This window comes from Papaver somniferum, chromosome 3 (genome assembly GCF_003573695.1).
Source record: "Papaver somniferum cultivar HN1 chromosome 3, ASM357369v1, whole genome shotgun sequence".
NCBI classification, from domain to species: domain Eukaryota; kingdom Viridiplantae; phylum Streptophyta; class Magnoliopsida; order Ranunculales; family Papaveraceae; genus Papaver; species Papaver somniferum.
Window position 1 is genome coordinate 86,054,235 of NC_039360.1, and position 72,089 is coordinate 86,126,323.

General features: G+C 36.5%; 2 protein-coding genes and 1 long non-coding RNA gene across 3 annotated transcripts; 1 reads left to right on the forward strand and 2 right to left on the reverse strand.

Annotated features, from left to right (window-relative positions):
- Positions 1 to 14,513: 14,513 nt before the first annotated feature.
- LOC113361433 lies at positions 14,514 to 16,626 on the reverse strand. The gene is made up of 2 exons (XR_003365117.1): positions 16,458 to 16,626; positions 14,514 to 14,860 (listed from the first exon to the last, which is right to left on the reverse strand). It is a non-coding gene; the product is annotated as an uncharacterized LOC113361433 (long non-coding RNA).
- Positions 16,627 to 27,671: 11,045 nt separating this feature from the next.
- Positions 27,672 to 31,330, forward strand: LOC113356723 (myosin-9-like). Its single transcript, XM_026599933.1, has 3 exons — positions 27,672 to 28,882; positions 29,092 to 29,778; positions 30,219 to 31,330. Exons 1-3 carry the CDS (start codon positions 27,791 to 27,793, stop codon positions 30,798 to 30,800), a joined length of 2,361 nt encoding a protein of 786 aa, XP_026455718.1. The 5' UTR covers positions 27,672 to 27,790; the 3' UTR covers positions 30,801 to 31,330.
- A 12,988-nt stretch (positions 31,331 to 44,318) lies between these two features.
- On the reverse strand, positions 44,319 to 50,106 carry LOC113356724 (probable cellulose synthase A catalytic subunit 5 [UDP-forming]). The gene is made up of 14 exons (XM_026599935.1): positions 50,020 to 50,106; positions 49,691 to 49,883; positions 49,382 to 49,596; positions 49,071 to 49,173; positions 48,742 to 48,916; positions 48,161 to 48,427; positions 47,726 to 48,071; positions 47,487 to 47,624; positions 47,271 to 47,396; positions 46,963 to 47,175; positions 46,584 to 46,866; positions 46,066 to 46,262; positions 45,608 to 45,958; positions 44,319 to 45,494 (listed from the first exon to the last, which is right to left on the reverse strand). The coding sequence occupies exons 1-14, from the start codon at positions 50,104 to 50,106 to the stop codon at positions 44,910 to 44,912; spliced, it is 3,279 nt and encodes a 1,092-aa protein (XP_026455720.1). The 3' UTR covers positions 44,319 to 44,909.
- Positions 50,107 to 72,089: the final 21,983 nt, after the last annotated feature.

Here is a 72,089-nt window from a genome sequence, read left to right on the forward strand (position 1 = left end):
AACCTTTGGTTTGTTCTTCTAAACCAGGTTAACGACTTAAAGACTTCATTGGGATTGTGAAGCCAGACCGATACTACTTTCTTGTAGTTGTGCGATCTGATCTTGTTGTTTCTGTCGTACGAGTACAATTGTAATAATTGGCTTGAGATTGATATCTCCGATAGGCAAGATATAAAAGAAATCACAAACACTTCGTCTCATCGTTTGTGATTCTGCAATATCTTTTTTCGCTGCGTCGATTAAGATTATTGTGAGGTGATTGATAATACTAGGATGTTCTTCGGGAATATAAGTCTGGTTTATCAATTGGTTCTTGTTCACCTTGATTTATCAAAAGACAGAATAAAACTCGTAGGTATATTCGTGGGAGACGGATTTATCTATTATCGAAGACTTTTCTGTGTGATACAGATTTGTTTATTAAAGTCTTCGACTTTGGATCGTAACAACTCTTAGTTGTGGGTGAGATCAGCTAAGGGAATTAAGTACGTAGCATCATGCTGGGATCAGAGACGTAGGAGCATAACTGTACCTTGGATTAGTGTGAGATTGATTGGGGTTCAACTACAGTCCAGACCGAAGTTAGGCTGAAGTGGGCTAGTGTATGTAGCGGCTTAATACAGTGTGTGTTCAATCTGGACTAGGTCCCGGGGTTTTTCTGCATTTGCGGTTTCCTCGTTAACAAAATTTTGGTGTCTGTGTTATTTCTTTTCCGCATTATATTTTGTTATATAATTGAAATATCACAGGTTGTGCGTTGTTCAATCAATTAGAATGTCCGACCTTTTGGTTGTTGATTTAAATTGATTGACACTTGGATATTGGTCTTTGGTACCATCCAAGTTATCTCTCTAGTATTTGATAAAGACTCGCAGATTTCTATTTGCTTGAGTATATATCAAATCGAGAGATTGAGATATAAACTCTTTGATATACTTTTTATCTAGATTGAGTCTGACTGTCTTGTTGATTCTCTAGAAAGTATATTGGAGTTTGTCCATACAAATTTCTAAGCGAAATATTGGGTGTGGTTGTTGTACCCCCACTTTTTCAATTGGTATCAGAGCAGGCAAACACGTTTAAAAGACCTTACAAGTCTGTGTTTGTGGCAATCTGAGTCTGAGGACAGAATCTCTGACATATATGCATACCAAGATGTCCTGTAAAGCTTTTAACTATGCCAAATGTCTTGGGAATACCTCAAAGGATTACTCCTTAGCTGATTCTTCCGAATACCGAGGTAAGAAGATTGTTTCATCTTGTGTCAACAATTCTCTCTCCGATGAGACATTAGGTACTATGGCAAAAGCTGAAATGGAGCTCACCAGAATTTCAAAAAATTCTACTGAGATCATTGATTTTCAGGATCATGATCATCTTATTGATGAATTTGAAAAGTCTCTTGATCGAGAACATGAACTCTATAGCATTATTGAGTCCTTCTCTAAGAATATTGAAAAACTACTCCAAGAAACTACTCTACAGCGTAAAAAAGATTAGTGCTCTTGAGGATATAATTAAGGAAGACTCAATTAGAGAGAAACGTTTGATCGAGACGCATTCATCAGAGCTTAAAAGGCTTCGTGTCGAAAAATAGAAACTAGAAGCATCCCTTACTCTAGCCGATGAACAGTGCAGATCCTTGGAAAAGGAAAACTCTGTCTTAAGGAGAAATTCTTCTGTACAAACTAATTTTCATGGATTGCAGTACATGAAGGATCTTTCAGAAGAAGGTTGTGACAAGAAAAGTTTACATAACTTGCAATCTTCTCAGATGGCTATGAAGTCAAAACAGGTGCCATTTATTGCTTCTCCTCCACGAATCTGTACTTCTGTGGGAAAAAGAATCACTATGCTATCCATTGTTTTGCCAGAAGGAAACAAATTTCTAAACTTCATAATTTGATTCTCTCCACTGTCAATGGAACAAATAGTAAGTCGACTACTGCAGTGAATCGCATACCCACAGAAATCCAGAAACCTTATAAATATGATCTCTTTCCTAGAAGTCATCATAAGGTTCAAGTGCTGTCTAGTGGCATAAATTCTTGCGCTGCTGATAAAAGCATTCCTTGTGCTTACTGTTTCTGGTAAATCTAAGTATAGAAAATGGATCCCTATCTATTCTGATCCTCTTGAACCAATTGCAAGAGGTCCTAGACTTAGTCGTCAGAGAAATCCTTCTGACGGATATGTTAAACAAGATGTGTCTTACTCTTCTGGGATGAGTGTCAACTGAAGAAAGGCAAAGAACACAAAGATCAAGCTGTCAGATGATATGTATAACTCCTTTCTTAATAATCATAATGGGAATATTTCTCACTCTATCACCTGATTTCAGGTACTCCTTTTCCTTGTCTCTAGATTGAGAGATGCAAGGATAATTGTTAGGAAATGCTCAAGTAAGTATGTTGTACACTATTTGTTTTCGTTGTGTTTTTGTACCACCGGTCCACGAGCGTTCGCGTCTTCTTGTGAGTTCATAGGGTTTCCAAAAAACTAGAGTTTCCTTCTCCTGTTTACATACACATATATATTTCTCTATATTGTGTCTTTCCATCCCTAACAAAAATTATGGAGAACTCTGCATTTCAAGAGATTGTGCATCTTGATATGGAGGAAGACGCTCAAGGACGTAAGTCAATTCAAGAGCTGGTTCTAAAGAAGATGCTTGAAAGAAAGGATCACAACTCCTGGATTGATGATTCCGTCAAGGATTTATCTCGTTTTCATAACGATTCAAAGGTCGAGTTTGCTAATCTTCAATTGCAAATAAACTAACTCCTAGATGGTCAGACCAGAATCCTTGCTAATCAGAATATTCTGATACGGAATCAAAAGAAGATCATCATGGATTGTGTCAAAGCTAGATAGCTTGCTCGGGTTGTTTATTGCAAAGTTAGTGTTCTAACTCATGAACATGGTATGTCTACAGTCAAGAGAATAAAGGAAATCAGTGATACCTTCTTTGATGGATTCATTGAAAGATATGAGTTTCTCAACGAACTTTGATTTTCTCCTTTATTTGTCTAGTAAATCTTCTATTTATTTATTTTTTGTTAGAAGAATAACTAGAGTTTGGAATAGCCATTATTGTGATTACACATAGCTATGTCCAACGTTTTCATCTTCATGTTTTTAGATTTATTGGTTTAAATTCTAAATTTGTTTGGAAGATGATTTTTGTAGTATTAATCTTTATGGTTTTATATATTGCAATATTTTTATGGGATATCTGTGTTTGCATCCGTGAACTATGATTGTCCCATACCTTGTCAAAAGTAAAGTCTTTCGTATGTCGATATGCATATATTGATAAAAAAATGAATAGACTTTTGACAAATACAAAAGTTAAGCCTATTATGTCAATTATTGATGGAAGATAGGTTAAAATCTTTTGTTTGCAAGGATTATGTCCATTGAATGTCGTTATGCGAATAGTGATGGAAAATAGAATGAAAATCCTTGTGTATTCCGCAGTATTGATCTTCCCTGATCCATATTTTATGTATTAATGTGAGGCTCCGTAAAGTGCCTTATGTTGAGCATTAAACGACCAAGTTGATTATTTTTATGATTAGCTTAGTTGTTGTTCCGTAAGATACTTTATGTCGAGCATATTCAACTAAATTAATCATCTTGTTTGGTTATTTAGTTGTTGCTCTGTAAGTTTTCTTATGATGAGCATGACCAATTAAATTTATTACTTTTGTGATTAGTTTGGTTGTGTATTTCGATTAGATTAATTATGGGTTCTCTTGTGATTAATCTAATTGTATATTTTTGAGTCTCCATAAGTTCACTTATGTTGAGCATTTTTCGATTGAATTAATCATGGGTTCTCTTGTGATTAATTTAATTGAGTATTTTGGATTCAAATTCATACTTGTATGTGATTTATTATGTCCAAAGAAATCCTTAATTTCTTTTGAAATCAAGGTCGCTCTTGTTGTTCTTTCGGGAATGACATATTATGGGGGAGAGTTCTTAATTGAACTTATGCTTAATTGCCAAATCTTTGTGGGGAGTGCGGCTGTGGAATATTATAGGGGTTATCTTGTATCTTTATAAACTCCTTGATGAATGCATTTAGCTTCGGCTATATGATTGCATCTAAATAAGATGATATGTGTTTCTTTCTTTTGGTCGTGAAATGTCTCTTTCGGAAATTTCATTAGGATCCCGTTCTTGTACCTTTGCCAATTTTATTGACAAAAAGGGGGAGAATTAATATGTAGTTCACACTACAAATACATATGATTTTCGGATCATTATGTAAGGGGGAGTGGTTTCCATGTGAGATGGAGTATTGACTAAGGGGGAGTGATACATATCACCATAGTATTGTTGTTGAAGTCGTGATACAATTGAACTTTGACGTTGTGTAATGATAATATGACACTGTATAACAATGATTGAGAACTCTTGTTTTCTCGTTATTATAGCTACGGATTTTCAACAACGATGATGCTGAACTTACAACCTTTGGGATCAATGGAGTACTTCGAAGTGACGAAGATTTCAAGTAATGTTGAAGATTAGACATGTGTAATAGGAGCTACAAAAGTTAATTTATTTATTTTTTGTATTCTATATGTATTAATAGTTTTGTCACTAAAATTGACAAAGGGGGAGATTGTTAGAGCATTGCTTGGTCGAACTCGCATGTGTTGCTATCTCAAGCATGTTTGTCAATTTTAGTGATCAAAACTATAAGTCTTGATTTCTAGTCTATTATAGCTAAGGTCTCGGACTAGGATAGAAAGTGTAGTTGAGCTCAAGAACTCCATGGCAATCATCATACAAGATGAAGGACTACTTAAGGAACCGGTGGATCTTCATCGACTAAAAGGTATGTGGAGACTTGAACTTATCTATCATTCAAAAGTATATTTATCTCCTATCTTGAGACAAAAGTTGTTTTGCTATATAGACTTAGATTATACACATTTTTTATTTCGAGTCGAGTTTATCTCGCCTATCTATTTCTCGAAATACGTGTTGGTAAGCTTTCGCTTTGGACAAATTCATCTTTACCTAGTGACGAAAGTCATGACAAGTTTCAATCACTTTGAAATTGCTTACTTTGACGAAAAATAATTTGTGAGTAACAACTATAGAATATCAACGTCCTCTAAGAATGTTTCAATGATTGAAATGAGAGTTTAGATAATATAACAATTGGAGGATATAAGCATTGTTGTGGAAACACATATATTTATAAGTCCTTATTTCTTGAACCGAAGTTTGCGAACTTTGTTGATCAAGAGAACCGGGATGGTGGCGTGAGCCAAGTCCGCGAACTCAGTCCGCAAACTCAGTCCGCAAACTGGCGGAAGTTCTCGACCCGAGAAATTCTGCCGGAGTTTGTGAACTTCGTCCGGGAACTTAAGTCCGCGAACCCAGTCCGCGAACTTGAGTAGGTTATATATAAAAATGATGTTTGTGAACTTATTCTTATATAAACTAAGGAATGAAAATTGCAAACCGTGGCTATATAGTTCATGAACCTATTCGAGTGAATCAAATCGTTTTTGCTTCAATTGTGTCTTGTGTAGTTACATAAGATTTTCCTGCAATTGAACAACTCTCTAACTAGTTCATTTGAGTCACTTGAACTAGTTATGGTGAAGAAGAATATGGTTGATATGAAAGTGATCATACCATTTGGTTGACTAATGTTGAACCAACAAATGTACAAGTTTGGGTACGGTTACACAAGCCTAGAAACGTGCATTTCATTTATGTGTAACAATCTAGTTTTCGATCTAACGGTTGAAAGATATTAGCTTGAATCTAATCAGATTTTCATATAACGGTGAATATTGAATGATTTGTTACCAAGCTAACATTGATTGCAAACCCTGATTTGAAAGACCATATAAGGGAGAACTCTAGCAACTGGGAAACCTAATCCCCACACCTTCTGTGTGATACTAGTTGTGCTAAGCTAGAGTCGATTCTCTTTTAACCTTTGGCTTCTTCTTCTAAACCAGGCTAACGACTTAAAGACTTCATTGGGATTCTGAAGCCATACCGATACTACTTTCTTGTAGTTATGTGATCTGATCTTGTTGTTTCTATCGTACGAGTACAACTGTAATAATTGGCTTGAGATTGATATCTCCGATAGGCAAGATATAAATAGGGCTGCACATGGGCGGGTATGGGCGGGTATAAGCTAAAACCAACCTCGCACCCACAGACTGCGGTTTTTTTTTTTCATAACCAACCCCGCACCCACAAACAGCGGGCGGGTTTTGTTACCCGCCCGCTACGGGTTGGGCGGGTATGGGTTTAAACGGGTTTAAACCCGCTTTATATTCAAGTATTTAGAGTAACTTCTATTCTCCTTGATTAAGTGAGAAAAAAAAAACAAAACCCCCAAAATATTCATATCTAGGAAGTTCACAGATGAAGATTAAGTGTTGAATTTGTTGATTTTTCGATTGTTGTCGATTTCTGGTGAAGATTCGAAGTTGTTGTTGTCGATTTCTGGTGAAGATTTCTGGTAATTGTCGTTCGTAGGTGAAGAAGAAGAACTGAGGAGGAAGAAGAGGAGAGGCCGAACAGAGAGAAGAGTGTAGAAAGTGAATGAGGGTTATCAGTTATCCTATCTACTAGTATTAGGGTTTCATAATGGACGATTAGGATTAGTTTTATCTAATGGTATATAATCTGCGGGTTTTTTGGGCGGGTATGGGCGGGTATTAGCTTAAACCAACCTCGCACCCACAGACAACGGGTTTTTTTTTCATAACCAACCCCGCACCCACAACGGGCGGGTATGGATTAAAAACCCACGGATTTAGCGGGTACGGGTGGGTTTGGGTATCGTGGGTGGGTCTTGTGCAGCCCTAGATATAAAAGAAATCACAAACACTTCGTCTCATCGTTTGTGATTCCGCAATATCTTTTTTCGCTACGTCGATTAAGATTATTGTGAGGTGATTGATAATACTAGGGTGTTCTTCGGGAATATAAGTCTGGTTTATCAATTGGTTCATGTTCACCTTGATTTATCAAAAGACGGAACAAAACTCGTAGGTATATTCGTGGGAGACGGATTTATCTATTACCGTAGACTTTTCTGTGTGATACAAATTTGTTTATTAAAGTCTTCGACTTTGATTCGTATAAACTCTTAGTCGTCGGTGAAATCAGCTAAGGGAATCAAGTACGTAGCATCCTGCTAGGATCAGAGACGTAGGAGAATAACTGTACCTTGGATCAGTGTGAGATTGATTGGGGTTCAACTACAGTTCAGACCGAAGTTAGTTTGAAGTAGGCTAGTGTTTGTAGCGGCTTAATACTGTGTGTGTTCAATCTGGACTAGGTCCTGGGGTTTTTCTGCATTTGCGGTTTCCTCGTTAACAAAATTCTGGTGTCTGTGTTATTTCTTTTCCGCATTATATTTTTTTATGTAATTGAAATATCACAGGTTGTGCGTTGTTCAATCAATTAGAATGTCCGACCTTTTGGTTGTTGATTTAAATTGATTGACACTTGGATATTGGTCTTTGGTACCATCTAAGTCATCTCTCTAGTATTTTATAAAAACTCGCAGATTTCTATTTGCTTGAGTATATATCAAATCGAGAGATTGAAATATAAACTCTTTGATATACTTTTTTATCTAGATTGAGTTTGACTGTCTAGTTGATTCTCTAGAAAGTATATTGGAGTTTTTCCATACAGATTGCTAAGCGAAATATTTGGTGAGGTTGTTTTATCCCCACTTTTTCATATATGCAATAGACTACTCGAACGTGTCAATCGGATACCGGACGAAGAAGATATCTTCAGATATGTATGAAGGGAAAGATTGTCATTTCTCATACAACCGCCTGGGCTACCCTTATACGTTTCTCAGGTGTCTTTAGTTTTTTGGTCGGCCTTATCAAGACCAAGTCGAGAAGATTTCTTCTTATCTGTTCTTTCTCCTTCTTTCTCCTTCTCTCATGTTCTTGCCGCTGATGAGAATTTTGTGAAACAAATTCGAGTCTTTTGAGTTCGTTATAAGAGGGGAAATATCAAGGATTGAAAGAGAGTGTTGGTGCTGATTCGTTTCTCGAATTCAGAGTTCTCAGAAAAGGCAAATCGGTGTTTAAATTCAGAGTTTCTGTTTTGATTGATTCTTCTTTATGAATTTGTTATGTAATTCGATAGTCTTTAGATGGGTTTGTCTTAATTTAGATGAAGATGGTTAATTAGGGTTTAATATTAGTTCTTAGTAATCAAATCACAAATTAGGGTTTCTGAGATTTGTTGAAGTTATGATTAGTGATGATTAAGGAGAAACTACAGGATGGGTATTGGAGGTTATAATGTGAACATGAAAGTTATGGTATTAATTTGAAGATTTGACTCAAAAAAGAACACTGATTGAGAAACAGAAAGTTAAGGTTTGGGAAATAAATGAACTGGAGTTTCATAAGAGTTTCAAAGAAGAATTAGAAGACGAAGATTGATTGGGTTGTTAGTTTGGTGATGTGTTTTCTGTTGCGAGAATCATGAGAATGAAATTAACAGATGAGATGTGGATTTTTGTACAGATTTGAGAAGCTGAGATTTAGGGTTGGATTATGGAGGATTGATCTTGTTGTGTATGAAGTGCAGGTGGTGAACAAGGTTTCTGAGTTGAGATAGAAGTTATATGACTTGAGATGCATATGGTTTGTTAGGTGCAGCTCAAGAGTGGTTCGGAGTTATGGTATTATGGGATTGAACTGCAATTGCTGATGAAGTTGAATATGAACAAATGGTGGTGGCTTTAGCTGAAGTATGGATTGTGATGTTCAGAGTGTGATAGGGGTGTTGAATAAAGAAGAGGACTGAGATTGAGTCTGTGTAAGTGGATGTGTAATTCATTTTTGCTTAAATTGAAGTTTAGATGTATATCTAAAAGGTGGCAAAAGGAATGGGACATTGTAGATATTGGTAACGTTAAACTGTGTATACCAATTGCAGGTGAGACGATGTAGCTGAGGTTAATTATGAAACTGGAATCAAGACTGTGGTTTGATTTGAGTGGTTGCAGTTCTTACAAGCTGGATGTACAACTGAGAATAATGTGTTTGCAATGTAGAAGCTGATGTTGTTGAATCCAGAATGGTTGAAGTTTAGGTCACAGATGAAGTACATGATAAAAATGTTGGTGATGTCATTGCAGGTGGTAGTGATTTGTAAGTTTCATGGATATGGAAGTGTGATGGAGTTGATGAAGATAATGACACTGTGGTGTTGAAGCAATTTATCATTTGGTAACAACCCTGGAGATTGTATTACAGTTGATAAGCAGTCTGATTGATAGCTAGGTATGTGCTGTAGTTTGTAATGATTATGAAGTGGTAATAGTGGTTGTAGTTTGCAGTTGCAGTTGTTGAATCTGGAATAGAATCAATGAACTGTTGGTGAATTCTGCTGAGAGCTGAGGCTGTTAATGGATTTGAACTACATGGTCTCGATTATCTTTAGATGATTATAAAGATGTAGATGTTGTTGCTAGAGATGAAAATTGAACGTAGTTTATAGAACTGTGCATAGTTAGAATAATGTGTTTAAATGATTTGTTTTTACCTTTAAGTTTCTTTTCTTTTCAGCCAAATGTTTAACTGAGTTGTTTTACTTGAATTAGATTACCAGACTGAGTTGAATCGGTTCGACTCAGAACAGACTCAGTGTACCTTGGACCAGTTGACTTGACCTTAGACGTTGACCGTTAATTGACTTATTTGACTGTTGTCGACCGTTAATTGACTTGTTTGACTGTTGTTGACCGTTAGTTGACTTAGGTGGACTGAGGCTTAAGTTAATGGGCCGAGATAAGTGGAGTTGGGCTTATGCCTGGTTTTCCTATTTTGATTGTTTGGACCTCTTATGGTCTGAATTAGTTTTTGATTCCTTCTACAAAGTTGTAGATATTCATAAGACCTTTCTAATAGACTATAGAACCAATCTAATCGAAAAAGTAAACCTTAATATGTGCTAAGGATAGAGAATGAAAAGGTGTAGAATCATAAATGGGCTTAGAACCATTAGATAGTTCACTTACTTATAATTAGAGAATTGTCTGAGATTGTGTTATGAGCCTTTTGGCTAATCTTTAGAGTGCTTGTGTGATTTACAGTTAATCTTTATTAACAACGATCGATCTAAAGAGTGAACCAGTGGATTATGGATCTCAAGGTATGCGAGGCTTGTCATCAAAAGAGGTGGAAATCGATAACGAACTCTCTTATATTCATTATTGTTTTACAAATTTATCTTTTGTGAAATCCATGCATATCTTTGTTACTATATGATAGTGTATGCATGTATTATCTGTGTGTAATACAAACTAGTTTTCTTTTACATTTTGGGATGGGCTTGGATCTTTAGAAACAACTAATATCTGTGTTTGGGAGTACTTATTTATTTTCAAAAAGTGATTCTTTCCATTGACTGGAAAGTGGTTACAACCTTTACTTATTGTTAGCATGAAAGGGAGAAGGTTTCCTTTTGATTGGTGTGTGATGTGGTTTCCCAAAAGTTATATCTATATTTATGCGCTAAAGGAGTGAAAATAGCTGTCAACTAATAAACTATCTAGGTGTGTACTCGTGTCACCAAATATTACTTTCCCTATTTCTGTACGGGCAGCGCATGTCTCATACATGGATGTTTACTATTTCTTTTAAATTACTTTCAAAAGCTATTATATTATGTTTTGGTATTTAGAGAGAATGATGTTGAGAATCTTATATAAGATTGTTGGATTTACGCGGGGACGGTAAAGGGGGCTCTCCACTGTGTAAGCACTTCGATCGGATATAATGTTGTTACAATTAGATCTCTTTAGATACTTGATATGTAGAGCGCGCGTAGAATAAGGTACTGGTAAGGTACATATAGTTTATGACTTGAGGACGGAAACATCATGGACGCTTTAATGATCATTGAAGAATACGCAACAGTCATGCCTTGCTACTCCGAAGGAAGACGTCGCTCAACTATTATTTATGTTGTGAATGTGTGCCGGTTTAATGGTTGGTAGAACATTATATTTTCAGTACAATGTACTATCTTAATATGTTTTATTTTGTTTTCCATTTCTCTAACGGTTTCAGTAAAACCCGCATTTCCTTTAAATCATTCTAGTGATTACTTGAAAGTTAGTTGTTATTTCTAAGGGGCACCCCTTTTAGGGATGATGTGCTCACCCATCCTCACTTTCAGTTTCAGAGACAGATCAAGTTGTGTACGTGGCGAAGAAAGCTTTGAGGAGTTGGTTTCGTTAGTTGGTTAGCTTCCGCTATGTTTATTTTGTGTTTATATTCTATTTGTAAATCAACTCACTATTAAATATATAACACTTGAGAGGAGTTCTTGTATCTATTTCAGAAAGGGTTTAGATTCGGGTTAATCTTTGTTTAGAACTTCTTTCTTATTGTTTAAATAGATGTTTTGTCAGCGCCTCATTTTATAGTTAATCTCTTGGATTAGTCAGCTGCTAACTTAGAGGGCGCTATATTAACGACTTGAAGACTTCATTGGGATTGTGAAGCAAGACCGATGCTACTTTTCTTGTAGTTGTGCGATCTGATCTTGATGTTTCTATCGTACTAAGTACAATCGTAATATTGGCTTGAAATTGATTTCTCCGATATGCAAGATATAAAAGAAGTCACAAACATCTTCGTCTCATCGTTTGTGATTCCGCAATATCTTCTTTCGCTAGTAGATTAAGATTATTGTGAGGTGATTGATAATGCTAGGTTGTTCTTCGGGAATATAAGTCCGGGTTATCAATTGGTTCCTGTTCACCTTGATTTATCAAAAGACGGAACAAAAACTCGTAGATATTTCTGTGGGAGACAAATTTATCTATCATCGTAGACTTTTCTGTGTGATACAGATTTGTTTATTAAGGTCTTCGACTTTGGGTCGTAGCTGAAAAAGTGGGGGTACAACAACCACACCCAACAATTCGATTAGCAATCTGTATGGACAAACTCCAATATACTTTCTAAAGAATCAACTAGACAGTCAGACTCAATCTAGATAAAAAGTATATCAAAGAGTTTATATTTCAATCTCTCGATTTGATCTTTACTCAAGCAAATAGAAATCTGCGAGTCTTCATCAAAGAGAGATAACTTGGATGGTACCAAAGACAAATATCCAAGTGTCAATCAATTTAAATAAACAACCAAAGAAGGTTGGATAGTCTTATTGATTGAACAACGCACAACCTGTATTATTTTAATTATATAAACAAATATAATGCGGAATAGAAATAACACAGACACCAGAATTTTGTTAACCAGGAAACCGCAAAAGCAGGAAAAAACCTTGGGACCTAGTCCAGATTGAACACACACTGTATTAAACCGCTACAGACACTAGCCTACTCCAAAATAACTTCGGTTTGGACTGTAATTGAACCCCAAGAAATTTCACACTGATCCAAGGTACAGTTATGCTCATACGTCTCTGATCCCAGCAGGATACTGCGCACTTGATTCCCTTAGCTGATCTCACCCACAACTAAGAGTTGCTACGACCCAAAGTCGAAGACTTTAATAAACAAATCTGTATCACACAGAAAAGTCTTCGATAATAGATAAATCCGTCTCCCACGAATATACCTACGAGTTTTCTTTCGTCTTTTGATAAATCAAGGTGAACAAGAACCAATTGATAAACCAGACTTATATTCCCGAAGAACAGTTCAGTATTATCAATCACCTCACAATAATCTTAATCGACGCAGCGAAAAAAGATATTGCAGAATCACAAACGATGAGACGAAGTTTGTTTGTGATTACTTTTCTATCTTGCCTATCAGAGATATCAATCTCAAGCCAATTATTACAATTGTACTCGTACGATAGAAACAGCAAGATCAAATCACACAACTACGATAAAAGTAGTATCGGTCTGGCTTCACAATCCCAATGAAGTATTTAAGTCGTTAGCCTGGTTTAGAAGAAGAAATCAAAGGTTAAAGGAGAACCCACTCTAGCTTAACACAACTAGTATCACACAGAATGTGTGGGATTAGGTTTCCCAGTTGCTAGAGTTCTCCCTTATATACACTTTCAAATCAGGGTTTGCAATCAATGTTAGCTTAGTAACAAAGCATTCAATATTCACCGTTAGATGAAAACCTGATTAGATTCAAGCTAATATTTCTCAACTGTTAGATCGAAAACTTAGCTTGTCACACACAAATGAAATGTCCAATTTTGGGTTTATGAACCGTACCGAAATATTAACATTTGTTGGTTCAACAAGTCAAACAAAAGGTTAGCCATATGATTACTCTCATATCAACCTTATTCTTCTTCACCATAACTAGTTCAAATGACTCGAATGAACTAGTTAGAGAGTTGTTCAATTGCAAGGAAATCTTATGTAACTACACAAGACACAATTGAAGCAAAATCGGTATGATTCACTCGAATCTGTTCATGAACTTTATAGCCACGGTTTGCAAAAGCATTCCTCAGTTTATTTAAACATTAGTTCAAGAACAACCGACTTTAGATATAACCTGCTCAAGTTCGAGGACTTAAGCTCATGGAAGGAGTACACAAACTCTAGCAAAAAATCTCGGGCCGAAAAGTTCCGCAAGTTCGCGGACTTGGCTCACGCCACTTTCAACTTCACTTGATCAACAAAGTTAGCAAACTTTGGTTCAAGGAATAGGACTTATGCATATATGTGTTTCCACAACAATGCTTATATCCACCAATGGTTATGTAATCTAAATTCTCATTTCAATTATTGAAACATTCTCAGAAAACATGTAACGGACTGGTAAATTTTTCCTCCTAATGGGCTGGTGTTCAACCCATTAGCAAGGCCGAACCCCCAGTACGTCACTCACGTGTAAAACGATACATGAACAGAAAAGATTTGTGTAAAAAGAAAATAGTGAAGGAGAACATTGAGTACAGGCTTATCCATAAAAAAAAAAGAACAAAGATGTACGAGAAGAATTCCATTTAAGTGGTAAAACATAAAAATTAAAATTAAAATTTGCTAGTACATATCAAAGTAAATCCATTTTCTTAAAAAAAAATTGAACGTTAATACCACTACTGTCGACTATGAAGTTCCAAACAAAAATGACTTCTAGCTACTGGAAATTAAAAACTTAGGCTAACACCCTTGATGACATAGTGAATTCATGTTGAGGTAAAAGATGTATTGTACATAAAATATAGTAGATTAAAATGTACGCAGTTCATGCCCATTGTTGAGTATAGAGTTTTAGAATACAAGACTTGACTGAGATCTATTGTTTTTGTTACAGGTGCAAACATAGAAATGCAAAATAGGAATTTAAAATGGAATAAGATATAAAACAGGACTTGCTAGTATACTGAAGAGACACAGTTTAGAAACGACTTTAAGTACTTACATTGGAATGCAAAACACAGAGATCAAGATATGCTAAAACAGCAGAGAAAACATATATATTTTATACCATGATCCAATGCAGTAAAATTAATCAAGTTCAAGAGTTTTAAAAAAAAAATTGAACAAGCACTTAATAATGCATAAATGAGTATGCCTGCAGTACATAAATATTTGACAACAAAGGGATTCAGAAGCATTGTTGCAACGCCCAAGACTGGACCTATTATATGCCAAACCGGCAAGTTTTCAGTTGCAGACCATAAAAAGATCATTTACAAGATCCCAATGATAGCGGTAAAATATACAAAAATGGAATGGGATCGAGGAAAACAAACTAAACACCAAGGTACCCCGTGATATACACAACAAAATGTAACAGGATACTAACTTTCATGACGCTAATGTTTCTGTAAGCTCTGCTCGGCTTACTACCGCAACTTCTCTTCATACTCTGAGGGGGAAAAAACAAAACAAAGGGGGTGAGCGAATGCCCTGTAGAGGGTATAACAGCAAAAAAGTAATGTCAGTGCTAAACATGAGTAAATAGACGAGAGCAGCAGCTAAATAAAAATTCAGAAATGTAAATCTTAAGCAAAATATACATCATAAAATATTCGGAGCCACAAATAAATTTTCTCTACTATTCACATGGCCGTAGCCACCGTCAGGGTAGTTCTGGTTACCAGCCATCGTTGCCGCAACGATCTTCCGGGTAGCCACCGAGTTGGTGGGGTGCCACTTAGGCCCGACGTTCCTAAAGTAGAGACATCTCGTTTCCAAATCAAATGAGTTCATAAAGGAAACATACACACACAAGTTGCAAAAATTTCAGAAGTCCGTCATAAATTCTTCAGAGAATCATTGGCAGCTAGCTCAAAACCTTTCAAGGAAACATTTTCTAGAGCGCAATATAAGCTTCCAAGCTGTAAGCAAAACATGGATACAAAAGAGAAAACCACTTGCCTTAAGTCTGGCACAATTATGGAAAACATTTCAAATACACTCAGATCTGGAGTTCAACCAAAAGAAAAATGAGTCCTAATTGTCGAGAGGAAATGATCATGCTTAGAACAATAAATATTTTTGTTGAAGACAGTGAGAAACCGCCAGCCAAAGTTAAACGTATTAAATAGCAAAACAAGTGACAGTCCAAGTTTAACAAGTCGTAAACAATGGATTTGATAATTTGACAAAACATTTCTAAGTAGAGTAACATGTGAACCTGGCAGTAAAAATTACAAGCATAATTGCGACAACAAGGATAAGCAAATGCATTAACCAATAGAAATATATGGAGGCAAGGCTTATATGCCAAATAAATTAACGACGGTAAGAAAACGAAAATGACACAGCTATTTTAATTTGGATGATGTCACAAGAATGAGTATCAAAACAAAATGAATTTACATAAACCTTTAGGACATTCATGATACAATAATTCGAAGGAAAATCCATTAAAAGCCAAGGAAGTAGAAGGTTTATGGAAACTCTATTGAGTCATTTTCTCAAACATGTAACAAGCCATTAAACTCAATCTAAAGGAAACCACAGAGAATTTTATTAAGCCCTTCTTTTCCAATCAAATGAATAAGTGTGAAAACAGCATGAAGTGAAACATGAATGCTAATATTTGATACGAAGTTTCATAAGGAAAATGTTTTTCAAAAGATTTCTCAAACCATAAATTAGTGGTACCAACCCATACTGTAAATGGTTAAAATTTCACTAAAAGAAAAATCAACTAAACCATAAAAAATTGACTTTAATATGAAGGAAAAAGATGCATGTTATTCACTCTCGGCAACCGGATCGAAAACCAGCAAAAATAAAAATGTAAATATTCTCCATGTTCTTTCTTGTAAACCAAAAATTCAACTACGAATTTAGCTGGACACAAAATCATATGGAGTGAAGGAACCCATTCATCAGTTGGCAGAAATCACATTCAACAAACAAAATTAAACATTCGCCACAGATTGATTAACACAATTTAAATTCATAGTTCAATTCAAAAATAAGGGAAAGAGTAAAGATAAAGAACCCCCTACCGTTGTGTCTCAATATCCTTTATCGAAAATGGGATAGAAGTTGCATCCAAATTTGTCTTCACAAATCAATAATTTCTGATCTGCTTGAGAAAGTTGGAAAGAAACAGTGCTTTAAGGAGAAGAGAGTGTTGAATAAAACAATGAAAAATGAGTTTTTTTTGTTTGTTTTTTTTTTTTTGCTACGAGAAAAATGAGTTTTCACCCCATTGGATTTGGTTTACAGTATCAAATACCGAAGTCGCAAATGTCCGCAACGTGGCACACATGCGATTTTTCTTTTCTTTTCTAGACTTCTCCGAGATATTTACTAATCATGCTCAATAATTACTGCTAAGAGATGGCTATCTAGCTAAACAAACTTTCTTATGGGTTGGGCTAGGGTTCAAAGCCCAACGAAAAATATACGTCTAGTCACAGAACGTTATATAACCGTTATTCACAGATCATTTTTCGTCAGAGCAATTTTCAAAGTGATTGAAACATAACATGACTTTCGTCACTTGGTAAAGATGAATTCGGCTAAAACGAAAGCTTACCAACACACATTTCGAGAAATAGAAAGGCGAGATAAACTCGGCTCGAAATAGCAAATATGTATAATGAAAGTCTATATATCAAAACGATTTTTGTCTCAAGAGTAGGAGATAGAGTGAATAGACTTTTGAGTGACAGATAAGTTCAAGTCTCCACATACCTTTTAGTCGATGAAGATCCACCAGTTCCTTGAGTAGTCCTTCGTCTTGTGTGATGATTGCCATGGAGTCTTGAGCTCAACTAAACTTTCTATCCTAATCCAAGACCTTAGCTCTAATAGGCTAGTAATCAACACTTATAGTTTTGATCACTAATATTGACAAACATGCTTAAGATAGAAACGCATGCGAGTTCGACCGAGCAATGCTCTAACAGTAGCAACTCTTAGTTGTGGGTGAGATCAGCTAAGGGAATCAAGTGCGTAGTATCCTGCTGGGATCAGAGACGTAAGGAGCGCAACTGTACCTTGGATCAGTGTGAGATTGATTGGGGTTCAACTACAGTCCAGACCGAAGTTAGTTTGTAGTAGGCTAGTGTCTGTAGCGACTTAATACAATGTGTGTTCAATCTGGACTAGGTCCCGGGGTTTTTCTGCATTTGCAGTTTCCTCGTTAACAAAACTTCTGGTGTCTGTGTTATTTCTTTTCTGCATTATATTTGTTTATATAATTGAAATATCACAGGTTGTGCGTTGAATCAATCAATTGGGAAATCCAACCTTTGGTTGTTGATTGAAATTGATTGATACTTGAACATTGGTCTTTGGTACCGTTCAAGTGATTTCTCTTGTATTTAATTAGACTCGCAGATTTCTATTTGCTTGAGTAAGTATTGAATCGAGAAAGAGAGATATAACTCTTTGATATACTTTTATTAAGATTGAGTCTGACTGTCTAGTTGATTCTCTTAAACGTACATTGGAGTTAGTCCATACAGATTTCTAAGCGAAATATTGGGTGTGGTTGTTAGACCCCCGCTTTTTCAAGTAAGATAAAAATTAGTCACAAACATCTTCGTCTCATCGTTTGTGATTTTACAATATCTTGTTTCGCTTCCATATGATTAAGATTATTGTGAGGTGATTGATATTAATAGGTTGTTCTTCGGGAATATAAGTCCGGTGTATCAATTGGTTCCTGTTCACCTTGATTTATCAAAAGACGGAACAAAAACTCATAGGTATTTCTATGAGAGACAGGTTTAATTGGTAGGGATCAACTTTATTCCAGTCTGAAGTTAATTGGTAGTAGGCTAGAGTCTGTAGCGGCTTAATACAGTGTGGTGTACAAATCTGGACTAGATCCCGTGGTTTTTCTGCATTTATGGTTTCCTCGTTAACAAAATTTCTGGTGTCTGTGTTATTTCTTTTCCGCATTATATTTTTATATAATTTAAATATCACAGGTTGTGCGTAGTTCAATTAATTAGATAATCCAACCTTTGGTTGTTGATATAAATTGATTGACACTTGGATATTATTCTTTGGTACCATCCAAGTTATTTCTCATATCAATCCGGCTCACAGATTTCTATCTGTTCGATTGCATATTGATTTGAGAAATTGAGATATAACTCTTGGATGTTTTTTCCTTAATTGGGTCTGACTGTCTAGTTGATTCTCTTGAAAATATATTGGAGTTAGTCCATACAGATTGCCTAAATGAAATATTGGGTGTGGTTATTAGACCCCCAGTTTTTCAGATATGATTTCAGAACAAGTTTGATCTTGTTTGCTAATCGACTAGCTCTCTATTGCAGTTTGTTGACATACCTTACTTTATTTTTGTACTTGAAATAATTAGAGAGTTCATGACACTTAATAGTACCGTAAGGACATGTAAATGTGGAGGATGGATCAGATACCATGGCAGAACATACTGCTAGACAAAGCTGAGTACCTGAAACATGAGAGGTAGAGTTTTCATTAGTAAAAGAAAAATAAATTACATCCTCCAGCGTTGTTGATGACAGGAAAAATTTCAAAATTGATATGAGTATTGCTACAATTATCAAAATTGAAATTTTCAGCAAGGAGCTCTACACTTGATTTTTCATCTTCTGTAGAATCATAGTGATCAGATGTTTCATCAAGAGTTGCAGCAAGACCTTTGGTGCCAGTGTATTTTCTACGATTTGGACACTCATTAGTAAAATAACCAAAACCTTTACACTTGAACCACTGTGGCTTATCCTCATCATCAGTGTCGACAGTATCCCAGTTTTAGGAGGAACACGATCACAAGTCTTAACTGATGATCTAGGTTTGTCTCTAGTGAAGCGTTTACTTCTCTTCAAAAGAAGATCTCTAAACTGTCTTGTGATCAGCAAAACTGAGTTGTCAAGATCTTCATCTGATGATTCAGTCTCAATGGGATCATTCACAGAGTTGCCAACACTTTTATTTTTATCAAGTAGATAGTTCTTTTATTCTTTGAACGCAATATCATTTCCAGCTTTGGATAAATGTTCGTGATCAAAGATCTTTAACTTTCCAACAAGAGTATTCCTGGAAAGTGTTTCAAGGTTATTTCCCTCAACGATGGCATGTTTCTTAGACTCGTATCTAGCTGGTAGAGATCTGAGAATTTTTATCACAATCTCCTTTTCAAGAATAGTCTTTGAAAATGCGGGGGTCTAACAACCACACCCAATAATTCGTTTGGAAATATGAGAGGACTTACTTCAATACACTTTCTAGAGAATCAACTAGATAGTCAGACTCAATCTAGATAAAAGTATATCAAAGAGTTTAATATCTCTAACTCTTAATTCAATTCGCAATCAGCAAATAGAAATATGCGAGCCCGATTGAATATAACATGAGTTAACTTGAATGGTACCAAAGACCAATGTTCAAGTGTCAATCAATGTAAATCAACAACCAAAGGTTGGATATTCTAATTGATTGGTCTTAACGCACAACCTGTGATATTTTAATTGTATAACAATATATAATACGGAAAAGAAATAACACAGACACCAGAATTTTGTTAACGAGGAAACTGCAAATGCAGAAAAAACCCGGGACCTAGTCCAGATTGAACAGCACATTGTATTAAGCCACTACAGATACTAGCCTACTACCAATGAACTTCAGACTAGAATGTAGTTGAACCCTAATCAATCCCACACTTGTTCAAGGTACAGTTGCGCTCGTTACGTCTCTGATCCCAGCAGGATACTACACACTTGATTCCCTTAGTTGATCTCACCCATAACCAAGAGTTGTTACGACCAAAAGTCGAAGACTTGATAAACAAATTTGTCTCACACAGAAAAGTCTATAGGATTGAATAAATCTGTCTCCCACAGAAATACCCAAGAGTTTTTGTTCCCTTTTGATAAATCAAGGTGAACAGGAACCAATTGATAAACTAGACTTATATTCCCGAAGAACATCTTATTATTATCAATCACCTCACAATAATCTAAATAGTATGATGACGAAACTAGATATTGTGGAATCACAAACGATGAGACGAAAATGTTTGTGATCACGTTTTATCTTGCCTATCAGAGAAATTAATCTCGAGCAAATCTTAGAGAAGATAGTACTCAAACGATAGACTCGGGCAAGATCAGAACACGCAACTACAAGAGAAATAGTTGGGTCTAGCTTCACAATCCTAATGAAGTCTTACAAGTCGTTAACCTACAAGGTTTAGGAAAACCTAAGGTTAAAGGAGAATCGACTCTAGCTTATGCAACTAGTAACACACAGGAGGGGTGTGGATTAGGTTTCCCAGTTGCTAGAGTTCTCCTTTATATAGTTTTCAAATCAGGGTTTGTAATCCAAGTTACCTTGGTAACAAAGCATTCAATATTCACCGTTAGATAAAAAAACTGATTCAACCAAGCTAATATCTTTCAACCGTTAGATCGAACTTAGCTTGTTACACACAAATGAAATGTACCCTCATTTAGGTTTATGAACCGTACCCAAACGTGTACACCCATGTTGGCTCAACAATGGTCAACTGAAGTTAGCCATATGATAACTCTCATATCAACCATATTCATCTTATCCATAACTAGTTTAAATGACTCAAATGAAACTAATTAAAGAGTCGTTCAATTGCTATATTCTCATAAAAGTATACAAGAACACAATAGAAACGAAATCGGTTTGATTCACTTGAATCAATTCATGAACATTATAGCCACAGTTTGCAAAGATTGCATTCCTTATTATATAAATGTTTAAGTTCATGTACACAACCGATTTTAGAAAGTAACCCACTCAAGTACGCAAACGGGTACGCATACTTTAGTAGACGGACTTAAGTTTGGTTACGCCAGTACGCGTACGAGTGCGCATACTTCAACACATTCCAACCTCCAACAGATTTTCACGGACGTAAACTTTCCACCGGTATGCGTACGGGTACGCATACTTGCCCAGACATCAGTAACCACCAGTACGCGTACGAGTACGCATACTTCAGGTTCCCGGTTTTGGACTTGTACACTAATGTGATTGAAACAGTATGCTTATATCCAAACATGGTTACATGATTATAAACTCTTTATTTTAATCATTGAAACTTTCTTAGAGGACGTTATATAGTTGTTGTTCACAAACTATTTTTCGTCAAAGCGATTTTCAAGTTATTGAAAAAATCATAATGAAACATTCCAAGACAGCACCAAATGATTGTATCACACAAACCATGTAAGATGTGACTCGACAATTTTCATATGATCTTATTCGGTCAAAGCGAAAGCTTGCCAACACATATTCCGAGAAATATATAAGCGAGATAAACTCAGCTCGAAATCTCAAATGTGTATAATAGAAAACTATATCGTAACACGACTTATGTCTCAATATAGGAGATAGAGTAGAAATAGACTTTCCAAGTGATAGATAAGTTTCAGTCTCCATATACCTTTTGTCGATGAAGTTCCACAAGCTCCCCTTAGTAGTTATTCGTCTTCAAGAGATGAACGCCTTGAAGTCTAAAGCTCAACTACACAATCTATGTCCTAGTTTTGAGACATCTAAATAGGCTAGAAATCAAGACTCATAGTTTTGATCACTAACATTGACAAACATGCTTGAGATAGCAACGCATACGAGTTCGACCGAGCAATGCTCTAACAGTCTTACCCAATGCAAAATATACATTAACAATTTCAGACACTTTGTGATTAAACTCATCAAATGAATTTAGGTTTTGAAGCCTAGCTTCTTTTTCAGAGGTATTCTCTTCAAATACGGTTGCTAAGATATCCCAAGCATCTTTAGACCTAGTGCACTTAGTCACATGGTGCTGAAAATCTGGCGTACTGGCATGGATAATAGCGTTTGACCTGTCAGAGTATTGGTTTTGCAGCACTAATATCGGTTTCACTATAACAACCAATATCCTTTGCAACAGTTATACCATCTACTGTAACTGTTGGAGGATCATAGCCATTTACAACACAAACCCATGATTGAAAATCTCGTGCTTGAAAAAAGAACGCATAACAATTTTCAACCATAAGTAATTTGAGCCATCGAAGACTGGCGGTACGTTTATAGAGATAGCACTTCTGTCCATAAAGTCAGACCGCTACAAACACAGGCTTATGAGATCTTAGCGTGTTTGCCTACTCTGATACCAATTGAAAACGCGGGGGTATAACAACCACACCGAATATTTCTTTTGGCAATATGTATGGACTAAACTCCAATATAATTCTGAGAGCACCAACTTAAAAGTGAGACTCAATCAAGAAAGATATCAAAGAGATTTATCTCTTTCTCAATACGATCAGTAAATCAACTAGATAGAAATCCGTGAGACTGATTGTTACGAGAATAACTCGGAGGGTACCAAAGACCAATGTCCGAGTGTCAATCAAGTCCTATCCTACAAACAAGGTCGGATTTATCAACTATGATTGAACTACGCACAACCTGTGATATTTCAATTATATAAACAAATATAATGCGGAAAAGAAATAACACAGACACTAGAAATTTTGTTAACGAGGAAACCGCAAATGCAGAAAAACCGCGGGATCTACTCCGTATTTGAACACCACACTGTATTAAGCCGCTATATACTCTATCATACTACAAGTTAACTTCTGACTGGAATATAGTTGATCCCTAACCAAGTCCCACACCGATTAAGGTACATCCACATTCCTTACACCTTTTGAATCCCAGCAGGACTCTATGCACTTGATTTCCTTAGCTGATCTCACCCATAACTAAGAGTTGCTACGACCCAAGTCGAAGACTTATAAACAAATCTGTCTCCCGCAGATAAGTCTATTCTGGTTGTTGTTTCCGTCTCTAGATAAAGATCAAAGTGTACAGGAAACTCAACTAATAATCCGGTCTTATACTCCCGAAGAGCAGCCTAGAAATATTAGTCACCTCAGAATAACCTAACTGATTAGCAGAAGAAGTTATTGCGAAATCACAAGAATCTGAGATGGAGAACTGTTGTGATTACTTTTTATATTTTACCCATCGGAGATAAATCTAGAGAAAATCTTGGAGAAGATTAAACTCAACACGATAGAAAAAGTAAGATCAGAATACGCAACTACAGAGAAAATAGTTGGATATCTGGATTAACGGATCCCAAATGAAATCTTCAAATCGTTAACCTAATAATGGTTTTGGAAAACCTAGGTTAATGGAGAATCGACTCTAGTTTGCAACTAGGACACACGAGAGTGTCGGGATTAGGTTTCCTGGATGCTAGAGTTCTCCCTTATATAGTCTTTCAAATCAAGGTTGCTTACAATCAAAGCTAAGATATCTTAGTAACAAAGCAATTGATATTCACCATTAAATGAACTCCTGATTTAAGATTCAAGCTAAGTCTGCTTAGTAACTAAGCAATCAATCTCCACCGTTATATGGTATTAGCTTGATACACACAAAGGAAATATACCTATATTTAGATATGGATGAACCGTACCCAAACGTGTATTTCTTGTTGCCTCAATAATAGTTAACCAAAGTTAACTACATGAACACTTATAGTTTAGCCACATTCATGTAACACTTCTAGATGATCAATCAATCATGATAGATAATCAAATGAATCTAAATATATTTCAAGAGAGTTGTTCAAATGTTCATCATCTCATAGAAATACATATGAACCATTTGAAACATATTCGGTTTGGTTTAGAATTGTACAAAGTACTTATACAAGAACCAATTCATGAACATAATGCCACGGTTTGCAAAACAAGTTCGCATACCTTATTTCATTAAAGTTCCAGGGACTTTAGTTCGTAAACTGAGTTCGCAAGCGAACCTGGGTTCATGGGTATGAATTGTCATACTTACCGATTTTAGAACCTAACCATTGTGTTCGCATACAGAGTACGTGAACCACAGTTACAGACTTAGCTAGTCTTACCCGTTCGCAAACCACAGTTTCAGACCTTTGTTAGTTAAACCCGTTCGCAAACACAATTCGCAAACAAGAGTTTCAGACCTGAACTAGTATTAACAGTTTGCATACTAGGTACGCATACTGTATTATATCCAGATGTTGGCAGTAGTTCTAAAACTCTCATTTAATCGTTGAAACATCCTTAGAAGACAACAATGGTAATCTTACACATACCACTAGCTTCAAGTATTTTTCAAGTGAGTAATCAATCAATACGAAACTTCCCAAGTTAACATCAAATGATTATCTCACACAAATCATGTAAGATGTTCAAGGTAATTTTCACATGATCATCTTGACTTAATATTTAGTTGCCAACAAATGAATTGTCTACAACTAAACTCTTCAAGTCGATGATGAAGTTTAGATAAAGCTAAAGAGATTCCAACACTTATTTCGAGAAATTTCAAATGTATATAATGTAAAAGTCCATATAGTTATACGACTTGGTATCTTTAGAAGATAGAATAAAATAAACTTCTAAGTGATAGATAAGATTTAGTCTCCACATACCTTTTGTTGATGAAGTTCCTCCAAGCTCTTCAGTAGATCTTCTTCTTCAATTGGTGAACGTCGTGAAGTCTAATGCTCAATTACACACTTTTATCCTAATCCAAGACATATCTATAAGTAGACCAGAAATCAAGTTTATAGTTTTGATCAACTAAACTTGACAAACAAGCTTGAGATAGCAACGCTTGCGAGTTCGACCGAGCAGTGCTCTAACATGTAGTGATGTTAATGTGTCTCTTTTAGAGACAAATTTTAGTGGGTATGTTGTTATTTCGAGAAGTGAAAACGGTTTTCGTTTCTATTACTGATAGTCTTAACTTAGAAAGTTACATATGAGATGATAGAATAGTATTGTACATTTTTCATTTATATTAATCATAATTGCATTTTTCCTCATCCTAAGCCGTTCAATTTTCCTACCCGACGTGTCACAATTGGTGACTGGACACAGAGGTAATAAAAGAAAAAAGTTGGGCAGATATGCAATTTACACATCCCCAGATTTGTAGTTGTTCATCCAAATGTGGTGACACACGTCGCAATTGGGACAAAGGACATGAATGTCATTTATAAAATTGGTAAACCCTATTTGGTAATAATATCTCCCTCATCTATCACCTTCCATCATCAACTACCCTACAACACGCGTCAACATTCAGCTAAAAAGGTAATTTCGTCCTCTGACTCACATGTGTAACTCTCTGTGTGCCTCGATTGACCATTTAATGACCGTTGGATGTAAAAAGTGACGGTGGGAATTTTCCCATAAATTTTTTTCCATGGGGCATTTTCCCAACGGGGCATCGAAATATAGGGCATTTTCCCGATTTTCCCCTAGTTCTTTTAAGATCAGCTCTAGGATTAATCTTCTGTTTAAGGTTAGAAAGAACATCATGCTCAACTGCAAGAGAGACTACTTTTTTCTCAAATAATGATTGGTTTCTGAGAAAAAATAAATGAAGTCTTGAGTCTCTTTGCTGAGTTACAGGTACGCATCAGACCCAAATTTGCTGATTCAGAAGGATGAACATGAATCAAAATCGAGTCAGCTGGCTTATCTGTCTGACTAGAAATCTGCTTGAGAATAACTGGTAACCATTATCCAAAATAACATGTGGTTGTGCTTGAACATGACCTATATCAAAGATTTTTGAAGCACTAAATCTATTCTTAAAAGGACCCATGTGAAGATTTCTTTTCAATAATTTTTTATCTGATATTTTAGAGCTTTGTTCAGCATCAGTTGCTTTGCATTTATCATTATTGTTCTGATTAGAGTTTCATCTTGTGTATCCAAAACTACATCTACTTAAAACATGGTACAATATCCCAAGGCCACAGCTGAGTCTGATTCATAAAGATTGACTAGAGGTTGTGGTGGCATCCATCTTGGTACTTTTAGTAAAGAGTATTTAGTACCAAAAGAACTTGCTTCCTTAATTGCCTTTTGTTTGGCTATCCATCTTGGATATACAACATCTTTATGATCAATAATGTGGCAGAAAGTACATAAATACCTTGGACACATGAAGTATCTACATTCAATGAGAAAATGTTCAATTCTTCCTGTAGTAACAAGAGGTATACTTGCTGGTAAGGCACGTTGGATAGAAATACGATCATAGACTTTAACATTCTTGTTTAGAGGATGACTACCATAAGGATCCTTCGCTTCAATGAGCTCACCGAGTTTGAAAGTAAGCTTTTGAAGATCTTCGAACTCATTATCCTTTGGCACATTACATAAAATGAGCCATATTACCTCATACTCATTACATTCCGTATGAGGAACAACTCCGAGGACAATAAGATAACCACAGGCGAACCATGAACGTTGCTCATTAACTCTGTTGAAATCATTCTCCACTATAAATCTTATCAATACTTTGTTTATTAAGCCACTGAAGGTTGTGATATTTGGAGTTTGAGCTAGCGGCCATTGTGAACAAAGTGGTGTCTAATAGAAGATGTGGGAACTAGAGTCTCACTGCAAACATATCCTACCATACACTATTTCCAGTTATTATCATTTTCAGCTAAGACCACAATTTTGTCAATAAATACCAGTTCGGTAAGGGTTGAGGGGATACTTGAAGGTAATATGGATTTTTCTGCCATTTGAAAGAATAAATCTTGAATATCTTTAGCTGTAAAAGGAGTCTTTTCGGGATGTCTCCATATAAATAAGAAATCTAAGAAAAATGAAGAGGATAGGTCTTGAATGGTTTTTGAAATGAGTGGTTGGGGTATGCTTATACATACATATTCGTGCGAGATAATGCCAGATAATGGTAAAGCATGTGTTATGAACCCTGAACTCTGAATACAACATTACTCTTTGATATTCAGACAGATACAGGGATTTGAGGATATCAGAGACTGAACCTTAAACTGGGAAGTATTTGAAAGTTGACTATGTTTTATGTAGGTAAGAGGGAAATTTCAAAAACTTTTTGATGATCGTCATCATCTAATTTGAAAACGAATAGAAAATCATCATGAAATGAAACTTAATGCTTATAATTTTTTTGAGTTTCCATAATTGGCTCACCCCCAACTTCCTAGTCCCCCAGTGTGTCAAAAAAAAAGAACTTCCTAGTCCCGTAAATCCCACTTTTTTAACTTTCGGCACCCAATGACACCATAAAATTCGCATGACTAGCCATTGTCATAGTAATTCCGGCCGGCCACTAACAGCAACGGCGTTTTATATTCACGCTAAATCTAAACAAGCCCAATAGGTGTACGCATCTTCTCCTTTTCTCACTCTAAAAAAAAAACTTCTTCTATTATCTCAGAAATAATTGCTGCTCGATAATTGTTATCAGAAGCTGAATCCTACTGGAACAATCTGTACTCTGCTAAGACGAATTCATGGAAGATGAAATGGCTTCTCTGTTTGAAGGTATGATCCTCTTCAATCCTTCTGAAATTTCAGATAATAATAATAATAATGATACAGACAATAGTAGTAAAAACGATCGTGAATCGAATCCAGTTGTTGCTATACCTCATGTATCTTCATCATCATCATTAGCAACAACTTCATCAGAACCAGTAACAGAAGAATTAACAATTTCATCATCTCAACCATTAGATGAAAACCTTTTCTCTGATCTTACTCTTGTCACTCCAATTGAAGACCTAACCTCAAATCTCCAATCTGATTCTCCTTCCACATCTGCTACTGCTACTTCTACTTCTTTATCAGCTAAGATTCCATCAATATCTAGACAGATTTCTAGAAAGAAAAAGAAATCAGCTATTAAGATTGGATACGGCAGAGATTCGTATATTCAAGATGAGCCATCTCTTTCTTCTCCAATTGAACCTTCTAATTCTTCAATTTCAATTCAAAATTCAGAGGCGAATACCCTTTTGAGAACAGAATCAGAAAAATCTCATCTTTCGACTCAATCAGAGTCAGAACCTCAAAATTCATCAATTGAGGTTGAGATTCAAGAAGAAAGAGTCTTGAGCGATAGGGATTGTGCAAATAGTGTGGAGGCTGAAACTAAGCCTGATCTTGTTCCTGTGCCGGAGACTACTAGAATCAGTGATCCTGAGACCAACTGTGATTCCATTGAAGATAAATTGATGTCAATAAAAAATCAAATTAGAGAAAAGATTGATAATATTAGGGTTATGGTGGACTCTGCCTCTGTAAAGAGAAAGGAGTCATCGAGAAAACGAAGAAAAGCAGCCGAAAAAGTGAGTTTGTTATCTATCAAGTATATGGAGTTGGAAAAAGAACTGGAAGAGGCTTGTGAAACTGAAGATTTTGAGAGAGCGGAAAGAGTGAGTGAGAGCGCGGCGGTAGTGGAAAAGGAGAAGGAAGGATTTATGAATGCATTGAGAGATGCTGAGGCAGAATGTGATGCTGATGATTTGAAGATGCAAATGGTTTTGGAGATGCAAATTGCAGCTGAAGAAGAAGGTGTACAGTTGTTGGAACAATTCGCTAAGGTTAGAACAAAAAACTGAACCCTTTTGTACCTAATCGTGTGATGTTGGTTAGTTTGCTTGATTTTGTTCAGTTTCGTGCTTTAAGTTGATTAGCTTAGGGAGAAACACGTTTATACCTGATTCTCATAATAACATTTGTGTGTTATAGGCTTACAACCAGAGCACCCCTGATATTAAAACTGCCAGTGACATTTATCTTTGTTTTGCAGGAAGCTTCTGACAATGCAGATTTGATATTGAAGAATGCACAAGTATTTTCCTCAAAAGAAATGGCCCACTGGCAATCATCTGTAGAAAACTTAGAGATAAGAAAGATGGAGTTAGAAATTGAAACTGACTTAATAAATGATGCACGTACGGGATTGGATAAATCCATTGATCTCTCAGTTCAAGATGACAAGAGAGAGAAGGAACTTCTTTGTAAGAAGCGAGATGACTTGAAAGAGGACTTGGAGAAACTGCTTCTTTTGGTTAGACAAAAGGAAGCAGAGATTGCAGAAAATGATTTAAATATCCAGGAAGTTGAGAAAAGGATCGATAACGGGTTGTCTGGGTTTCACGAAGCACAAACTAGCGTTGATATGAAATTCCATGACATGAAGTCCGCTCTTTCTGTAATGGAGAAAGAAAATGAAGCCTTATGCATTAAGAAGAAAGAAGTTGATGACTTCGTTGCTCAAGAGGAAATTAAAGGGGCAAAAATCAGAGAATTGACCAGTGTTTCCATTGCTGAAGCAACAGCATGCAAAGAGCTCGTTGCTCTAAGAAAATCTCTGGCATTACCTATTTTGAGGTCCAGGGAAGATAAAGTTAGACTTGCCAAGACTGAAGAGAAAATTTTGGAGGACGTCCAAATGCTTAGGCAAGAGGTCTCAGCTGCAAGAACTTCTCTTCAGGTAATTTTGTAGCCTTTTTTTATCAGTGCTGATTTATTTCACGAAGAAATTACTTAAACGAAGGCGCTAGTAACGAGAAAAAAAGAAGTTGATTGCTTATCTGTTTAGGCTGTATTGTTTCTCTATACCAAACCCCAAGTATGTTAATAATTTGATTCCTAGCATTCTTGAATCGTCTTATTTTAAAACCATATTAGTACCATAATGCATGTGTATTGATGTATGCTAGATTTTGGAATTTCTCAACTTATTTATTGTGTCATATTTCCAATGCTTGTGACTCAAGGTCACCCAAGGAACTTTGTCTTGCCTGTCCATCCTGAGTTTGCATATATGAAGCACAGTGAACATTCATATTAGTGTTAATAATTTCCCTTTATAAGACTCGTTGTCATTTTATTAATTTAATTTATTCTCTTTGTTTCTGTTTCTTATTAAAGGAGCTTTCTTCGGCAAGATCCAATATCCAGCAAGAAATTACTGCTTTCAAGCAAAGGGTTCTTTTCATTGACAAAAGAAGTCCAGAATTGGAAGCAGAAAAGAAGGTTGCTGCTGCTGCCAGGAATTTCAAGGAAGCAGGAAGAATAGCTGCAGAGGCAAAAACCCTCAGTATCGAAATGGAAGGTGTGCAGATAAAGTTAGAAGCATCCATATCAGAGCTTGAGAAAATCGAAGAAGATATCAAAAACACTGTTGCAAGACTTCATGAGTCGGAGGAGCTGATTTTATGCAAGGAAAAAGAGGCAGCATTGGCTGGGTGTGAGAGGCTACATTTAGTTGCTGCTGCAGCAATTGCTGAAAGATCAGCTGCTCTTGAATTCGGTGACTCTGAAGAAGCAAATGCCTTGCTTTCAGAGATTGAAACTGCTAAATCTCAGGCAGCAAAGCTTCAAGAAGCTTATGGTCTTGAAGAGAAGTTTGCAAATTCAGAAAATCACTTGATCTCGATGGAACTCATAGCGAATCTTGGAAGTGATCAGTTATCTAAAATGGTTTCTTCTGTTTCTGTCACTACAACATGAGGGTAACCCGATAATAACAATATTGGACATTCTTCAAAGAAACGCAGAGTAACCCTTACCTTACTGCTTGTTTTAAATACTTTTAGGGGGTCAAGTCAAAGTAGACGTAAGAAGGAGAACGCATCCATATATGTGCATTACCAATCTACATTCACTCCTCAGACTTCGTCTGGTTTAGGTACCCATAATTGGAGCAAACGTCTTCCATTTCATTTGCATCTCATCAAGTGGTTCGATTTTAGAGACTGCATCTTTTGCTGATCAGGAGATTCCACTGGTTACTAGTTCCTGCTCTCATCTTTATTGATATTTTTTTCCCCTTAGATCATTCCCTGAATAGAGAAAATCAGTTCTGTAATTTAGTAAAAAGATTTCCATTTTTTTTTCTTGCATACAAAGTTCTTCTGATTTTTTTTCCTGCATACAAGGTTCTTCTGGAAATGGAAGTACAGTACTTTTTTCTGTCAGTTTGTATTGTTTAAAACACTGAAGGTGAGAATTGATAGAATTGTGAATGAATTTTGAATTTATATTTAGTTTCACAAGTTTCCGTTAGACCGTCACTGAAGGGCCAATAGTTCAGGACTGAAATTGGAAACACTTTGTTTCCTGCTTTCAATGTCCTCTCCATGTCTGTTGGTTATTTCTTAGAGAGGTTTTTAATTTTTACGCTGATAGTAGATGGGGCAGCGATTGCAGGACAAAATGAACCTTCCAGGTTCATGACAGAGATTCCGCATTGACAGCACACTTTCCGGTTGTACTTGTTATCTGGAACTTGTCAAGCCTTTTATTGTTAAGTTCATAGGAGACAAGATACACTAGCCAAATTTATAGATATATATTGCAAAGATAAGTTCATAGGACTCGAAACTAAATTAAAGATAAGTTCCACCGAAACAGGAATTAACAGTATCGGTAATTAAAGATGCAGTAGAAACAAATCCTTTCCGACTGATGATACTGATGTAGTTGTTGCTGCTGAAAGTGCTATCTGAAGATTACACAGAAAGCACAAACGGCAAACAGAACAAACAAATTAAAGATCAGGTATAGTCACAGTAATAGTACTCCCCAGCCCCAGCAATTAAACGCTTCAACTCTTCTGGAAAATAACGAGGTTCATATTCTCTCGAAAGTTCCATTTTGGCAAGAAAATCTGCAGGCCTGTTTACACTTCTTTCAACATAGGAAGCTATACAAGTGCCTTCCCGATACAAGTGCCTTCCTGATAACATAATCTGTGTCAGGAATTCCAAGATGAGATTAAAATGTTCATCCTTCTGCACATTATGCTCCAAACAACCCTCACAAAACACTTTGAAATACGTGCTACCATGTAAAACACACTTTCCTTCACAGTGGCTCCGGAAGCAATAATTTATGATCTCATTCACAGAATGAGAATTGGAAACAATAAATAACTTGGTTATATCGGGATACCTGCTAACAATATCTAACCCATTCTTGATGCCTTTGATTGAATGTACAATGCAGATACCCCTTCTAAAGCGCGCCCAGATTTAACAAGAACTGATTCTCCACCCACACGTTTGAGCAATACCCCATATCCCCCCTTTGCAGTTTGCACTGCTCTTTTTGCATCCTTTCCCTTTCTCCTTCCCCTTCCTATAGAAATCATCGACATACATAATATACTTCGCGCCACTAGTAATTTCCACCTTTTTAGGTTTAGGTAGAAGCGTACTGGTAATCTTTGAGCAGGACAGACTTCCGGATTTTTCATATGATGCATCAGAATCGGAAAAATCGTCCACACCAACCGAACTAAGTTTGGGATGATCATCATATTCTTCAAAATAAGACTTAACAGGTTCATCTTCACGTTTATCTTCATGTCCATAATATGTATGCAGATTATCATCTCCAGAACCAACAAGAACAGATACAACAGAATGAGCTATAGCAGCAGACCACATTTCGTCTGAGACTTCACAATAGGTGATGTGGGAATTAGGATGCTTGTGGTCAACATTATGTTAATATATATCCTTATTTAAGGATAATATATTGTTTCCTAGTATATAGGATCTTTGTTTTATCATAATATATTGGGCTATATTTATTCATAAGTTGTGTAACCAGAATTGATAAGATTATCATAATAAGAATTATCTTCTTCTTGATCCTATATTTGTGAACATGGTATCTATGAGCTAGGGTTCTTGAATCATGGGTAGTGATTCAGAATTATACCAAAATAATCAAAACAAAAAGGGCAGATGGAAAACAAATTTTCTCCTATTATCGTTCAATCTGAAGGTGCAGTATTCAAGCCTGGGATTGTTCTTGATGAAACAAACTATGATTTGTGGTCACAAATCATGGAGATGCATATTGCTGAAAAAGAAAAAACCTCCTTTATTATGGGAAGGACAAGAAAACCTACCAAGGAAGATCCAAGATATGAGAAGTGGCACACAGATAATCAAAAAGTCAAGAGATGGTTGTTGATGTCTATGTCACCTGAAATCATGAAGAGATATATTCGGTTACCTACTGCTAGAGAGATTTGGGATGCATTATCTAAAGCCTTTTATGATGGAGATGATGAGATGCAGGTATTTACTCTAAATCGACAAGCGTTTTTGGCAAAACAAAATGGCAGAGCACTCTTAATTTAATATGGAGAACTAACTGAAATATTTGGAGAGCTGGATCATCGTGACAAGGTGGTTATGGAGAATTCTAATGATATTGAAGCCTATCGAAAATCAATTCAGCGCCTAAGGGTGCATATATTCCTTGCTGGATTAGATGAAAGTTTTGAACAGATCCGTGGTGAAATCTTGAGAAAGGATCCTATTCCTGAATTGGAATCATGTTATGCACTCGTTCGTCGTGAATCTGTTCGACGTACAATGATGGCAAAAGAATCGGAAGAAGTTGAACCTGCTGTTATGGCAACTCGAAACCGGTACAATCAAAAAGGGTCTTTTCAGAGATACTCAAATACTGAGGTGGACAAGTCATCACTTAAGTGTACACACTGTAATCAATCTAGAGATACAATTGACATGTGTTTCGAGTTGGTTGGATATCCAGATTGGTGGGATCAACATCTGGAGAGGAAGAAGGAGACAAAGAAAAATCCTGGTGCTCCAATGGCTTCAACAAAGAAAGGAAAGGATTCCATGGTAATATCTGCATCAGTAGCAAGGACAGGTAAGGATGGTAAGTTTTTAAATGTTTCTTCACTTGTTTCGAATAATTCATGGATAGTTGATTCCGGTGCCACAGACCATATGACATGTGATTCTAAACAAATCTCTCCCCTTAAACCATCCTTACAAAAAAACAGTCTTTACTGCAAATGGCTCACAAGCTCCAATTACTGGTGAAGGGTCAATATCTCTCACTAAAACTTTAAACTTAGATTTTGTCTTAGTAGTTCCTACATTAGACTGTAATCTCCTATCAGATTCCCAAATAACTAATAGATATTTGGCCTGACTGTTGTGTTTTTAAGGACATCACAACGAAGCAAACGATTGGTTATTGTAGGATCAGAATTTCGCGACAACGATACGCTCGCGAAATTCTTAACAACGCATTACAAAAATGTCGCAGAGCACTTTGAGAAACGACACAATAGGTGATATTAGCTTAAACATAAGAAAAATGTAATAACTTTGCGAAGATTAGAAGATCTGCGAAATTAACATTTGTAAGCTTGCGATATCATCGCAAGTCAGATCCGAAATTAGGGGAAATTTTAGTTGTATATGAGCTGTCATCCACTAGGTAGCATCCTATATAAAGAGAAAGGTAGGAGAGATAAAAGTAACTTGTATTATTGTTATCTTCTTATTCTTACCCAAAAACCAGAGAGATGGAGAGAGCTCCAAATACTCATTAATGGAGTCTCAATGTAATTCAATGATCATAGTGAAACCTAACCCCGTGGATGTAGATCAAATTGATCGAACCACGTAAATCTTGTGTCTTATTTTCTATTTTCATTATCTTTATCTTTATTTTCATATCGAATAAGTTTATATCTAGAAATTATAGTCATGATAATACAATGGGTATGTTGTAGGATTTCCTGCAACTACATTTTGGCGCTAGAAACAGGGAGGAGTAAAGGATTTATCCCTCATGTAGCTTGTTGGTTCAAGAAGTTTCCATGAAGATTAGATATTGTTCATATTTTTCTAGATCTACAAAGTTTAGGTTCAAAAATGGAAATTTTATGGAAGAAATCACACTTTCAGGGAGTAAACATCATCAATAATTCAAAGACATGAAAAGAGTGAGAGAAAAAATTAGTTGTTGTGGTGAAATTTAAGGAAAAAATGGAAGTTTCAGTGGAAGATTTTCATGTTCAGGAGAAGAAACAAGGGAAAGACGAAGATAAGATAAGAGGCAGGCGCTGTAATTTCTGTCACAAACAGAAATTCGCACAGATGGTGTAAGTTTGAGCGAACAACAAATAGGTCACGGGTTTGAATTCGCAGAGACACATATTTTTCATTTTCTTCTCATTTGCATGGGAGAATAAAATAATAAGGAAAAAAGTTATGCGCTAATTTCGCAAAGACGTTCTTGCACAATTGGTCCAGAGAGCAGTATGTGTGTTCGTGGTCGCAAGTTCGAATTTACCTGCGAACATAATTTTCTTCTTTTTTACAGAGAGCGAAGAAATGAATAATTTCGCAAACAAGAGGCAGCACAATTGGTCATCTGCGAAGTTAATGAGTTCATGGTCGTGTGATCAAGTCCCAACACATGCGTATTTTTTCGCACAGATATTTTTTTGATTATTTCACACAAAAGAGAGTTGATGATAATTTCGCAGAGATATTTCGCAAAGAAGAAGCTTGCACAGTTGGTTAGGAGGCATGAATGCAAGCAGCAGGTCGCGAGATCAATTCTTGCTTCTCGCATGATTATTTTTGTTACGCGAAATTTATACATAATTTCCTCTCACACAGTTGGAATTTGATTACTTCGCAAGAACTCTGATTATTTCGCAAGAGAGGCTTAGCAAAGTTGGTATGTTGTGAGAATATGCACGTAGCAGGTCGCGGGTTCAATTCTTGCCTCTCACATCTATTTTTGCTAAGCGACATTTATACTTCATGCAACGTATTTTTCGCGCGAGATTGACAACAACAGCGAATCACATAAAAGCTAAATACCACTTTCCTTGAACATTTTACTTTTACAGAAAATAAAAGATTTTTGATTTGATTTACAAAAAGCGATTCAATCGCACGATTACAAAGATTTAAAGATTTCAAAGATTATAAAGATTTCAAGATTACAAAGACTTCAAAATTACAAAGATTTCGAGATTTCAAAATTACAGAAAACTGAGAAAATTCAATTTATATGTTTCTCTAGAATATTTCTTTTGCAGATAATAAAAAGATTTTTGATTTGATTTACAAAACGCGATAGAATCGCAGAATTACAAAGATTTCACAACTACAAAGATTTCAGAGTTACCATGTATTAGAATTTCTCTTGAATATTTATTTTGATTCAAATGATATGATATTATGAGAATGAAAGAATGAATGAAAAAGATGACAGAAATGAAAATATGAATGAGAGAATAAAGAAACGCGAACATTTCGCAGAAACAAAGAGACGCGAAAATTTCGCAGAAACGCGAATAAAATTTCGCAGATAGGGGCGAACCTTTATGGCGTACACCCTAGTTCGCGAATACAATTTCGCAAAAGGCAAATGTAAGACCTAAATTACGTCATATAAGGGGGTACTTGTTGCATGGCTCAGGCAAAGGCTACACCGCCACCGGAACCTGAGTCATGGAGATTTGAGGTCAATAAAGCATATCCGGGAGAGGCACCTTGGAGTCTCAGCTTAAGCTTATGACTTAGGTTGGGCGACTAAGGTAATAAGGACTCTCCCAAGGAGTGCGGAATCTGATCAAGGCGCCGAGGTACACGGTTGATTCAAGAGTGCCAGGGGCGTCTGGAGCGTACCTTGCCATTCTTGACAAGTCTTGGCTTATACTGCACTCGGCCCGAAGAAAACCCCACTTAGGGTGCAGTCTCGTAACCATAATCCCTATAGGTAAAAGGGATAAGATGTTGCGAAAACAACTGGTTGTTGTTAATACTGGATGTTGTTAATACTGGATGGGAGGAGCTAACCTTGTATGGTAGAAGTATGCCTTCTTTAAGGGGCAACCAGGGGGGAGATAAGGGCGGCACCCTCCATTAGGGAGCTGATAAGTGTCTTAAGACGCAAATGTCATGAGGCTTTTTACTCGCAAGGGTATCAAGACTTGTCATATTTGTGCGACAGTCCTGAAGAGGAAATAATACTAGAGAAAAAGATAAGACGAGATCAATGGGTCATTACATGAAAGTGTGAAGACGTCCTGCGATTTCGTCGCAAGACGGAAATGTCATGGGGCTTTATTTTCGCAAGAATATTTAGGCCTGTCATATTGCCGCAACAATCCTGAAGAGGCAATAATACAAAAGAAAAAGTTAAGGCAAGATCAATGGGTTTTTGCATGAAAGCGCAAAGACGTCCTGCGATTTTGTCGCAATGACAAGAGGTGGAAAAATAAGACCTTTAACTAGGAAGGCAAAATAAGACCACATAAGAAAATGAGTAAGCAAGTAAGCTTGCCAGAATGATTATATGTAAGCAAACAAGCTTGCGAATATGTACATGAAAATGAAAATGAAACTGAGGCAGTGAAAATGCCGCAGACTTGATATTATGATCATACTGTTATGAGATACTAATAGTGCAGGAAAAAGGAAAGATGAAACACAAGTAAGAACTTGTGAGGAACAATAACTACACGAAGAGGAATGCATACACTAAAGAAAAAGCCATAGAAATGGAGGAAATTTAAAGCTACATCAATTTTAGCGTGCAAAATGAGCTAAGTAACACAAACATTAGCTATACATTGCAATTGATAAGCATTCTCATCATACAAGCATCATACTCGCATCATAAAAGCATTGCATAAGCATTTCATAGCATAAACATCGCATACACATTTCATAACATAATCATCACATAAGCATTATATTCGCACAAGTACTTTACAAAAATGTACGGAATAATATTGCAGAACTTCGCAATAGTATCGCAGAATTTAGCAGAATTATTCAGGATTACTCAGAATTTCACAGGATTATTCAGAATTTCGCAAGATTATTCAGAACTTCGTAGAATAATTCAGAACTTCGCAGAATGATTCGAAATTTCGTAGAATGTGTCATAATTTCGCAGAATGTGATTATTTCGAATGATGTGATTATCTCGCTCAATTATTTCGCACAATTATAAGCAACTTGAAGAGATTATACTATCGCATGAGCACAAAACATGAGACAGAGGCAAGATAAGAATGAAGAAACAATTCGCACATTCAACATTTTCTCAAGGATTCTACCCTCATAGATAAAGAACAGAGGCAACTATGGATTACCAAGAAAACATTTTATGTTCTTTATCTTCTCGGTAAGAATCACCAAAAATGGAGTAATAATTTCGCATGAATAGAGGCAATACTTATTATTCTCATTCAAGGACGGATACTTCTTATATTTCTAGGATTGAATACTTCTTATATTTCTCAAAGGATACTTCATACTTCTTATATATTTCGAGGATTGAGTACTTCTTATACTTCTTCAAGGATACTTCATACTTCGCATACTTCAAGAGATGATACTTCTTATTTACTTCGCAACGCTCCGAAACTTCACAAAATAATAGAGGCAAGTACGTACTTTTCAAGTCCAGTATTTTTTCGCTCGTTCCTTCATCAACAAAGATCAAAGACTACTCCAAAAACACGTATCTCTCTCCAACAACTACAACAATGGATTTTTTCCTGAAGATCGCTCTTAAAGCAATATTCAAGAAAAAAAAGGCAAGATGTAGGATCAGAATTTCGCGACAACGATACGCTCGCGAAATTCTTAACAACACATTACAAAAATGTCGCAGAGCACTTTGAGAAACGACACAATAGGTGATATTAGCTTAAACATAAGAAAAATGTAATAACTTTGCGAAGATTAGAAGATCTGCGAAATTAATATTTGTAAGCTTGCGATATCATCGCAAGCCAGATCCGAAATTAGGGGAAATCTTAGCTGTATATGAGCTGTCATCCACTAGGTAGCATCCTATATAAAGAGAAAGGTAGGAGAGAGAAAAGTAACTTGTATTATTATTATCTTCTTATTATTACCCAAAAACCAGAGAGAGGGAGAGAGCTCCAAATACTCATTAATGGAGTCTCAATGTAATTCAATGATCATAGTGAAACCTAACCCCGTGGATGTAGATCAAATTGATCGAACCACGTAAATCTTGTGTCTTATTTTCTATTTTCATTATCTTTATCTTTATTTTCATATCAAATAAGTTTAGATCTAGAAATTATAGTCATGATAATACAAGGGGTGTGTTGTAGGATTTCCTGCAACTACAGTTATGGTGTTAAGCGTGGGAAGTTGTATTATCTGGATTTGGAGTCAAGTAGTTCGGATAAGCTGCGTCAAACTCTTCTTGCTGATGGTTCTGAGGGGGAGAGACAAAAATCTCAAATTTTGTTATGGCATCGACGATTGGGACATGCGTCGTTTGGTTATTTAAAAAAATTATTTCCTAGTTTGTTTGCAAAACTTGATATTTCTAGTTTTCATTGTGAAGTATGTGAACTTGCAAAAAGTCATCGTGCTTCTTTTCTATTATCATTCAATAAGAGTCCAGTTCCTTTTATGATCATACACTCTGATGTTTGGGGGCCATCTAAAACTACTACCCTGGGTGGTTCAAGATGGTTTGTTACTTTTATTGATGATTGCACTAGAATGACGTGGGTGTGTCTCATGAAAAACAAAAGTGAAGTTACCGCCTTGTTTCAAAAGTTCCATAAGATGATTAACACTCAGTAAAACAAACATATTCAAGTACTTCGTAGTGATAATGGTGGTGAATATATGGATTCTGACCTTCAACATTATTTTGAGGGACACAGGATTATTCATCAAACTACTTGCTCTAATACGCCTCAGCAGAATGGAGTAGCAGAGAGAAAGAATCGTCACTTACTGGAAGTGGTCCGTGCTTCATTAATAGAAGCACATATGCCACTGATGTATTGGGGAGAGGCACTTACTTCTACATCATATCTTATCAATCGAGTGCCATCCAGTACCATTGTGTTTCAAACACCCCATCAAGCTCTTGCTGAAGCAGTTGTAGCTCCAACTGTTCCTAATATGCCGCCTCATGTGTTTGGTTGTGTAACTTATGTTCATCTACACAAGAACCAACGTGAATTGGCTCCTAGAGCTCTGAAGTGTGTATTTGTGGGATATGCAACAACTAAAAAGGGATACCGTTGCTATCATCCTCCAACCAAAAGAATGTTTGTTACTTTGGATGTTGTATTTCATGAAGATACTATGTATTTTTCATGTGAGTCTGAACTTCAGGGGGAGTACCATAAGGAAATTCATACTCTTAACTATGATGAAGATATATCGGAAATTGATGTATCTGTTATTGTCAACTCTGATGATATGGTAAGAGAATCTGTTGATGAAAGTTCTTCACGAGAATAAACAAAAAGAACAGTATTAGATCGTGATATAGAGATTCAAGATGAGGTTATGATAGAAGAGATTCCAGAGTTTACATTACCTCAAGAAGATGAAACACCAAACCAATCGTCTGCTACGGATGTTCTTGAAGAATCTAGGAGACAACTTTCACAACGTGTAAACAGAGGTATTCCTAAACCCAGATATGAACCTGAAATATCTAGTAAGGTTAAGTACCTTATGAGTCATTATGTCTCTCACCATCGTTTGTCTAAAGCTAATAAGGCATTCGTGAATCAACTATCTACTGTTTTTATTCCTAACAATTTGCAGGAAGCATTAGCTGATCCAAAATGGAGAGCAGATATAGAAGAAGAAATGAGGTCCCTTTTACAGAATGATACTTGGGATTATGTTTATTGTCTAGAAGGAAGAAAGATTGTGGGGTGTCGTTGGATTTTCACCATTAAATACAAGGCAAATGGTGAGATTGAACGTTATAAAGCAAGATTAGTTGCTAAAGGGTACAACCAAACTTATGGCATCGACTATACAGAAAGTTTTGCTCCAGTAGCTAAAATCAACACAATACGAGTATTGTTATCGCTTGCTGCAAACTTGGATTGGCCTTTACAACAATTTGATGTAAAGAATGCCTTCTTGCATGGTGAATTAACTGAAGAAGTTTACATGGAGCTCCCACCTGGTATTTCAGTTCCAGGATCTCATGGTAAGAAGGTATGTAAGCTAAACAAGTCATTGTATGGACTAAAACAATCTCCAAGGGCCTCGTTTGGCATATTCACCAAATCTATGAGGAACTTTGGATATCGTCAGAGTAATTCTGATCATACTTTGTTCATAAAGAAAAGGAAGGATAAAATTACTGCTCTTATCATATATGTAGATGATATGGTGGTGACAGGAAATGATCCAGAGGAGAGGAAATCTTTGCAAAGATACTTATCAAAGGAATTTCAAATGAAAGATCTTGGTTCATTGAAATACTTCCTTGGGATTGAAGTTTCTCGATCAAGTGAAGGAATTTTCTTATCACAAAGGAAATATGTTCTTGATCTGCTAAAAGAAGTGGGCATGTCAGCATGTCAGCCAATCCATACACCTTTAGAAGAAAAGGTAAATCTGTGTATTGAACCTGATCAAGTTCCTGCTGATAAAAGGAGATATCAAAGACTTGTGGGGAGATTGATATACCTATCTCACACAAGGCCAGATCTTGCTTATGCACTCAGTGTTGTTAGTCAATTCATGCACAATCCAGGTGAACAACACATGGATGCAGTTTTACGTATTTTGAGGTATTTGAAGTCTGCTCCTGGAAAAGGAATTTTATTCTCTAAAAATGAAGATTATAAAAAGGTTGTGGCATATATAGATTCTGACTATGCAGGAGAAATAGATGGCAGACGTTCTACTGCAGGCTACTTTACCTTTGTGGGAGGTAACTTAGTTACTTGGAGAAGTAAGAAACAAAATATTGTTACACGATCAAGCGCATAGGCTGAATTCAGAGGTATGGCAGATGGCATTTGTGAAACTTTGTGGTTGAGGCTTCTCCTTAAGGATTTTGGGGTTCCTCTCAAGGATCCTATTACTCTGTATTGTGATAACAAAGCTGCGCGTGATATTGCTCATAATCCTGTTCAGCATGATCGTACTAAACATGTGGAGGTTGACAGGTTCTTCATCAAAGAAAAGCTGGACAACAACATTATTGAGCTGCCACCGGTTCGGTCTGAAGAACAACTTGCAGATATTCTCACACATGGAGTGTCATGCAAAAAATACTTGAGTTTTCTGGACAAGTTGGGCATGTGTGATATCTATGCACCAAGTTGAGGGGGAGTGTTAATATATATCCTTATTTAAGGATAATATATTGTTTCCTAATATGTATGATCTTTGCTTTATCATAATATATTGGGTTATATATATTCATGAGTTGTGTAATCAGAATTGATAAGATTATCATAATAAGAATTATCTTGTTCTTGATCCTATATCTGTAAACACATTATGCATCCGTCCTGTCACTAGAGAGGATGAAAAGGCGAAATCAAAGGGTTAATAGTTTAATAGTGAAAAAAAAAGACTAATTTTTTTTTAAATAACAATAAATAAAAAACACGTATCCATCAGGCTATGCCATTCACCTTCAGCTTCATGATCAGAAGAGTTGGCGGAAGATGTACGACGACGATCCATCTATGTCAGTAAGAAAAAGCACAATAAAAACCAAGGGTTAACAAAGAAACCCTCACATTAAAAGAAGAAAAATATATCAGAACAAATATGGCTGAAACCAAAACTCTTAACCCAGAAACTAAATTCTAAATATGGCTGTATTGAACAAGCGGAAGATATTGAAAGGGAAAAGTCAAAATTTTAAAAAAGTAAATATTCAATGGGGAAGATATTGAACATCGGCACTCTGGTAGTCTGGTGTAAACTTAAAAGTTACACCAACATCTATTTACACCCAACTACAGTAACACTTTTATTTCAACTCCCACATCCATTCCTCCCTTGAATTGACCAAAGCTGTGTCCCAACTGATGTGGCAGCTGAGTAGGCATTATTAATAACACATGGCCATCTGGTTGATTCCAGGAACAAAACCGTGAGACTGAAATTACAAAAAAAAAAAGAATCAGTCTCAGCTCTCGTGACATGCCGGAAGAAACAAAAACTTCTACAGCATTTTCGAAGTTTTAAGATTCCAAAAACTCTGTCGTTAAGCAGAAGAAAAAAAGGTAATCTCAGTCATCACGGCTGTTTTTAATTCCATTATAAAATAAGACAGGAATGAATTAAGCATTTCAGCACATGAATTTTGAATATTCTAAAGCTACTTTCACTGACTTGAAGAGCTCAATTTTTAGTTTGTTAATTATTTAATGATTGGTAATTTAGAAACCCAAAACCTTGGGCTACAGAATTCATTGATCTCAAGAAAAAGGGACCTGAAAAATCTATCAACAAGTCTAGGTTACGTCCAGTCTCAAGATCGGGTCCAGCAGTGTGTGGCCAAGTTGCGGCTTTATTGCTGCCTTGAAGACTCAACTTATACAGACCACACCTACTTGTTCATTTTCATTTGTAAGAAATACTCCCTCCATTCCGATTTACTTGTGGTTCTAGAACTTTTCACGGATATTAAGAAATATCAGAGAATAAAATCTTTTTAATAATACCCATATTAATTCCTACTTAAAGAGTTAAAAAACTAAAACTATCATCTAATTTGGAACATAAAAGATACCAAAAAAAAACAAGTAAAATGGAACGGAGAGAGTAGTATATGAAAATAGAAGAAACAACCACATGGATGGTCTACATTTTGACAAAATTTCAGGATGCACAAAAGTCACAGAAAACAAGATGCCTTTATGACATTAGTTGGTAGTGATGATAATAACGGGTAGTTTTCGCATTCCCCACGTAAAAGGACTGCATCATTTTGCCTTATCCTTCCTTGACGCCTTGTAACTTTGGAGCAGATAAACATACCCTAAAACCCCCAAGTGTCTTTCATTCTAATTCCACTAGTTAAAAAAGCCAGGACAATATGATACAGTATGCTGCTGCATCTACTTATAAAAGACATAATAAAAGACAGACTCGACCATTAGCTGCACACATGACAAAGTGGAAAAGAAGAAAAATGAATTCAGCTTTGGTGTACCAACAATTCAATATATATAGCTCTGTTCTGTTTTTAAATTAACAAATTTACCACAAATACGATCCCAAGAGGAAAAAACCCAACACCTTAGCTTACTGTTAACGTAAAAAAAAAAAAACACTCATTTTACTGGAATGACATCCCCACATTCCCTGGGGATTCAAATCACAGTTTCCCTAGTCTCAGTACCAAAACTATTCTTCTTCTTTTTCATACAACACCCGTTTATATCAAAAGTGCTGTAATTATAAAGTTCTGAAATCTGAACAAGGTATTTCAACAGGGTAATAATAGAGGGTGGAGAATAATATAAAAGCCCTCACCTGACGAAGAAACACCCATATGAGAGTTCTGCTGTTTTTTTGTTGTTACAATGTAGCAAGGCTGAAATAAGCCAAGACTTATTTTTGTGAAGAAATCAAATACAGAGAGATCAACTGAATAATAGTACTAATACATGGACGTGTAACAATGAGGTTGATCCGTGTTCCTCTTCGACGTTTCTCACCCAAACTAATAAAGAATCAAGGAGTACTTCTATAAAAACTGTTCTAATTTATCTCACAAACAATAAACTTCCACACAAACGGAAGACTGTGACTGGCCATGTTGGGTTGATTTACTTTCCCACTAGTACAAACAAGCATCATCTGATTCCGAAACCACCCTCAAAAATGCCAATACAGCCTCTCTTTTTTCTTGCATCTATCTACACATCGCAGAATCCCATCACACCCAACTTTTCTTGTATATATCCATCCTTGTTTTCTTCTATGGTGTGGTGATAGAAACATTCTAAGAATTAATACCTAGGACTTGCTAATTACAGTCCAGGCCACATTCCTCCAATAGAGGTCCATTTGACTTGGCCAAGAATGGATCGATTCTAACCCACAAAAGGGAAAAGATCGAAGCAAGAAGGATAGACCACACAATAATGATGGTGGGCGTCCTGTTTTGCCGACCCAGAAGACCCTTGAGAAAGGGATACAGATGCACAATCACCCAGAAAGCGAAAAACAGCTTACCGAATAGAGGCCCCCATGACTCGTACCCATTATTTATAGCATTTGAGACTCCAGCAACCACTCCAATAATGTTTATTACCAACAATGTAGTCGGTGGAATAAGCAATGTAGTCCACTTGAACGCATATAGCTCTGAGAAATCTTCGTCATCCCCAGCCTTGGACGTGACCGTGAAATTAGTATCAACACCAGCCAACACCTTCAAGAGACCTTGAAAGACTGCAAACAGATGTGCTGAAACACCTCCAATGACCCAAAATTGTTCATTTCTCCACCATTCATCAATACCAACACCAGACCACCTCATTTCCAAGATACCGGTGGCAAAAATACAGATGAAGAGAGACAAAAACCATAAACTTGCAACATTGCTTAGCTGCAGGAGGAAAAGAAAAATGAATATTGTGGCATTACGGATCAACTGGACATCGAAAGATATCGAAAAGAAAACATTAAAGATATCAAATGAGCACTTAGTAAAGACTATACCTCTGGAGTAATAAATTTTCCGGTGAGAAGACACACTGCGGGTAAGGTACAGTATGCCAATAAAGGGAATGATGTCCACGGATATATTGTAGCATTTATGTAAGAAAACCTCTCTAACCATTTAAGACCACCTCCATACCCATACCAAAGTGGACAATGTCTACTCAAGAAAATCTCCACAGAACCAAGGGCCCAGCGAAGAACCTGGTGGAGACGATCAGAAAGATTGATAGGTGCAGATCCTTTAAAGGCTGGCCTTTTAGGGATACAATATATGGATCGCCATCCATGACAATGCATTTTAAAACCCGTCAAGATATCTTCTGTAACGGAACCGTAAATCCATCCAACCTAGTAAAATATAAAACATAAGTAGAGTACTTGAGGAGATATAGAAAGAAACTGAATTGTTTTTGCAGTACTAACTAAAATTTGGCAGCAAATCAAGAGATTCTTACCTCTTTTCCCCAGTCTGTTTTGTCTTCATAACCACAACTTATGACATGTATAGCTTCTTTGAGCAAAGAAGCAGCACTAGCCCTTTTCAGTGAGCCACCATGCTCCATCAATGTGGATGCGACGAACACAGGAGATTGACCAAACTTCTTTTCCAGTTTATGCTCCGACATCAGGGAAGTTTTCTCGCTTTCAATTCCTGCATACAGATTCTTTTGTTAGATGATGCATGACCCACGACAACAGGAGCTGCACGAGTAGTTGAGGTAACAGTGGTGTATCCAAAGAGGAAACACATTGAAGAACTAATTACATACAAGTAGTATATAAGATGCAACTTGAACCGAACGAAAGATGCTAACACTATCAAGGGCGAGAACAAAGTCTTGTATTTGAACACACTAGAACGAGGAGGGGAGCAATAATAATGAAAGGACTGCACTGATGGAATCAGTTGATGTCGAGGAAATTAAAACAGGATAAAGAAATTATTAATTACAAAAAGTGAAGAGATTCTAACCTTCAACACCCTCTTCTATACCCTCCAAAGCAAAGACAGGAGCTCCAGCCTCTGCCTTCTTAGAATTCTTCTTTTTCTTGTCAAATTTGGGTTTATTAAGTGCCTTCTTCTTCTTTCTGCCCGAACATAAACAGCAGCACCACTTCGGCAAGCAGTTGCAGGTCCTTGAAATCGTTTTTTTGGCCTTTGGAGCATCAAAACCATAGAGAGCTTGCCTCCGGAAAAGACAACCAGTTCCAACATAAATAGGTCCTTGAATCCCATCCAAACCTTTCATATTGATCTGAAAATGTAAAACACGTCTTAGTTTCACAACTACAACTAGTAATTTCCAGTAGAAGAAAAAAACAACTCAATCATATGGAGAAATCACGCTTACATCAAAGAAGACGGTGTTTCTATTAGCATATCGATCGTTGCGATCAATACCATCAAACCTCTGTGGGAACTGAACATAGCAAACTTTCTTTCCGACCAATGGATCCATCATAAAGCACATTCCTTCTCTAATAGCCTTACTATTGTTGATGTAGTGATCACAATCCAAATTCAACATATAAGGTGCATTTGTAAGCACAGCAGAAACTCGAACCTGTTCCAAGTCATGTCAACAAGCATTACAAACTATCACCTCGCCAACCCCTGGGAACTAAGTAATACAAAAACAGTTGGGTGACATTCGCTTACCAGGGCATTCATAGCACCAGCCTTCTTGTGATGATTGAACCCAGGTCTTTTTTCTCTGGAAACATAAACAAGGCGTGGTAACTCATTGCCATCAGTGTCCACTCCTCCACTTTGACCTAAAAACACCTGATTTTCAGCACAAACAAGTATTAGGACCAAAATGATGAAGTCTCGGATTATATATTGGGAGAATGAAAAGAGAGAAACGGTGGGTACCTGAATCATTCCTGGATGATCTCTCACATTATTCCCAGGCCATGGGGTGCCGTCCTGCATAGTCCACCCTTCTTCAGGAACCTTTTGAGCCTTAGCAACTAAAGCATTGATTCGAACTTTGAACTCCTCGTATTCCCTCTGCAAGCATTAAAAAAATGGTTATTAACATGTCAAATGTAGCTGAGCAGATAGAAATCCGAAAGGCAAGCTATAGTCTGATTTATCTGTCATTCACTTACCTTCATTGCTCTGCGCTCCTTCACAAATGAGGGCAAAATCTTGTCCTTCAAATAATCTATCTTCAGAGCGAAATAGAATTCTGGGGCACGTGGCTCAATGTTGAACTTCTTACAGAAAGGAACCCACTTTCGGGCAAACTCGGATGTTTCAGATAATGCTTCAAAGGTCAGCATTGCAGCACCATCATCAGAAACATAACAAGAGACCTTGTCAACTGGGTAGTCTACAGCAAGAATAGACAGAACAGTGTTTGCAGTAACTAAAGGCGGCTCTTTCAAAGGATCCACCGTACTGACAAATAGATCGACTTGAGCGAGTTGAGACGGCTGGCCTTCTTTCTCATACCTAAAGACAAAGAAAACGGTGCAGTTGAAATTAAAGTGCTTTAGACCAACCATATACAACAAAAGCACTCGCTTAGGACGACCAATTACCTCAAAGAAAGCCTGTCGAGATAGGTTTCCCTTTCAATGGGGAGCCATTTAGGGAACTGATCCAGAATCCATGAAACAGCAAACCAAATCTCACAAATAACCGATATAAGCCACAATGCAAAAGCATCATTCACAGGATGAGTGACCCGGTAATGAAAGAAAAATCCAACAACGACAAGCCGAATTATAATGATCATTCGATAAGGGTTGATCTGGGCCGATGGTATGGGCAACTTTCTGGACAGCGGTTGACGACCTTCATCCATTCTGATCAATCAAATTTGGAAAGCAGATTACAGTATCAGTATCCACCGGTTATTATTAATTCTAGATAATGCTTATCACCAAAAAAAAAAACTGGATAACGGTCCCAGGGAATGTAGTACATTGACAGAAAGGGTAACAGTTTTCATCGAGTCATAACAAATGAATCCAGCCTTGTGATCACTGCACTCCATCAGTGAAGTATCTAGTGTAATGCAAAGTGTGGTAATTTTGAACAGTGTAGAGTGTATCAGTCAAGCTACTGCAGAATTAATGACACATCCTTTCAGAGAGGAGTACTGAATTTGAGTGCTTACATAGGTAGATCAGGCCCGTCACCATCATTGTCCCAATCCTTGCCCCCATTCTCATTTTTCATCACTTGTAATTTCTCTTGCTTTTGTTTCCAGCTCTCCACTCTCTCCTTCCAAGCAACACTTCCATAACCATAAGCAGCTAAGTCCTTTGAGGGATCCATAGATCTGGGTTGAACTACAAAAGAAAATTACTCCAAATTAACCAAATTATTTACACAATAGAGCTTCACTGGATCACAAGTAAGACAAACTAACCTAAATGCAAAGAACATATTAAAATTATGAACAATTACAACCCAGGAATCGGGGAAACCATCAATAGTAAATACCTGGAAAGCCAGATTCTGAGAAAGGAAGGGGGTGGATCCTCTTTCCACCTCCACCCATGTAAGACGGGACCAAGGCATGATGCTCCGGAGCAATATCGTCAACCTGCAACAACCAAGATAAATTTGTTCTATTAGAAATCCTATATCATGAAGACTAGAATACACAAATCCAACTACTCCACATTGCTACAGTACAAATTCAGTCAACTAAATTGGTTCGTTGACTACCTATAATACCTAAGTCCAGAAGAAAATCCAGTTAGAGTTAACCAAAAGACAGATGTGGGTTATTATTGGAAGTAGTGAAATACCATCTGGCCATTGGTAAGCAGAGGAACTTGAGGCATTGTATGTGCAACTTGAGGCATATCCATATCTCCAGCTCTTCCATAGCTCATATGACCTTGAAGCATAGCTTCAGCAAGATACTGATGCATTTCTTGACTATCCCTCCCCATGAAATTAAACTCATTCTCAATGTCATCAGTTTCCTCTTCATCCTCATCACCAGCAACTCTAGTAGACCCTGGAAATTTTCAACCAATTCTCAATAACCTGTGAAGGAATTCAAAGACCTAAATTCAATGTAGAATAAAAGAAGAGGAACTAACTGTTTTTACCTTTGAGACGTTTAAACCTGGTTTTGCACTGAGGACACACCTGACTTCCTTCTTGTCTTTCATACTCATAACAAGTCCGGCAAACTGGAAAAGCACACTCATTACAAGCCACAAACAGCTCTCCATCTACAGTAAGTCCAACATCATCACCACAAATCTGGCAAATTTGCCCTCTTAATTGATGTATAGGCCGCTGCAAAAAACAAAAGATAACCCAAATCAGGTAAACACTTATTGATCCCCTAAATTTCAATACAAGCTGACCAAATTACTTGAATGCACACTAGCTGAATTACAAAAATTCCATATCAATCTGATAAGACTCTTACATTAGGATCTCCATAACCTTCACGGGGAATTACAACAAGCTCATTTCTATTGTGAGAACCAGCAACTAAACCAGCACTGGCCTCCATTCCTCAGATAGTGTAACCTACTGCCAGAAAACCCCAATTTTGATCCAGATCTGTCAGACCCAGACTGAAAAATGCAATCTTATTTCAGTTCCTAATAATATTATCACCAATTCCTGTGAGATCTGGAAGAATGGAAGCAAATTTTTTACACTCAGTGAGAATTCTCACTCAATTAATTCCACATCTCTCTCTATACTTCTAGGGTATGGATGGGGGGAGAGAGAGTGCTGTTTTGGAGAGAAACCCACCGACCAAAAAAGCCCCCCTTCTTCCTTCTTAATATTCCTTCCTTCTTACCTCAACCAACAATGATCATAATAATAATTAAAAGAAATTCACTCACTTTTTTTCTTTCTTTCTCTTTCAGTAAAAACCTCGAACACCTTCAATGAACCAAAACCAGAACCAAAACCAGAACTAAATAAATTTGGATTTGAATGAATAATAAATTTTAAAACCCTAAATTACAAAACTATTTAATTAAACAACCAGTTGTAGTTGTAGTAGTTGTTGTTGAAAGAAAGGACCTTGTTTCTCTGCAACTTCTCTAATGCCACTCGTTTCTACCTCCTTTATCAACATCTCTCTCCGCCGACACTTCACTAAATGTGTCAAAACCCATTTACTTACTTCTTCTTCTTCTTTCTCTCTCTAATAATAAAGCTAAAGAGATTATTAACCCAGAAGTTTTTGATTCTTAACCCAGATTTTGTTTTTACAGTTTTTCACTGTTGACCAAATAAAAAATCTCCCTTTTTTTTTTCCTTCCGGAAATAAAATAATTGGTTATTATTACAGAAACCCTCAACGACAAAAAGTCATAAATCTAAAAATATTATATCAAAGAAATGAAAAAATGAGAACAAATCAGAGAGATACAGTGAGTAGTAAGTGAGAAGGAAAATAGAAAAGAAAGGAAAAAAAATCGAGAAAAAGGCAGAAAGACAGCTCTGCACATGTGGGTTTCAGCGGTCACATCGCGAAACGGGCAGGTAGCTGCCCGCTATTCACCACCTCATCCCGCCACCTCGCCATTGTCCTTCCCCCGTCCCTACCACCACCACCACAATTACTATCTTTTTCTTGAAACTCTTTTACTGTACTGTATCTGTTTTTAGGTCTCCTCCTCTCAACAAATTGTATGGAGATTTTGTGGAGAAGACTTTATTTCTCTCTGATCATAATAAACAGAACTGTTTTAACTGCGTTAGATTTACTTTTTCTGTAAAAAACAATCAAGATACAGTACAACATCTAGTACTTCACTTCCACGCGTTCTTGTTTTGACGGTTCGATCGGAAAATATCTACAGAAGATCAACCTTTTGTTGGTGTTATTTTACCAAATTAACCTTCGAGTATTTACTGAACTGTCGTTCACATTTTGATCTAGTCAAGTTAGTATTTGGACTTACTCCATCATCAAATCGGCTATTTAAGTTGTCCTGACTGCTAATTACATTTCTCAACAGTACAGCCATTTGATCTAGGGCTGTTCATGGTCGGTTTTGGTTCGGTTTCTAGCCAAACCAAAACCGAAACCAATACTATTGGTTTCTAAAAATCTAAACCAAACCAATCCATTAACAATTGGTTCGGTTTTCAAATGATTCCAGTTGGTTTCGGTTTGTCCCAATGGTTTTTGGTTAACCAATAATTATGTCAAACCAAAAAAAAAATACACAAATTTACAGATAAAAAAATCGTAATTGCCGATAGTATTGGTTTACACAAATATACAGACAAAAAAAAGAAAAAATAATCAAAAATAGTTAAAGCTTACTGTAATTCTAGAGATCAAAAGAAGATATATAATATATCTTAATTTAGTTATTGACAAATAAAAAAGAAAGAAGACGGGAAGAAAAAAATCGAGTAGCAGCAGCTGTAGTTGGGGTGGAGAAGGGAGGCGGCTGAGAGAAGGAGAAAGAGAAAGAGGGAGAGTATCATAATGAAATATTAGATTTAGGGTTTCTATTTATCCTCTAAATCAATGGGTAGAATCTAATACTTTTAAATCGACGATAGAAACTAAGTTTAAAAATTAATCGGTTCCCCAATGGTTTTTGGTTCGGTTTTCAGGTCAAACCAAAACCAAACCAGTAATGTCGGTTTTTCAACTTTTTTTACCAAACCAATCCAAATCTAAATGGTTTAGTTCGGTTTCTTGCTTATTGGTCTGGTTCGGTCGGTTTCCACAGTTAACCGACACCATGTTCAGCCCTAATTTGATCTAAACACGGTTTCTAAAAGTCAACTGTCAAAGGAGGTCAGGTGGAATAATGAAAGAGTTAAAGGGCTATCCACTTGCGGTTGCCATGGAGGATCCAACTATACAAGGTTCCATCCATCACATTAGGTGATACTCCTGTCGATGACCCATCATCTCATGTTTCAAGATAGCCACTGGAAGAAGAGAAAAACAACATGAAAGATTATTAAAAGAAAAACAAAAAACTCCAAAGCTAAAATGAGAAAACAGCTGTCATCGCTTGTGCCACCGACAGATCCTTCACCCACAAATTCTTTGTTCTCAATAGTCAATTCTAGTCAATGAGCATTGTATTGTACTCCCAAATACTGCCCCGCACACTATAGGAAAGTAAAAGTACTCTCCTCCTGCCTGCATCCCACTTTATGCTTCTCTATTAATATTCCTGGCTGGATGTCATTGAGTTCTTTTGTTCCTTCTGAATAGAGTTTCGGTTACACTTGCATTTCATGATGAAATCTATTTTAACAAAAAAAAAGTATATACGAATTAGAATGTCACACTTGCATTTCATAAGACGCTGGATACGTATTGTGAAAGTGCAATGGGATAAAGGCATAAAGCTTTGTAATGTATTGAAAGCAAAATTTGTCGGTAAGAGCTCTAGATTGTTTCGAGTAACTGGTCAATATACACAAAGTAGGGAGGGTGTCGTGGTCATCCTCCCCACCTTATGTCGTCTTTAGAATGTCCACCATATGTCTCATTAGTGCCTTTCCCCGCATGTATTTTCATTTGAATAAATTGATGAATAATGATAACAGAATTGACCAGGGAATTTTCATTTTAATAATAGCAACGTATCCGTAAATCATTTTAGTCACAATATAGAGCAAGAGATGCAGTGCGTATTAAAAACACTCATTCATTTGTAAATTCAGTGAGAGACTAGATGAAATTGTGTTTTTCGAACCGTAAGCGAGTAACTGTAACATAATAAGAGGTTGATGTTTCACCGCTTGAACGAAAAACTACATATGTTGGGCCGCTCTTGATCATTAAATAAGATAAAAATACATAAAAAGAATATATATATATCCTCTCTAGTACGATTCAGGTATAAAATTTTCTTTTTTCCGGCAAGCTCGTATCTGTTCAGACCTGCTTGGATCTTTCAGTAGATTAGATAAAGAGTATTAAGGCTCACCCATATTTTCATTCCAAACCCTAAATTTCATCATGTTTGATTCATCGATTCTCGGCTAACCTATTTACGCTTGATTATTGATTCTATCGATTTGCGGGTCTATTATATGTCTTTATGGACTTGGCTGGGTCCATCAAAAGTATAATTTTTTGTTTGTAAAAAACATTGAACGAATGCCTCCCTTCTGACATTCGACTCCAATATGTACCCCAGTTAAACCATGATCCAAAGACTGCTGCTCACGCTCTGCTCAACTGCTTTTCTACTTTAAATTCATAGCGTATCATTCCAATTGTAACTGATGGATCTTTGGGTATCATATGCCCTAAAATAATAGCCCTTTAAGTACCTTAATAAAAATCATGCTTCAAAAAAAGTGTTCATCCCTCCCTTATATTTCTTTTTATTAAAAAAATCTATGCGGCTAAATATTAGTCGTTTTTCCTTATTTTTTTTGATATTTTAATAATAAAATCAATCAAAGATACACTTTAAAGAGTTTTTAATTGTTTAAAACTATAAAAATACTCGGGTGGCTAATCATCTGGCGCTCAAGGGATTTTCCCCCCAAGTGGCTGAGGTTCAATCTCTTGGTTTCCACTGTCAGCCACTCATTCATATGAAAGAATGTATGAAAGATTTTGGCCGAATGGGTGAGTGTTCCCATTTCATAGTTGCACCTCATCTGGTCTTTTGGTCAAACTCCTTTACTTTGAATGAGTGTAATCATCTCGTAGTCAATTCTCTAAAACCGTTAAGCGTTGCGGTCGTGTGACCTAGCATAAAAAGTCTGCATCCACTTATATTCTCAACGGGGTTTCCTTTTGCGTGTTAGGGAGGATTACACCTTTCTGCCCCATTATGTCAATTTCTATCGGTAACAACTTTGGACTTCCGATTTTTCATGTATATTCTGTGGTGGAACTGCATAATGAAATACTTGTAAGCGTATTTTGTGAATTTAGGTTGCACCTAGCAATACTAGCCAGTGATTCAAGTGTGTTGCATGATGGTATAAGTATAAAGTGCTTGTACATTTACCGCCCAATATTATTAGGAAGCGCTTCACGGTTTATAGTCTAAAATGAGACCAGCATAAATACACAAGTTACGTATTCTGGTTGGGACAGTTAATAAATTTAATGTTGGTATCAATTCTAACTTATGTGATTTTTTTTAGCTCGCATCTCTTTTTTATTTTCTTTATCTTTGTTTTATCCGCTTATATACCTTGTCCTATTATCTCTGCGAAATATTTATATGCCACTTTAAGTATTTTTACAACACCTCCGACTTTAAGCAAAGTCTTGCGGTGCTCTAGTTAAAAAATAATAATTTAGGAAAACTTTGTTATTAGCAATTCTCGCGGTTCCAAAGTATACTTCAAAGTCCAAATCGAACCACTCAAATCTATAGCATTTTCCAGGAAAGTTTAGTACACACTTTGAAATATAATAAATTAATTCTCACTTCATTCTTCCTTAATGGGAAAGGGTCAAAGAGATCGAGTCAACTAAAATAAAGCTGGGTTCATCATTTTATTTCTCTCATGTAAATTAGATAGAGTATGCACTTGTTGTGGATAGAAAACCTAGATGACACCTAGGCCAGTTGGTTGTCTAGACTGGTTCAAAGAATATGGCCAAATTATGCTATCAGAAAGGAAAAAAATGACTTTATGACTTCGTGCTCTTAATAATATGTTTCTACAGTTAAGCGTGCTCGTGCAAGACCAATCAAGTGATGGATGACCTCTTGGGAAGTTGTTGCTGGATGAACGCATTAACTATGTAGGTATAATATCGGTCGAGGGTTGAGTTATTACATTACGTTCTTTCATCAGCAGCCAAAAAATTGCATAAGAGGATATTTAAATCTTTTTGTTTTTGTCTCTTAAAGGATAATGGTTACACAAGTTGAAGTTTAATGGCGACGTTTTATTCACTTACCACGAAATATTGAAGGCTTAAATGAAGTAAAACCACATGTCTCTTGAACATGGGAAGTGATGAAAAATGTGATCTTCATTTTCTAGTTCACAAAATTTGCCTATGGTATCAATCACAATTATTCTTTTGTGGAGCAGGAGTAAGTTGTTTAAATTGGGTATTGATTTGTAAAAAAAGGGTTTTGATATAGTGGGTTCGTCAGATTGTAGCAACATATAATATATGGTCCAAAATTGATTCTAAAGGAACCTATTTCACCAAGTAGTGATAATTTCTCTCTTTTTTAGAATGGCTCATGTAGCTATATTTATGTTAAGTCCAATCGTTCTCCCTGCTAACAGTCAGGCCTGAAGCAGCTTGATACTTACCAAGCAAATCAAATAATGCCCAAAAGCTCTTTATATTTCCCTTGAAAAAGATACGATTCTCATATGCAAAAAAAAAAATGGGTTGGAAAAACACCCTTACACGTCACCATAAGAGGCGTTATACGCATTTTAAACATTTTGGAGATGTTACGACTCAACACATCCTCAATAAAAACAAAGATCAAGATAGAAATAAGATCTCTCTGATGCAACCCCCTATTGATCTTGAAAGACATTCAGGGTTTGAATCCTACGTGGAAATGAAAGAATTCAAAATGAAATGAAAAGAGTTGCGTTAAACTTTACGAGTATGTACGCTGTTCTGTCTTTATATTTATTGTATTATATCCCACCATATCACATTTTATTAAACGACACTGGGTGATAAAATACATCAGGTTCAAAACATAAAGATAATCTGGTGGATAATAATAAAGAAGAAACTAATATGTCAAATTATTCAGGATCCGGTGATAGCAAAGAGCTGGTGATACTAGTTGGTTAGAGTAGGTAACAAGAAACAATAATCCGATTAGTGTCCACATACGAGGATCATGTCTTTTATCTTTCAGCATTTACGGACTTCCGTGATAAAATCTAGCATGCTAGTATCTTATATTTTCCTGAGCTTTATTTTGCTAAAAGCCTAATGTTTTTGCCAACAATTATCAAGAATGAAGAAAGTCGTTGTTGTATGCTGAAACCTTGAACCAAAAATGTTCATTATAGGCACTAAGGGGTGTATCTCGGATATGTCCAAAAAGTTTGGCGTTATGGAGTGTCTAGGGAATTTTCGGCATATCTCGTGACACTCCATAATCCACAACTTTTTGGGTTTGTCTGTAATTGGAGTCCCCAACTAGTGTTTATGATGAGTATTTTTGCTCTTTCGCTTAGCTATATCTAAATATGTAATTTTATAGTAGAATTTCCTCATAGACGAATGCTAAAAGATAAGCCTACACAAAAGAAAAAGAACAAATTTACCCTCTACCAGAATATAACTTTTAGGTTTACCAGATCCTTCTTAATCAAATGTCTTTTGAAGATGAGCATCAAGTCGGGGCTTTTGTGAACATGAAAGCCATGAAGAAAGAAAAAGAAAGAGAACCTCACAAAAAATACTCATCATAGGCACTAGTGAGGGGGGCCTCATTTCAAACAATCCCAAAAAGTTATGTCATTATGGAGTATCCCAGGGTACACCGAAATTTCTCGGGAAACTCCATACCGACTCGTTTTTTTGGGCTTGTCTGAAATGGTGCCCCCCATTAGTGCCTATAACGAGTATTTTATTAGCCACTGAAAGTGGTGTCAAGACTTCTAGTCATCAAGATTAATCACACCTATAACCCTAACTTGGATCTTTGTTGGTTTAGTCCTTGAGCACTTCACGTTTGAAGACGATATTTGCAAGATTGGACAGAAGAAGCAACAGTTTTAGAAATAATAAATGAGGCAAGCACCTACCGCTAGAATCTCTTGTAATATTGATAATAAGGTGGTCTTTAATTCTTTGTCCAATGAAGTCTACTTTATTATATATTGCTCAAATAAATCAGAAAAACGACGTTATTTATGACAAAACATATGCTCCATCCGGCAGCACGACTGCTATTAAGGGTTGGATATTGATGGTTGGATCAATGATGCTTATTAGGATTGAAAGTATAGTGGATTTAGGTACCTTATTAAGATTGATGCCGGAATATCACTTCAAGTACGAACATTTATCTTTTTTCTTTTCTCGCTTAAAAAGAGCTATCACATACACACAATCCACACAATCTGGTGGATGGTGTAATAAGAAAGAGTAAGGGTGCAAAATACTAACTTTCTTCCCTTCATATCCTTACTTGCTCACATCTTTCTGGCTTCCCTCAAATACCTGCCAAATATCCGATTTTAGCTATAACTTACACGATTCTAACTCCAAAGTACGATTCACAAATTTGATTCAATTTCTCTTGTTCATTAACCTGAATCGAACTTATAACTGATGAACCAAGAAAATGTGATCATATTCCGCAGTGCGATGTATGGGTTAAAAAGAAAGGCCTGCCAATCATTATGCACTGTAACACGTTAGTACAACTTATGTTCAATGAAAGGTTTCTGACTACCCATCCTCCAAACCAAACACCATTAGATGCTCATTCGATCAATATCTATTGGTTCAATCTTATGTAATCACGTTAGTATATATACATTTTCTCTTTAGACCACGTCGATACTTTACCGATACATATGGGTTTTTTTATCCGTTTTTATTCCTAAGTGGTATCACTTTGAATGTTTCTAATTTTCAATCTTGCTTAATTAATTTGATACAGAAGGTAACTGTTTACCCAGGAATTACGACAATTCTTGCTTATCATAATTCTATCGAATCTCTTTCCAAGGCCTTGCTGAGTTGTGTGTTAGTTGAATGTCTAAAAAGTTAACTATAAATTTTATAACGTGGTCTGCAAATAAAATTCTTTTTTACGCATTTCGGTATGACCCTTGGCCTGTATGCAGCTGAACATATGAGAGTAAGCCCGATAAGATGAATTAGGGAACCAAGTATTCATCCTATAGAGAAGCGTAAGGAAAGACCAACTACTAGGTATAAGAATTACCTTGGCACATCCTTAAGTTCAAGCTATTACCTTTGGCTCGTTGTCTGATATATTTTTTTCGGTGGACTGATGACACGGGTAAAATTCCCGCTAGGGAGTACCTTAAGAAAAGATACTCATCATAGGCATTAGTGACGAGGTCGCATTTCATACAAGCCCAAAAAGTTGTATTATTATGGTGTGTCCCAAGAATTTCCAGCATATCTGTGGACACTCCGTAAAGACACAACTTTTTTGAGTTTGTCTGAAATGCCCCCCTCACTGGTGCCTATTGATGATTAGTTTGTACCTTTCCATGTATAACAATGCAAAATCCAGAATAGTCTGTGTAAATGTTGTGCATAAATCCCTGACGTTGAGAATATTCCTGAATTAATTGATGAACTCTCGTCTCGAAGCAAAACTACTTCACCTTCTCATAGATTACCTTCTTTCTAACTTCCAAAATTCAGCTCGCACTACCAAATCACGGAAAAACCGACACTTTTTGGCGAATGTCCTTATTCCATAAAAACATTTTGAAAATATTTCAATACCTGGGATAGTCATGGTGCCAAATTAAATCTTTTTTCAGAGTTTTATTGACGACCGATCTGATAAAAATTTCATCTAATATAATCGATCTGTACCTATGTCAGACGATCCAATGCGAGTCTAACCTTTACGACATGTTAATTCATATTCGATCCAAATAACCTATTTTTATGTCGGACAATTTATAAACCATGTCTCCTATTGGAGAAATTTATTATTTTTTTGCCCTTTGAATACTTATGCCTCTCTGTTTTTTAGGCGAGGCCAAATATTTTCACATAGATTGTAGAATTGAACTAAAAAATTACATGGCAGGCAAGCGATCAACAAGCTGCGTCGTAAGCCCTTTTCGAATTGCAAAATCTATCCTCTTAAAAAAAAAATCTCTCCAACACACAGATTAGTGATTTTCTTTGGAAAATATACTTTTCCTTAGATGGTTTCAATAGTTCCCATCTAATTACCTACCCTATAAATTGGGTCCCTAGACTGTACTTCCAGAGATTTTCCGGTAGACCCTATTCAGATCGTATAACTTAACTGAGAACCTTTGCAACCCTAGCTTAAATGAGCGTGCATGTTTGGTAGTTCTCGGGGTAGACAACCATAATCTCGCCTTAAATGCCAGTAAGATAGACGCTGGACTGTTTTCTTGTTGTTATAATGAGACAAACATATAAAGCTCGTCAGAGAAGTTTCCTTACGGTGTGATAGAAGTGTAAGAAAATCTCTAACTGCAAAATCCGAAATTTATAAATGGAGACTCAGTCGTGGGATCTCAAAAACTGTGTGCACCGACAGACATCGACATTCTTAAAAGTTTTGATACGTCATTGAAAACTGAAAATATATATGTGAACGATGATGATTCCCTCAAAAGCATATACTTGCCGGTGGGGATCCGGGACGGGGTAGGAAACAGAAATATTCCGCTTCAGAAAGTGTGGAGACATCCAGAATTCTGATGAAGCCACAAGTACTCACATTTTAATCAGTTAAAGTTCCAAATTTAAATTAACTTTAAGTAGACCTTTCATTAAGATTGTTATTAAACACTGATGAAAACTTTAACTCACACTTTATTGATAACGGTGGAAGTACAGCGACTTAAAAATGACAGTCATTATTGATATAAAGTTTCCCCAACTGCATTGATTTATCATCTGCGACTGCAAAGTAATGAAAGTAACACGCCATCGAGCAACATTTTATATGTTGGTCTTAAGCTTTGAAATCTCAAGTACAAAGATGCCTTGCCAAGCCTTGGAATAGCTCCTCTGTTTTGCTATATAAGTTACTTCCGCGGAATCTCCAGAAGCACAACGGTCCTTGTTCAAGTGTATATAAATGGCAATACGCGTGCATCATTTGCAGGATATCATCGAACAGGAAATCAGATTAATGGGACCAAGAATATTATCTTTTTGCCATTCCTTTTCAATGTTTTTGCAGCCCGCAATACGTTTTATCTAATTGTAGTGCATCTTACTGACCGATTAAATCGAAAAAAAACTAGCTTTTTGTTTTTGCTTTTTGTTTGTTTTTAGTAAGGTTCGGTCGTTTGGTAAAGTGATGCAAGATGGAAAACAAATCATATTTTAATCTCAAAATTTTAGTTCTAGAATCTTATACAATTATTGAGTTTGATGATTAACATGTCATTAAACAAATAACGAAATGGGCTAACTAATAAAACAAATATGTTGCTCAATCGCAATCGATCTTATCATATATAATTGACATATTTTTTTAAATTATTTTTGTATCGAATTATTGTTGTCTATCAAAATCAAAATTCTGGAATGTAACGAAATTATATCCAGTGACAATGAATGTGTACACATGCGTTAGAATATCAAATGGGTGTTTTGAAGTAGACAGGTAGTTCACTAGCTGTTTGTGTACATGAATAACAGTGACTCGTGACTTTCTCTACAAGTTCAGTTAGGAATTAACTTGAATGAGGTTAACCAAATTAGTTAAGAGGATGGGAATCGCATAAACTGTCGGTTCTACAGATCATTACGTACAAATTAAAGTGCAAAAGACTTCTTTTTTTCTTGTACAATTTGCGTACATAAATTTGGCAAAAAAAATGTTTTTATCAATTTCAACTTTTCAATGGATACTTTGGTGGTGGAACAGCGATTTCAGGATTCCATGTCAAAAATACTACTAGTACGAACTACGAAGTAGACTTCTGGTGCGTGGTTCAAATGGTACCTTGCATGTCTTTGGTGTCCACCGTCTATCACTACAACATTATTATACGCTTCAAAAAGTTGCATGGCTGCTACTTTAACTGAAAGTTGGAAGGGTGAAAACCTAAGGAAATTTAGTTGGTCACTCAAAAGTGATACTTATATATAGTGCGATAATGAAGAGCAATTCAAGAAGTTAATATCTATGCGTCTCATTGCTAGGTGTGGCCATTACGGGTATATCATAGTTGGTTTATGCCTAATTAGAGGTCTTCCTCAATGTGAAATCATCATGAAGGTAATAAGTAGTTAACCAACGAACCAAGAGAAAGAAGACACGATGAAAACAAAAGTTGTCAAAAAGAGAGGCAATCCCCAAACCAATCTAACCTCGTTTTGAAGCGTTCTTGCCACAAAAAATTGAAGCTATAGCCTAAATGACTCCGTGTTCGCACATGTCTATCTTATTCTTATAATCATTAATCAGCAGTGTCTTTCAACTTCAATCCTTAAATTACCTTGAAATACACATGTACATCGGTACATGTGCCATTCTTAGAAAAAACAAGAGGCAAAAACCTTGCAAAATATAAAAGCTATCTGTCGTGTACCCGCTATGTCGAGAAGAGGGTGTCCTTATCCCGTTCAGTGTTACCGTTAGTATTAGGTTTATTGGCAGTAATTAGCTGGGTAATGGGCGTGCTTATCAATTGTAAGGGATGGGTTAGATTTAGCCATGTGTTGGCGTTGTAACCTTTGGATCTATTCAGTAGTGTCGAGCCTTGTAAGCTCAGAGTCTGTAATGAAACTCTTAAGAAATGTTAATATAAATTAATCGTTCAATCGATTTCATGGCTGGTTCTTCTGAACTAGATGGCTCGGATATTCGGATCAGATATGTTACCGTTATTGTTGATGGAAACCCTGTTGTTGTACATCCAGGTACACAACAATTGGTATCAGTTTCGTTTCGATCTTGGGATTATTGGTATCTAGTTAGGGCAAAAAATGAAGCCTATAACCATTATCTTGATCTGCAGACACAATATCGACATCTATCCAACGTTGTATCTTCATGGAGTAGAAATTACCAACTTCGGAGATTAGATAACGAAATCTCCTGGGCAAGGGTCAGCTGGCAATCCATTCAGGTACCACCATTCGAAGAACAATTCGTTAATAAAGCTTGGATTACGACAGCTACGAAGAAGGAGGAAGAGGTTTTCATTGTGGATTCGGTACCTAAATTGAGTCAAGACTCTTCAACAGTGAAAGAATCTAGGGTTACAGAGGCAAAAAATACTGACGAGATAGTTGTAGCTGACGAATTACCTGCTGATTCTGATGAGTTGACTCCATCGATTGAAGAAAAAAAAGATTCAACCACTGTCGTAGTCAAATCAATTCCTTCCCCTGTCACTGAAGTAGGTGATTCTTCCAATTTAGAGTTGCTTTCTTCTCCCAATTTCGGGTTAATTCCCTAATATTTCTTTCATAAGAAGAATAATCTGTCCGTTGATGAGAATTCTCAGTATGAGAAAATGGTGACAACTGATGTTATTGAAGTCCTCAACAAATTTCTAGGTATGGGTTGTTTCCATTTCAAAATCGATGATTCTCGATTGCTATTCGATAGAGGTAAATGTGCTGGTAACTTGATTCTTCAATTACTTCTTAGCTTTGGGTATAAATCATATTTTTCATCTATGCAATCATTTCATCTCTTATGTGTTAATGATACTGAAGTTTATGATGAGAGGCAGTTGTTTGTTAAAATGCCAGATATGAATATAATCTTTCTACTTGTTTTGGCATGGATGGTTAAATATGGAGAGGCACTGGAATTCTTGGGTACGCTGTGTAATGATTTGCGGTTTACAAATTTGTTTCCTTGTTTATGTATTGATGATGTTGCAATTCTAGATGAGAGGAAGTCGTTTGTACAAATGACTGAGAGAGGTGGATTTTTGTTACTCTTAATTGCTAGAGTAGTTGCTATTGAGATGGCTTGTCAGTTGGTGTTTCAAAGGGTTGAGATGTGGAGAGCAGAAAAAAAATTCTTGCAGCTCAAATGTGCATTGCTTGAGGTGATTCCAATGGGGGTATATGAATGTCACAGTCCTCATTTGTGTTACAGATATACGGTAAAAATGGTGACGTTGATACCAGTGGTTATCCGTTCATGAGTATGCCGCATTATAACCAAGAATTTTACTCGCACTGTTGGCTGAATACTAACACATGATTGTTGTGCAGCAAGCTTATGAGTAGGGGTAGTGCTTCTATGTTTAATGCTCTAACCGTTTGGATGTCAGCTACAAGTGGTGCTTGTTTGTCTCGACTACTTGTTGTATCCCTACAACAATTTAACAAGCAGAGATGGATATAATGGTGAAGAATCACCTCTTGAATCAAGGATTCAAGCCAAAATATGTGCCAGAGGCGCAACCAAATAACATTTCATAAAAACAGAATTCAGGTCTTGCTCGTGGTAATTAAGATTCCACACAAGTTGGTCAGGTCAGAGTACTTGAGATGGAAGTTCAGATTCTATTACCAACCACTTATGAAGATTATACCGTTCCTTAGAAGTTGTTTCCAGTTATTAAGCAGGGGTCTCTTTTTTCAATATCTCTTACATGCATCTGTCATTTATGGAGCTCTCACTGTCATCCGAAAGGCTGAAAGGGGATATCTTCAGTTGGAGCTCACATGTTTAGCCATGAGTCCTGCTAGTAGTGTTACTTCTATCTGTGTTTATCAAGCTGTGAATTTTGAAGATTATGCACATTTTTACTGTTGGGATCATGACATAGCCAAGATCAGTGTGCTGAGGGGATTTCTGTGTTGCGCTACTACCTTGTGCTGCCACCTAATGTCGTGTACCCGCTATGTCGAGAAGAGGGCTTGGAAACTCAGTTCTCATCCTTGAGGACAAGGATGTTTTCAAGGAGTGGGGAATGTCGTGTACCCACTATGTCGAGACGAGGGTGTCCTTATCCCATTCAGTGTTACCGTTAGTATTAGGCTTATTGGCAGTAATTAGCTGGGTAATGGGTGTGCTTATCGATTGTAAGGGATGGGTTAGATTTAGCCATGTGTTGGCATTGTAACCGTTGGATATATTCAGTAGTGTCGAGCCTTATAAGCTCAGAGTCTGTAATGAAACTCTTAAGAAATGTTAATCTAAATTAATCGTTCAATCAATTTCATGGCTGGTTCTTCTGAACTAGATGGCTCGGATCTTCGGATCAGAGATGTTACCGTTATTGTTGATGGAAACCCTGTTGTTGTACATCCAGGTACACAACACTATCATTCAGGAGCGTGGTTTTTAAAAGCGTACACTTCGCTTCAATTTTTTTCAGAAACGCTCTGAAGCACACCTATGAAGCATTCTGACTATGAAGCATGTAATCAATGACTTTGACTAAATCCAAAAGAGAAAATTGGTCAAACTTGAAAAAATAATGTTCTAAAAATTAAAAAAAAATGGTGAAAATTCAAACCTACCACCTCTTGTGTCGTATGTGAATGTTCAACCACTGTTCTACATGGTTATTTAGGATAATATTTGGCTACATTTTATATTTATAAATATTTTCATACTTATTTACAATATATTAAATTTTATAATTTACGATTCACCGCCAATCATGAAGCGACGCTTCATGCTTCAACCTACGCATCGCTTCTTAAAAATAGAAAACGAGTCACGCTCCGCTTCACGCTTTCAATACCTTGTTCGGGAGTATCATTCCCATAACTCAACAAGGAAATTGTAAAAGAGCAAGAATAGCTAGTAGGACTATTATCGGTTTGACTTTGTAATAGGCCTAAAAGGAGGTAAGGTTTTTGCCATGCCATGAAAGAAAGTGTCATTTTTATGGCAAATGCCAGCTAAAGTAACAACAACAATATTTATTTTCAGGTCTTATTTTTTAATATATATAGAAAAACTAAGACAAACCTAAAAGGAGTATACACTAGAGTTAGTGGTATAGAGTCTGCTACTACTCCTCTAATTAGAGTTTTATAATTCATAGCTAAATTGAAAGATTTCAAGTTCTCAGTTCTATGAATAGTTTTAAGGCCAACTAAAAAAATAAATAAACGATGCCGTTTATTCCTTCTTCTTCATCATTTTCTCTTCTAATCCTTTCATGATATCTGAGTTGGAACCTTCCTTGGACAACATCATGATCCATCATGGTAAATCGAACTAGAATCTTCATTGTTTCAGCCTGAACTTCAATATTGGTGTGTTGCATTTCCTTGGCTCAGCATAAGGCTAGATCAACTCCTCATGTTGCTCCTCCCTCTCCATAGTGTCCTAGATTTCCTCTGGTTCCAATTATGTTTCCTGCAAAGTCAATAGCAGTTAGAGCAGTATAAAAATATAGGGACTCTGGGTTTTGGAGGGTGCAGATCTTTATAACTACTCCAGAGTCCACTCTCTGAAGGGTATAAATCAGTATCAACAACAGTGTTGTCCTCAGATTCAGAATGAGAAAGGACATTATTGAGGAAGTAGTCCTGCAAGTGATGGATTATGTTGTAAGATGTTTTTTGATGCTCTGAGTAGTGTACTTAGCATTAGGCTCAGTGTGATTGAAAATAAAGTCACACCTAGCCTTCCAGATGTACCCGCAAGTAGTACCAAGAGTAGAGGGTTGGTATTTCCTAAAGTGAACTAAGAATTGAGCCAATCAAGGAAATTTGTTGTGAAATCAAATGTGCCATGATTTGATCCAAAAGGCTGGTGCCAAATAGAGATAATAGCAAGGCAGTTCAAAAACATATGTGTCATGGTTTTCTCCCCATTATTGTACAACTTGCACATGGGATCAATGTAGTGAAGAATGCTGGCTGTTTTAGCATTTATAGGGAGGATTTCATGGGCACATATCCATATGAATATCTACATTATGGGAGCTATATCCGTTTCCCAAATTTAATTCCAATTACTGGTACATACATCATCCCAATTTAAAGTGTCCATCTTAGCTTTGTACAGAGATTTCACAGTGAATTTTGAGGATTTAGAATAACCCTTAAACAACCTATAACAAGAGTAACTTCGGGGACCTCATATATGTATTCAACTTGCAAATAATGATGGTAGATGTGGGAGAATCTTCCATATTTTTCTTTTTCGTAGTTGTTTTTGATATTCTAAGGATGTTTATCTTCTCAGCTTCAAATTCAACTTTCCCTTGCCTAACAGAAAGTGAAATCTGCTCTTTGTTGCACTCCAATATAGGCCCTGTAAAAGTAATACTAATTAGTCTGATAGATAACACAATTGAGCAAAAAATATAATGAAATTATTTATTCTGAGACTAAGTTGATCATTATGTTGCACAAGGATATCCTTTTCCTCCTCAAGAGGTAAGTATAATTCCTAAATGTTGTACAAATTTTTGAAAATGTGATTCTTGTTACGGTGGTCCTAGTTATAAGAACATAAGTTTTTTTTATGCTCTTAGCAATTTGTTAAGAATTGCAGACAGTTTTCCAGAATATAAGATGACACCTGGTTTTCCAGATGTGCATTAAATACAAGTACAACAGGTCTCCCCATCTTCTCTCCTACTGCCATTATTGAACCAAGAATTAACTAGTCATAGAAATTATTGGTATTTCCAAACGGATTGCTTTCACAATTTGAATATATTCTCAAACAAAATATGGCTTAAGAATAGTCATGAAGATATGAGTCACGTCTTCCTCCCAATTTTGAAAAGACTTACGCATATGGTAAATATGTAGAAGGGATGCTGGAAAAGGGAGAACTCCATGAACACATATCAAGATGAACAATTTGATGGGTGGGGAGTTATTCGTCATTCATATTTGGTTATAGTTGGTGGTGTACTCATGTATTTGTGTGTCATTGACCTGAGTTAGTATTTTTCAGGTTGTTTAATTGGTGGATGCCTTTATCTATTTATTTTCCAGCTTTAGTATTTTTCCCAATCTGTTGGAGGATTTGAGTTGACGACTAGATAATTGCCAGGCGTCGCCTAATCATTTAATTAGGTCCCCGGATTTGGCAGTGTTATCAAGGTTTAAGAAAGAAACTTCTTCTTTCATCAATTATCAAATTAACGAGTATTACTTAGGATGTTTTTGCATAGTTGCTTTCTTCTTCCATTTTTAGTATGTTAATTGTAGTGAGTTCAGTACAATTGGAATCAGAGCAGTTTTTATCCTGATTTTGTCATGAGTGGATCTGGTAATCCCACAGTTAAAGACGTTAAGGAAAACTTTCTCAACTTTAAAGATCATATCTCTAAACAAGTAAAGAATCTGGATGCGCAGACTAAACTGATATTAACAAGGGAAGAGTTCTTATAATATATGGATCATCATTTTAACATGTGTTATAACAATCAAGAAGAACCATGAGGGGGTGGATCTCATTAGAGGGATTTTCTTTCAATGGAGAGGGTAGCACCATGCTTCATCCAAATTCTAGTGTCCGAGATTTCAACAATCCTCATCGTATGCCTAAACTTCATTTTTCGATATTGATGATAAAAATCCTAAGGAATGGATTCAAAAATGCGATCAATATTTTCATCTTACGAAACTCAAAAGGTCATCATGGCCGCCATGTATTTGGAGGGTAAGGTTGATAAACGGTTAACAAATGTTTTGAGTTAGCTGAACAAGCATATTTTAGATTTGAAAATCCTGCTCGTGATAATATTTTGGGTATCTTTAATAAATTGTCTCATATTACAACTGTGGATGAATATTTTGAGCAATTTGAGGATCTCAAAGCTTTTTCGGTTAACCAGTATTCCTTCTTAATTGAGCATTACTTTGTGTTGAATTTTATTGAAGGTCTGAAGGTGTAAAAAACACTCAGTTCTCATGTTTCAACCCACTAATCTTATGCAAGCTTTTTCCCTTGCTAGAATGCATGAAAAGACATTGAATAACCAGCAGAAAGATGTTAAATCAATCTCAAAACATTTTTCACACTCTTTATCTTCTACATTCAACCAACCACAATTCCCCCTAAACCACTATCAGTGCTACCACCTAGTCAAAAACTCCATCCCCATAGTTCTCCCAAAACCAATCCCACCCTCCCTCCTATTAAAAGAGTTACTTAGGAACGAATAAGAGTTAGAAACAAGAAGGGATTGTATTACAATTGTGGTGATGTCTATAAACCTGGCCACATCTGCAAGAAGCAATAATTGTTTTGGATAATAGCTGAGGAAACATGGGAGGATGTTCAAGAGGATGAGGAAGTCATCAATGATGAATTCGTTGATTCTCCAGTGGATGTGACATGGAGATCTCTTTGCGCACCCTTACTGGTCATATTAGTAATGACATTATTCGCAGATCTATTTTTCTTAACAAGCATGATATTTCTATCCTTACTGACAATAGTTTTTGGACTGTATCTTAGATAAGTCTGTGAATTGCGTGATATAACCCACTATTTTTTTATTAGTTACTATTGCAAATGGTGAAAATGCAATGAGTTCTGGTTCGTGTGCTGCTCTTAAGTGGAAGATGCAAGGTTATGATTTTCTTTGAAGATCTTAGGTTATTTCCCTTAGGTGGTTGCTACATGGTTTTGGATGCTGATTGGATAAGGAAGCTTGGGGATGTCTTATTGAATTTATCCAAATTGAACATTACCTTCAATCATCATGGCATGAAAATCATTCTTGTTAGAGCTCAATGTAAAACTTCTCTTATGAGTGGCAATGTTGTGGTTGATTTCTTCAAAAATTACTCACATGGAGTTGTGGGTCACTTGTTCTCCATTTTTGCACCTTGTTCACCCATAGATATTTTTGTGGTTATTTCTGACCTTCTCATTCTTATTCTGATATTTTTAATATCCCATTCATACTACCACCTCAAAGATCCTTGGATTACACTAGTCCTCTCAAACCCAATAGCGCACCACCAAACATGAGACCATATAAGTGCCCTTATATCCAAGAAAAACTAGTTCGATAAATGTTGTCTTCTGGCATTATACAAACATCCCGGCCACAGTCATTTTGCTTCTTCAATTTTGTAAGTAAAGGAGAAAGAAAACACATGGAGATTCCGTGTTGACGATAGGAAACTCAATAACATCACTATCTGATTAATGATTTAATGGGGGTTGTAGTAATGAAGGTTCGAACTCTAAGACTTGTGAAGGTGAAGGATTTTTAGATTTATAAAAATTACATACAAAAATATTGACAAATTGGTAGAGAGGTATTGGGACTAATGATTTGGCCAATCTTCATAACATAGGGCTCAATGATTTATTCTCAACAATAATCGCTCAAAACATATATGGACTCTTATTTTGCCAAAGTAGATTCTCAAAACATTGATTGTAAATGTTAAGCATGGAACATCAAATCACCTAAGCTAAGCATGACCCATCTAATCAAATAACACCCAATTTAATCAAATCATATTTCAATTACTTTTTAATGCAAAAGTCTTAAAAAGAATTAATAAAATTACCCATGTAGAAGCTCGGCCTCCTCCGTCGTCCCAGTGTTGGGGTTTAACTCATCATAGTAAAAATGCTCTCAAAATAATTTATTATGGCTCAAAAATGGTTTACAAATGATGAGAATATGAGAAATACAATAAAACCAGAGAACTACGACCCTCAGTGACAAAATAAGACTGCTGAAGCTCTGTCGCAAACGCTGTGGAAAATAAAACTGCCTAATGTACGACCCACATGTGTGAGTCGTTATCACTGTAGAAAAACGACTGTTGTTGCAGGTCCGTTCTTCGTGTTCTTCATGTTCATCAGCAGCAGCAGAAACCGAGTTTGGGAAAACTCGAATTTCTTCTTCTCTGGCTCTCCTCAGCCCCCCAGACTCTCGACACTCTTCTAAACTCTTTAGCCTTGTATTTATAGTGTTTTAGAACAAAAATATCCGACCATAACACCGTATAATCTCCCATTAATCCCGTCATTGCTCGCTGCCCATATTTAACAATAATTTCCATTTTTGGCTTCTACACACGTAAATTTTGATCCTTCACGCTCTAGTTAACCTTCCCCACGCCTCCTAAGTCATCGAACTCCTCCAAAACACTCCATGCATGGCAAACACACAATCAAACTCGTGTTACAGGACACTTTGCTCTGTTTTGAGCTCGTGACTCAAACCAGGATTTCCAGCCAATTCCGATCAAATCCGATGCCCACAATGTGTTCCCTATCCCATATCACAACTTCCCACCAAATTTCAGCGATTGAATCGCGCTAAAACACCTTCATTTTCTCGATCACAAATCTGCCAGTTTTGAATATATTTTTCCCGCCAAAAAGCTGTTGATGAATTTAAAGAGAAGATGGATGCCCCTTAACCAGAGCTTGGGTGCGAATAGCAATTGGGTGGAAATAGTAATTTTGGGTGGAAATAGTAATTTTTATGGGTTCCTCCGGGACATTTCTGGGATGCTTCCGGTGCATTTCTGGGGTGCCTACGATACATTTCTCCGGGGTGTAAAACACTGCTTTTTGAGCCCATTTCGCCGCAAGGGCTTATTTCTCTAAAAATTCCTACAAAGACATAAAAGAACACAATAAATACAAAATTGAGCACTAACAATAGAGACATATTAGACACATAAATGCGTCTATCAACACCCCCAAACTTATTATTTTCTAGTCCTCGAGCAAATTTATTCTAGAAAGGAAAATCATTTGAACCCCTAGGTGGCCCTAGTGGCGGAGTGTTGTCTCCGGAGGGTTTACCAGAGGTGTACCCACAAAACCTTTACTCCATACCCTAGATATCTACGCAAAACCTTGGAAAGCACTAAAGAACCTCCTTGGTTGGCATACAATTATTGACTCTAAGAGGAAGAACCCTGATGCGAAATTCCAATTGTTGTACACGAGTTTGCACTCAAGCATACTAAAATTCATATAAGTGACAGAGCTCTACTAAGATAGTTTCACGATGGACATCATACTCGGATTCAGACTAATCACATGAAAAGATTAAGAAGATGGAAAAAGAAAAATGTAGATGGTTGAAAAGCGAACGGTGTTTCCCATATCTGTCTGAAGGCCTCTGCCAAGATGAACCTAACCTAAATGACTGAGATACCGGTCTGACTAATATTAACACACTGGCATATACAAGGGAACCAGTGGTTAATAATCCTAACTCTAGGTCAACACAACTGGCATATACAAGGGTACCAGTGGTCGACTTTATTAAACACACATTTATTTAAGAACTAACAACATGATTGGACCTTGTGGACCGAAGCGCATGTTTCTTGTCAGCAGATTACATGGTGATTCCCGTGGATCCTGCATTCCACGCTTGTTTAGGCGACGGAGACAGGGAGAACACACACATATTGCTATCCAAGTGTTAGTATTTATTCCGATTGGTCTACTGGTCTGGTCTAATTTTTTTTTTTTTTTTGAAAAGGTAACTCAGTCACTCTATTTCACCCTAGCAAAGGTAACAACTTGAATCGTGTGCCCCACCAAATCACTTGAAATAAAAGAAAACTAAAAATAGAAAGTGAAAAGGACTCGACGAGATATGGCGAAACTATCATGTTAATTCTAACACCTGAGCTCTGTGCTTTTATGAATAGACTCTATAGATGTTTCCATCTAGTCAGATTGGTTCCTCAACTCCTAAAACAAAAATGTTTCCATCCACTTAGATTGGTTAGTGCTATCCTTAATAGGCGTAAATTTCTAGGCTCTGGAGTTTATTTATTGCAACTAAAAAGTTTCTCCCATACCCCCAAACTTAAAATTAACATTGTCCTCAATGTTCTAAAGATGAAATTAAAAGCATGAACAAGGAGAGACAGTTACTATTTGAAGCAAAAGAGTGAAGGAAGGATATTACCGGGTTGCA

Excerpts from the sequence above, each read along its gene's own strand:
- LOC113356723 (XM_026599933.1), top strand. The coding sequence starts at position 27,791 with ATGGAAGATGAAATGGCTTCTCTGTTTGAAGGTATGATCCTCTTCAAT. Across the intron at positions 28,883-29,091 it reads TGTTGGAACAATTCGCTAAG|GAAGCTTCTGACAATGCAGA; the intron begins GTTAGAACAAAA and ends TTTGTTTTGCAG. Across the intron at positions 29,779-30,218 it reads CTGCAAGAACTTCTCTTCAG|GAGCTTTCTTCGGCAAGATC; the intron begins GTAATTTTGTAG and ends TTCTTATTAAAG.
- LOC113356724 (XM_026599935.1), bottom strand. The coding sequence starts at position 50,106 with ATGGAGGCCAGTGCTGGTTTAGTTGCTGGTTCTCACAATAGAAATGAG. Across the intron at positions 49,884-50,019 it reads AAGGTTATGGAGATCCTAAT|CGGCCTATACATCAATTAAG; the intron begins GTAAGAGTCTTA and ends TGTTTTTTGCAG. Across the intron at positions 49,597-49,690 it reads CAGGTTTAAACGTCTCAAAG|GGTCTACTAGAGTTGCTGGT; the intron begins GTAAAAACAGTT and ends GAAAATTTCCAG.